This window comes from Tenrec ecaudatus, chromosome 8 (genome assembly GCF_050624435.1).
Source record: "Tenrec ecaudatus isolate mTenEca1 chromosome 8, mTenEca1.hap1, whole genome shotgun sequence".
Taxonomy (NCBI): Eukaryota; Metazoa; Chordata; class Mammalia; order Afrosoricida; family Tenrecidae; genus Tenrec; species Tenrec ecaudatus.
Window position 1 is genome coordinate 29,982,099 of NC_134537.1, and position 71,625 is coordinate 30,053,723.

The following is a 71,625-nucleotide window of genomic DNA, read 5'->3' on the forward strand; positions in this document are numbered from 1 at the left end:
TGCCTGCTGTGCAGCCTCGGGACCTGCGCCCACACACTCGTGTGGAGTACTGTCTGTGAAATGTCCCGATGTCGATGTCCTGCTTCTACGCTTGGACTCTACTGACCGAGGGCAATCCCACTGGGGGAAACTAGCTGAGCGCACATAGAACTCGATGTATTATTTTTGTAACTTCTCGAATTTCTATGATTACTTTTAAAACTGGCTTTCAAAAACGTTTCTTGTACATAATGGGAGTGTAATAAAAGTAATTTAGTATTAGTTGTTGTTGTTGTTATTTGTTATAATCGTTATTTCCCATGCTTTTCTATACTTACTCACAGAAACTTTGATATTATATTAAAATCTATGCTATTTTTAACAAAGTTACAATTTACTCAAACATAAAAGAGCATCAAGCCCCTTGTGGGCTATGATGTAAGTTAAAAATTTTTTGATACCAGAGACATTTCAAATGCGGTACATAGAGTCCACTCTGAGTGTTGACCCACTCAGCCATGCCTAACACCACCAAGTGACATCTCAAAGGAGCCCTGGTAGTGCAAGGTAGGTGGTTCAAACCTACCCTCACTGCATTGGAGAAAGATGAGGCTACCCGGCTTTGCAAAGCTGTACTGTCTCAGAAATCCTACAGAGCATCGGTCCCCTTATTTGGCCTACTGCCTCACTTTCCAAACAAACACTACTCAGCGCCCCCCCGTGGCAATTTAAAACATTTGAAGTATAGCCCACAATCCAGATTAAAATCTAGGTATCTGCCTGGGTCATTCCAGCACCCCTAGGGAGGGGTCTCACCCACATTGAGAAACACCGCCATGCAAGTGGTTGTGACACAGAGTCTGCTCCTTAGCAGTGGGTAAGGGTAGGGTTAGGGAGGGACAGTTCAAAGCTTCTTCTGAATTGTGAAAATGGAGGAACAGGGAACTCCCACCTTTGATATCTGTGACGGTGTTTCTCTGCCTATCTACAGAACGGGGGGGGGGGGGGAGGGGAAGGATATAAAGTGTGTGCGTGCCGTTGGAAAGCCAGAGACAGAAGAACCAGTTGGTTTGCCATCTCCCAAGCTGGGAGACACGGGGGTCTTGGCTCCGCTGGCTGGTTGCAGAAGATCCACCTTCTGTTTCCAGGCTTGCCACTTACTGTGTGTTCTTGGGCCATCCCCTGGGAGCCTTCACCTGCCAAAGGGGGTTGTTTTTCACTTGTAACCATCCAGATCGTGGGGAGAATTCAGTGAGCCCTTGGATAGGAATGGCCCCTGGAGTCTGTGTCATTAGCTACTCCTCCTGTATTGTTAGTGTCTCCTTGTAAGCCCTACCACCCACCTGTGCTCTGTTGAGACTGACCTCTTGTGAGTGACCATTGAGACACGAGCCTCTCGTGTCTGAGGAGAGAACCAGGAACTTGAAGCTGAAAGAATGACTCCGGGTGGACATTTGCACACACTTCTAGGTCTCCGAAAGACATAGTTTAGGTCCAGAGAACCTCAAATCACATCCCATCCTACGACTGCCCGCCAGCTCTGTTGGATGGTTCTGTTGAGGTGAATGAGAGGATTATAGGAAGGTTATATTCACAGGGGCATCAACTAGAAGGACACACACTCACTCACCCGCTCACCTACCCACCCAACCCACCCTAGTCCCTAAAACCTTGGTAGCACACTGGTTAAACAGCTTAGTGGCTTACCCAAAGGTTATTGGTTCAAACCCACCAGCAGCTTGTCAAGAGATAAGAGACCTAGCAATTTGCTCCCAACCTAGAAAACGGCATTCTTTTATACACTGAGTCACTATGCGTCCGGCTGAGCTGAATCGACAGTACTTAACAACAACAAATCACGGAACACCATGAATAGCATTTCAACTCTAAAGCTCAGGACTTCTCAGGAGCCCAAAGGAAAAAGTGAACTTCACTGCTTGGTCTACTCTGCCACCTGGTGGCCATTTGCTAGACGACATCAGTAGATTTGCCTCCTTGCAGGAGAACCTTTCAGTTACGGACACACTCAGCAAGAGACTTGTACAGGGTCTCATGAGTTTCCAGCCAGAAGGGATTTACTAATGCCTGGCGTGACCGAGTGTGTGTGTTGGGGGGGGGGTGTTGTGGGGGTAGGGGGGAACTTTGGAAGGTAGGAAAAAACATTGTGATATAGGTTGCGCCATTCAGATGATGAGGTATAGACCCACTAACAGGAAAAACATGTGTCTGAAACCCTAAACCAGACTGTGCTGGAGAAGAAAGATGGGCACAGCCTGTTCCCTGGAAGGCAGTTCATTCAGTTCAGCCTCACAGGAGCTGGTCAAGGTTAAGCAAAATGGTCCCAGACTCCTTTGATCAAACTCACAGAAGGGCCCCTTATCTCTTCCCGTGGTCAAAATCAGCTTCTAGATGAGAGAGGGTCTCATCGTCTGCAGCTTGGAAGGGATCGTAGAACTCACTTAGCTTAGCCTTTCCCCGCATTGAACATCCAGGCATCTTCCTCTTCTTCACTTTCAAAGATGAGTTCCGCATCTACCTGAAGCGCATTTTATCCTGAGGCGTCAGCTAAGAGCCTTCAGTCCAATGAGCCTCCATCTAACCCTACCCACGTTTTGTTCTCTTAGGATCACATCAAAGACGTTGGGTTATTTTGATGGGCTATTTGAAGAAGGCCATGATTTAGGGGGTGCACTAGGGTTTCTGAAAACAGAAAATTGGGGATTTTATAAAACAGTGGGTTTAGTGGAAAGAACACTCACCTAACCACTCAGAAAGGTGTGTCCTAGTCCTTAAAGAGTCTCTTTGCTTAAAATACCACTAGGCTACCTTCTCTGTAGGATGAGGGGGCTGATTGGATAAGTGATTCCCTCCAGCTGGCTACTCCTTAGAGTTGCCTGAGCATAGACAACCATGTGACCAGAGCCCGAAGAGCCCTGGTTGTGCTGAGGTTTCAGCATTAGACTGATAACCACAAGGTTGATGATTCAAACCCACCAGCCACTCCATGGAAGAAAGAGTAGGCTGTCTGCCCCCATAAAGACATGGAGTCTCCAAAACCCTACGTAATGTTACTATGAATCAGAATCAACCGGATGCAGTGGGAGCTGTTTGGGTTGTTTTTGGTTTTCTTTGTATTTATAGTAGAAAAGGGTCATTAGATTAGGTCATTTCCACTCCACATTAAAAAAAAATGTAACCAACTCTAAAAGTCTCCAGTTCCTGTATGGGCCTCCAATAAAATGATTTTTTAATTAAAATTAATAATGATCTGCTGAAGAAGGGGGGGGGGGAAGTCTCCAGTTCTTGTTAAAGGGTTTTTAGCCGAGCCTCTGATGGTCTGGTATGCAAGTTCTTGGTAGTTTCTATTCCACGGATGTAGAGTTCTAATCCATCTGGGGCACTGTGAGCCAGAGCTGACTGGACAGCCACAAGCTTGGTTTTTGTCTTTTGGTTTGGGGTTTGCGTTGGCCAAGCCAAAGTGTGGGTCACACAGAGCACACATATCCACGTGCTCCTCTCTTGGCTCCTTCCCAAGAAGACCCGCCACTGGCCAAAGACAAACCTATTAGCCTGAGAAGAGAAAGAGCTCCTGCTTCCTCCATCCTACCTATTACCTACCTTGAATGAGAGCCCTGGGGCACTGTGGGTTATGATGGGGCTGCTAACCTCATAGTAAGCAGTTTGAACCACCAACCTCTCCATGGCAGAAAGATGAGGCTTTCTACTCTCTTGAAGGTCAAAGTTTCAGAAACCCACGGGGGCCGTTCTGCTATGTCCCATCGGGTCACGGTGAATCAGAATCCGCTCCATGGCAAAAAGCTTGGTTGGTTATTTTTCTTTAAATTAACTCATGTTCTAGATGGGCATTTTCCCCCGAAAAAAAATAGCTGAGTAGCATTCACAAGGAGTGTTGCTTCCATTGCCTCGTGTTTGAGGCATGTTCGGGAAAGCACAGAAAGAATTAGAATGGGGGCGGGAAGCCGAGATGCAATTTCTCCTCACCTGTGAGAGAGGTAGAGCAAACCCCCGTGGGTGCAGTGTTGAGGGTGGCTGACACTGTCCCGTGCCTGACACAGCCATTTCTCACCATCACTCCTCCCAGAAACTCCCCACGGAGGCCTCCTACCAAGCAGAAGGAGGCACTGCAGTGGGACAGAAAAGGTGAGAGAAACGCGAAAGCCAGACGCAGTCCCCTCTTGGCTCACCTGTCATCACGGACCTTCCTGCATCATTTGCCATTCTGAATATCCTCCTGCTCAGGATCCCTGAGTCCCCAGAAACCTCCCTTATGGACCACAGTTTTAGATCTCTCTTAGTGTTTTTAAGGCTCTCTAGGAGCCATGGTGGAGTCATGGATTACGAAGCAGGCAGCTCACCATGAGGCCAGCTGTTATTGCCCATGAACCCCGAGGTCCATGGGAGGAAGAGGAAGCCTTCTACTCTCATGAAGATTCCCTGCCGGGGAAACCCACGGGGCAGGTCTACTCTACGCCGTCCGCTAGGGGCGCTGTGAGTCGGGATTCATTTAATGCCAAGGTCAATTTTAGGTTTGTTTTTTTTTAGTGCTTCTTTATAACTCCTCCTCCGTACCTGTCCATGTTTTGTTTTCCCAATTTGATCTCAAAATCACTAAATTCTAGGACCACCATAACCCTAACAAGAGCCAGAGGGTCTCTCTGTACCCACAAGAACCTTGGTGGCGTCCTTGTCTATAGACAGGGGTCTCTCTCTGCAGTTCCTTCATCTGTGAGGCCCCTCCTGTTAGGAGATCCTGTGATTCCGACTCACACAGGCGTGTTGGTTAACCAAACTGCCTGATTCAGGATACAAAGGGGAAGGAGAAACCTTCCCGTAAGTTTGATGTACTGAGAAGTCAGTCATTTGGAGTTAAGTGAATCAGAACAAGGGAGTTGGAGCAGAGACCCCAAACCCATTGTTAGACAATGGACATCCCCTCACAGAGGGGTCACAGGGAAGGGGTGAGTCAACCAGAGTACAGTAAAGCACCAATGAAACACAATATTCCTCTGGTTCCTTGAGGCTTCCTCACCCCACACCCCCCACTATCATGACCCCACTCCTGCCTTTCACTATGGGCTAGACTGGAGCATGTGCACATTTACAGATAAGCAATAAGAGCTCATGACACATGGAATTCAGGAACAGCAATGGGAAGAGGAGTACCAGGAAGGTAAGGGGGAGGTGAGGATAGGAAGGGGGAACCGATCGCAGTGATTGACACATAACCACACACACACACACACACACACACACACACATACACCCTCTTTAGGGGGACAAACAACAGAAACCATGGGGAAAAGGAAGACAGCGGTCGGTGTAAGATATGAAAATAATAATAATTTATCAAGGGGCACAAGGTGGGGGGAGCTGATATCAAGGGCTCAATAGAAAGTAAAGTTTTAGAAAATGATGATGGAAACATATGTACAAATATGCTTGATACAATTAATGTATGGATTATTACAGGAGCTGTAAGAGGTCCCGATAAAATTATCTTTTAATGAATGACCATCATAATAAGGGATCAAAACCCTGAGGGCTTGGTCAAAAGCCCACTCACTACCATCAAGTCAATGGTGACTCATAGTAAGGGTGGGACCACCCCTGTGAATTTCCAACTCTTATTGGAATAAAAAGCCCCATCTTTCTCTTATGGAGTAGTAGGTGGTTGGCTCCTCCTCGGGCTTGGGGGGAACAAATTAAGACTTCAGGGGCTGAATGCCCCTTCAGGGAGTTGACCTCCTGCCTCAGTACTTGTCTTTCTACCAGGTCCCGCCCACATATCACTGATGCGGTCCACCTTCATGATGAACATGCACGGCCCTGGACCGTGTCCGTGGCAAGAGTGGGCTTTTGGGTGCTTTTGCAAAGTCTCCCTTGCTGCCATGGGAACGTGGAGCGACATGTCACAGTGTTTGGGCCAGGACACTTTCTGTGTCTCCTCAGAGGGATCACAACACTCCGTCTCAGTCTTTGCTATGGAGACACTTGAACCAGAGAGTTGCTAAGGGCCTTCCTAATGGCAGACCCCACAGAAGTCTAAGGCTATGTAGACTGTGTTCTTTGGGATCCAAGAAACCCAAGAGTTCAAATAGAAGCAGGTGTGTGTAGGAGTAGAGGCAGAGGGCTGGAATACCCCAGAAATCTAGGGCCAGCAACGCCCCGCAATCACCTGCTTCCTGGACCCTAGCCCTAGTGCTGGGAGGCCCATGGTTTCTCATCGTTCCCACCATGGTGCCGGCCATCAGTGTGGCCCAGCTGCCTTCCAGAGCCACCTTTCCCTCTGGCCCCAGCTCTGTCTAAGTCTCATCCCCACCTAATCCTCTCAGCATTCTCTGAAGCGGAGCTAGAATACAAGAGAGCATTTAGAAGGCACATGAATGAATATTTTTATTTCAATGCAAAGATTGATGGTAGTATGTATTGGGGAAGAACACGTATCTAAACAGTGAATTGACACAGAGAGAAATAATAAACATCTAAGGCCTGTTGCTACAGCAAAGTTGATGAAGGTGGCCCACAAACAACTGCAGTCTGAGAACACCGGGCAGGCTGAGCTGCTTGTTTCACTGTCTAGTTCCCCAAATATAGAATATTAGTGACTCAACTCAACACCATCTCCCTATTTGGGTAAGGGGTGGGGGTAGGGTGGAGCGGGAGATGAGGCTTTCTATTCCTGTAACATTTTCAGTCTCAGAAATCCACAGGACCAGTTCTTCCCTGCCCTGGAGGGTTGCTATGAGTGGACATCTGCTCAAAGGCAGTGGGTCTGGTTTTGTTTAGGTTGCTTTTTGTGGGTCCTAATAAGCTACCTGTGGATTGGCAGCCTTGGATGTTGTATACATCTCTGGACAAATTGAGGATCAGAAAGATACGCCTGCCAAAGGCCTGTCCCAGAAAGTTCCGCTCAGAAAATCCTGCGGGCTGGTGCAATTGACATGTTGATACACCTGGGATTCACTTCTAATTCCCTGGCTCCCACGGCTCTCCTGGAGTTTCAAAGTGGGCTCCTGGTTTGCAGTCCCCCGGGGCCCTGGTCTCACGTCGGATGTCAGTTAGTCTACCCTGAGAAGGCTGCAGGAATCGAATGTGATCCCTGATGGAAAAGGACTTTGGAAAAAAATCTTAAACGCCACACTCCTGAAACGTGTTCATTGCAGGAGGTGGACAGACGTGGTGGCTGCACCAACGAGCTAAAACGCAAGGACAATTGTGAGACTGGTACGAAACCGGTTCCTGCTGTAGTGCTTAAGATGGGAAGGAAACAGGACCTAACAATAACAACAACACACAAATGCTACTAGGGGGGGAGGGGCGGGCGCTGGGGGGGAGGGTGCAGAGAGAATGTGAACCCAGAGCCAGAGGAAAGAACCCATTTCCTCTGGAATCCTGAGGCTTAATGATTGACCTGAACAGACCGAAAATGTACCAGCCAGCTCTGTGGACTCAGCCTAGTTGAGTAGTCTCAGTTTACTCTGTTCTGAAATGGGCACACTTGTCCTAGGGGCTGGGATGAGGGGCAGGCGAAGCTTTGTTCTCCTGCCTCCACCCCAGTGAGCTGGGGGCCTGCAGGCCTGCTTCTTCGCCCCGTGAATTTCAGTCTCTTCATGGGCAGGGATGAGAGATTTGAACCTGGCGGTCCCTGCCAGCCTGCCCCTTTCACCTCCAGAAATAGCTAAAGATGACACCAGGACGTCCATTCCAGACGGGCTTCCCACCCTCCAAAACCTCTCCTCTAAAAAGCCCAGGTAACAGAGAAGGGAATCACCACAGCCGTTTGATAAGTAAGTTGTACGCTTCTGAGAGGGTGCATTCTTGTGCATGCGTGTTTGTAATAAAAATGCCCTTGCTTATCTGCTCAGGGACTTTTCACTTATTATTGATCCTCTCACTCTTTGATCTCCCCTTTCATTTGAATGCCACCCACACTGCAGGGGGGGCCACGGGGGGCCCCCAGCCTCTCTATTCAACAGTAATGATAGGCAAACCAACCCTGGGGCACTTGGGGAGCAGAGGAGCCCCACAGCCAGCCTCCCTGGGGCCTGGGAATTGTCATTCCTGAACGCATCTGTTTTCTAAGTTCTTCTGCCAAGCTTCTAAGGGAGCAGAGAGATCATTTTCTCCCTTTTCAAAGAGAAGGGTGAGTTGAGGCCTCGGGCTGGCAAGTCCTTTAAAGTCATTTTCAAAGGAAACCTGAGCTGGCGGGACAGGCAGTTGGCAGAGGGTGGTGTGACTTTCAGAGGCTTTGGGTGGTCAACTCCCAGTAGGCCGCCCAGCACGTGCTCAGAGCCTGCCCCAGAGGCACTGCCAAGGGGCATGCCGCTGGTCAGGCAGAGACTGGTGGCCCAGGGAGGGCAAGGCTTCATGTGCCTGCCCCTCTGCCACCCAGGAATGGGAGGAGGGTGGGGCAGACTTTCCCCTCTGGGCCAAGGGCCAGACCCACACTTGGCCTCACTGTTTGACCCATCCATCAAACTTGATCCACGGGGTACTTTGAGGTAAAAGAAGACTGCGTGCCAAAACAAACTGGGCTGGATTTTACATCCGAACCATGGAATCATAGCTGGTTTTGTTCATGCAGCCCCTGTGAGCAGGCCAGGAACCAGACCTAGAGGGGAAGTGGTTGCCCCAAGCCACCAAAGGAAGGGGTGTGTGGTCCCATGGTAGACTTCTTCCCCTCCAAGGAGGGGACCCAGGTCAGATTCTCAGCCAGTTAGACTTCAGCTCCTGAAAAAAACAAAAGCGTGCATCACCTCGAACTGACCCAAACCAGGAGGTGCATCACGCCGTTCCATGAAGTTCCCAATGGCCTTCTTCCTGCAGACGGAAATCTCCAGGCCTTTCTTCTGAGGTACATCCAACCTTTCCCTTAGCAACGCTCACCCCATCTCCCCAGGAACTTCCAAGGGAACCGCCCACCTACTCATTGGAGTCCTGACTCAAACACAAGACCTCTGGGACAGGCCGGCTTGACTTTTCAATGTTTTATTCTTGTATTTGAACAGCTATATTTTACAACGCGGTAATGCAGTTTAGACACAGCCAAACCCTGTCTCCGGAGTAGTTGGAACACAAGCGTGACGCAGATGTGATGAGACAAATGTTCCCAAAGGGAGTTGAGCTAGTGACGACTTCACGTCCCTGTGTCTGCCTGCACTTCACAAAGGGCTGGCACGCTCGGCCACTGTTGGAAACTTCCATGGAAAAAGGCACCGTGAGGACACGTTGTACAGGTATATACAAACTGAAACCGAGAACAAAACTACACATTGTTTCCTTCTGCAGCTGGTTTTTTTTATCTTTTTCTTTTTAATACACACTTTGTAAATTGTAAACCTTCACTTGCAAAAAAATACAAATACACAGAGGCATTTTAGACAAAATATTTTCTTACTTATACAGATGCAATACTTAAAATATTCTCTTAAGTGCTCTTTCTCAATAAAGATTCTCAAATCCGTGTCTGCCTGCAGATACAAAATCGAGCCTTTAACACAACTTTATATATTTAATATATCTTTTTTTTCGGGTTTATATATATTTATTATATATATATTTATATATTTACAACTCTGCCATATATTCCTTCACCTTTGGTTAAAAAAATTAAAGCCCTCTCTTTGATAACATACTGAAGTCTCATCTTTTAAAAGAATGCACATTTACATACAAAAGAAACATCTGTTCCCACAAAACATATACATTCCTCATTTTGCAGACTAAGTCAAGTCAGAACTCTGGCCTACTCCCCCGACTTCGCGATAGAAAATGATTTTGCTTTTTGCAGACATGGTTCGCTTACACATCGGAGAAGAAGCAGTATTATTTTCTTAATGTTTGGCGGCAGTGGGGGAAGGGGAGCTACCTCCGCCCCCAGCCCCCACTGCCCCTACCCTAGCCCTCCCCCTCCCCCCAGCTATGATTTGCACTAGTGGATGAACGAGGCACTACGTCATGGGATGGGCATCGTAAAGTGTTACAGTATCCTTTGGGAGGTCCTGAGAAGGGGCTCAGGAGGCGCGCATCCACACTGCAGGCTTCAGCAGGCTTTGGGGAGCTCCGGAGGCAGGTCGGTGGCAGACACGCGGTACTGCACCTTGGTGTTGGTGATGGCGCCGTGCTTCTGGCGCAGGTGCAGACGCAGCTGGCTTTTGTGACGGAAGTGCAGGTTACACTTCTCGCACTACGGGGAGAAGAGGAGTAAAGGGTGAGCTGGCTAGCCCTTATCCACCGAAGGCCACGGGGAAAACCCAGAGGAACCCTGGCTTCTGCTAATGGACAGGGTTTTGTTTCGGTTTCTTAAAAAAAGGTTGTCACTGGATTGGACTCTGATTCAAAGCAGCCACCTCTGTCTCAGAGCAGAACGGTGCTGGTGTTTCGCGAGTCAATCACCAGGCCTTTCTTCCGAGGGCCCTCTCAGATCTCTACACTTCGCAAAGTTCCTTCCCTGCTTTCTCAAATGTTGCTCATACCGTCCCCACTCCTTGCTAGGTCTCTGCCTCAACTCCCCCAAATTCAAATCATGTCTAAAAAAAATGCCGCTCAGGTGGACATTCCCCTAAGGATTAAGGTTTAGCTCTTTCTTTCTGGGATGAAATTAACCTGCTGCTCCTTTGAGCATCCTCACGCTGGGCTACCTTCATGGGGGTGGGGGGGGGGAGCTCTCAGAGGGCAAGAACGACATCACGAAACATGACAATCCTCTCTTGCCTAGCAGTGTGGACCTCTTGCACAAATAGACAAAAAACAAAACACCCAAACTCACTGCCATCAAGTGGATTACAATTTAAAGCAACCCTCTAGGACAAGATAGGAAACCCTGTGTGTTTCCGAAACTCTAACTCAACTCTTTATGGGAGTAGAGAGCTTTTCTCCCAAGGAGTGGCTTGTGGTTTCGTAGTAACCACCACACCACCACAGCTCCTGGACAAATAGACTGGATCAATTTAAATGCATGGACATTCTAGAGGCTAATATATATATACATGCAATGCAGCTATAGTCTCTTAATGCACACATTTTAAATACACTAATGTGTAAATCGACATGTTTCAAGTTTTGATAAATGAATGGATATGAACAAGTTCAGTGAAAAAGTTACTTAAAAATAAAACCTACAATTCCATTTTACACCTGTAAGCTAAATTCACATGAGCAAGTCAGATGAAAACTCATGAGACCTGAAGACTCAAAAGACTCCAGTCCCCCGTGCACCCAGCCCGATGGAGTTGCAGCTCTTGTCTGGTTCAGAGAATTTAAAAACTGCTCACCTAGAGTCCCCTCATCATAGTAGAGGGAAAGAGGAAGGGCGAAGAGACAGCAGGCTTGGGGACCCACTGCGCTGAGCTGAGGCTACCAAAAGGGTCGGCATCTAAGTCAGACTAAGGGCTCAAAAGTCCCACCTGCTTGGGAAATATCATTCCCCTTCCAAAGCAGAGGGAGACACATCCTAAGAAGGGACACCTACTGTCCGCACCATTGGGTAAAGGACAGATCGTAAATAGCAGGCTCTGGGGACCACCGTGCTGGACAGCAACTACTCCGCACAGCGCCTGCAGCAAGCCAGCGCCCAGGCAGTACAGAAACAGCAGAACAGGCTGTGTTCCGCATGGACTCTGAAAGTTAGATTTTATAGAATCTGCACATACCGTAAACTTTATTCTGCTTTTGATTTATTCCCCCAACCATTTAACAATAAAATGAAAGTGATTTTAAGGGTTTTTTTATTGTTGTTGTTGTTGTTCAGAACACATAAAAGTTAGCCTATGGGCGATAGTTCACATGCCATGTTCTAGAATACTGCAGTTGCAACGGTTTATTCATGGCAACAGGGCCCTAGGGACACAAGGGTAATGAACGCAGCTGTTCACCTAGAGGTCCATGGTTCAAACCTACCAGCAGCTCCCAGGAAGACAAGGGTTGGCAGTCTGTCTATCCAGATTTCAGCCTAGGAAACCCTATGGGGCAGTTGCACTGTCATGCAGGGCCGCTGGGAGTCAGAATGACGCAGGGAAACCTGCTAAAAAGCTGGCCACCTCCCCCTCTTTCACACACCCTTCTCTCGGATCCCTTTCTCATAAGTACCATATTTTTGTAGCTCTCTTTCTACTTCTGTAACGGCTCCTCCTGAGCGCCTTTCAAATATGCGGCGAGGCCAACAGGGCAGGTTGTAGGCTTGCAGTAAATATTTGGAGAACGAATGAATGCCTCTAGAATCCATGTATCCATTGTCCAGACATGGTCCCTAAAGCCCAGGTCACCTAGCCTGATACCCCCATTTTAAAGATGAGCAAACTGAGGCCCAGGCCAAGTACCAGCAAGGTGTCTTTGAGAGGCTTAGTCTAAGTCCTTTCCCCATTCGTTCAGTGGTCATCCCACTACATGCCTGAGGCTGGAGCAAACACTTGGGTCCTCCCCACCCCGCCCCAGGCCAGTCTGGGCCCCAGGAGGCTCACGCACGTGGTACGGCTTCTCGCCCGTGTGAATTCGCAGGTGGCTCTTCAGCGTCTGGAGGTGCCGGAAACGCGTGCCACAGATTTCACAGGGGTAGGGCTTCTCGCCAGTGTGGATGAGCACGTGGGCACGGAGGTGGGCCACCTGGATGGAGGAGCAAAGTTTGAGAGGCTCTAATGGCTCGGGCCACAGGGTCTGCTGGCACCCCTGCTCAGCAGGCGCAGGCGCAGATGTCCTCATGGGGCCCCTGCTCACCTGAACAAATCTGGCTCCGCAGGTTTCGCATTTGTAGGGCTTCTCTCCAGAGTGAATTCGAGTGTGGGTTTTCAGATTGGCTGGCCTGTTGAACTGGGCCCCGCAGATGTTGCAACGATAGGGCTTCTCACCTATTGCCGAGAAAAAGGAAACAAGAGGGGAAAAGCCATATTCAGTGGGAGGCTGTCCACAGTCCCTGGCCAACGGCCTGCAGAGCAAACGGATCAGATGAGACAGAGAATTCAGGTCCGTCACCTGGTCAGCTTGCTCACTCATGTGCCCATGCGCTCTCCCTTCCCCCGCCCGCCCCCTCTCTCACACACACACATGCAAGCAGGGCATGCGGGGGCAGAATTGCAACACCAAGAGAGGGAGGAAGGTTCCAGCGAGCCTGGGTTTGGGAACCGGTTGTCATTCCAATTCTCGAGCTGCGGGATCTAGACAAGTCATGCTCCTTCTCTGGGCCTCAGTTTCCCCCATCTAGGAGCCCACTCTGACCATCTGGGCAGGCTGCTCTCTCGGTTCTCTTGGATGCAACTGATTCAACAATCAGCCCACTCGCCAGGAACCTCACCATCAGCCTGCTCTAGTTTCTCCCTTTCAGAGCAAGCACGGAGGTGGGGGGCACCCCACCCCCCTGGTGGTGGCAATGACAGCTGGATTCCATTTACCAGAGGAGGGGTGGGACTGAGTTTGAGTAGATGCTCAGCTGGAAGAACCCAGCAGCAGGACTGAGCCATTCCTCCTGGAAAGTGCCCAGGAATAACAGACTTACTTAAAGAGAGGTCAACCCTGGGTGGGGAGAAGCACCAGGTTATGAGGAGCTACTTGGTCAAAGAAGGTGAGTTGACAAGGACTAAGTCCTTAGGGGGAACCAAGAGGCCACGAATTCTTTCTGACTCTATGAAAACCTCAGCCCCTCTGCCTCTCCCAACCTCCGTGTCCTGACCTGTACCATACAGTGCACATTTCTGACCCAAGCAAAGGCAGAGAAGCAGGACAGACATCTCAGAAAAAAGACAAAGGATACAGGAGGTGGACCAGTCACTAAGCTAGGATGGCAGAGGGTGAAGCAGCCCTCATTCAGGCTAAGACAGGGGCTGCTCCCTGCCTCAGCCCACCAAGGCCCCCCGTATCTTGCTCCAGGCCCCCTGCCCTGGGCCACCCCCAATAATCCTGGAGAGCTGGGCGGGGTTGGGCAGGGCCATACCCGTGTGGACGGTCTTGTGGCTGGCGAGGTTGCCCTTGTAGCGGAAGGAGGCCTGGCAGCGGTCACACTTGTAGGGTTTGTCACTGTGCGTCTGCAGGGTGTGCCTCTTGAGCGAGGCCTCCTCAGAGAATCGGCAATCACACTCATTGCAGAAGAAGGCCCCATTCTCTGTCAGGGATGGCAGGGGGACACCACATCAGCGCGGGGGTGGGGGAGGCAACAAAGCTGTTCTCCCCTCTGCCTCCAAGGTCAAACTGAGCCCCAGCCCCTGCCCGCCCAACACAGGGGAGCCAGAACCAAGGACCTGTATAATTCCATTGTTCCTAGCATTTCATCTCAGTCTTGGAGAAGAAAGGAGACAGGCCAGCAGGGGAGCTCACACCACCACTTCCCGCCTGGCCAGCCCCAGCCCCAGCCCCAGAGGGAGGCTCTGCAGAGTCCTCCCTTCGCCCTAGAAAGCTCGGAGCACTGACTGCTAATCTACCCCCAGTTTTCTCCACACTCATACTCAGAAGCCCTCGGGCCAGTGCCCAGACCTCTCTGCCCCTCCTTGGCTCTCTCTGTCTCCCTGCCAACCTCAGGCGCATTCCAGGAATGAAAGATGCAAATCAAGCTCCATGGAGCTCAAGGTTAATGAAGGGGGGGGATCCCCGATAATGGAGCTGGTGAGGCTATGCTTGTGCCTATCTGGATTCCATGTCTCCCAAACACATCTGTGAGCTTAGGGGTGCCAAAGATGGGAGCGGAAAGAGAGGCCCAGAGAGAAGGAAGTGCGGAGCAAAGGCAAAGGCCCAGGGGCAGGCAGAACAGGCCAGCTCTCCCAACCATCATCGGAGTCCAAGGTCCTGGGCCAAACCACTCGACATAAGCAACCAGTTTTCCTTTCCCTTTCTTCTTCTCTGACGACAGTTGGGAAGGCCATGCCACTGTGGCTGAGCCCCGATAGGGTTTCCTGGACTAGGGATTCCTGGAATCTAGTTTTACAGCCCAATCTTGAGTGTAGAGTTGAATCTTTCATTTTTAGACTACCCAGAGACTTCTCCCTCTCAAGTCTGCAGGGGGGGAGAGGGGGCCAACATGCACACAGGTCCGCTCCAGTAGTTCTGGAAGGCAGGGAGGGACCCAGAGAGCCCAGAAAGCCAAAGCCGGGCCACAAACTACCTCTACGACATGGAACTGAAAGGCAGTTCAGCATATCTTGACTACTCCAGACTAACTCTAACTCCTGGCTAGGTTGCCTCAGTTCCCTAAGAAGGTCCTTAAGAAATGCAGAGTGATGGGTCAGGATGATAAATGCCAGTGGCTGGACTTCCAATGGGGTTTCCCCCAGTCAATGACAACAGCAGAAACAGAATGAAACCCCGGTGCTTTCTTCTCCCTGGCATAGGAAGGACAGGCAGGGAGGGGACTCACCACAGCTAGAATCCGAGTACTCAGACTGGGTCTCTCCCATCTCCTCGGGGAAGGCGGACCCTGCTGTGTGGAGGCACAGCTCTGCATGCTGAGGAGACTGCGAGCCGCAGGAGGTGCACTTGGGAGGGTGCAGGTAGAGCGGTGAGTGGCTCTCACTGCTGCTGCGAGGGGAGCCGGTCAGGGACCTGTGGGTAGGAACAAGGAGAGCCTGAGCTCCTGCACGCTTGCCCTTGCCCTGCAGTCAAGGAAGCTGAGAGAGCAGAGTTGGCCATTCATAATCCTCATGCCTACCGCCTAGCAGCATGAGCTAGCTGAAGTCAGGTCAAGCCCCAGCGCAGGCCGACTGCTGGGACTCCCCTCCACGCTGCCGCCCCAGCCTCACCCAATCCAAAGGAAGGAAGAGGACCCCATGCCACACTAAGACAAGGATGGCCTTTGGGCTCCATCCATGCTCTTCTGCTAGAAAGGGGAGTCTTCTCTCTTGTTTGCAGAAAGCAGACTAAGTACTGGCTTCCTGACTTAGGCAAATGCAGTCCCTGGGCATCGCTTCCATACCCCTTTCATAATCAACACTTTCTATAAGTGCACCCTTCAGATAGGGGGGTTGGACGGAAAGGGGAAGTGATGCCAGAGCCCTCCCCAGGTAACTCTGAGCCTGGGGCCAGATGACTCTGAAGTTACCTGTTGACGATGTTATTGAGCCGGCTGGCCTGTGGGATGGTGGAGTCCTCCCCGCTGAGCTTGCTTGGGGTCTGGAGGTCAAGGTTGTCGGGCTCCATGGGTGGCTGGCAGACAGGGGGCGCAGTGTAGGTTCGAGGGGAGAGACGGCCCAGCTCCCCCTGCTCAGGACCCTCGGGCTTGGCATTCTGGTTCAGGCTATTGAGCACGATGAACTTGTACTTCTTCCAGTTGCAGGCTTTGGGGTCGGTGGGGCTCTTGGCTGGGGGGGAACCCGAGGTCTGAAGGATGCAGGCATTCTTGCTGCTGCAGGACTCCGTGGGTGAGTTGGGCTGGCAGTCGGACTTTTGTGGGCTTTGTGGACTAACCAGACCCTTCCGGTTTAGGGGTGCATTGGGGGGCTCGAAATGCAGGGCAATCTCATCCTCTGAGGAGGGCCTCTCTTCCTCCTTGCCGGACTTGTCACAGGGGAAGTAGGACGGGTTCCGGGCCGAGGGGGCGGCAGGCTTGGGGCCCTCAGCCACGCTGTAGTGCAGATCACCCCGGGTCTCCTCGGGGGCGGCCTCCTTGGGCGAGTATATGCTGTTGTAGCACATACTGGGGGACACCTCCATGGCTGGCCTGTGTTCACTGGGCATTGGCCTGACACTGTCACAGGGGAGGCTGCGCTCCTTGGGGAAGGGGTTGGCCATGGGCATCCGGGCATCCCGCAGCTCCTCGTCAGAGAAGAGGAAGCTGTTGACTGGGAGGTGGCTGTACACAGGATAGGAGGCTGGTGGGGTGGACAGGCCACTGTACAGGCTGGAGGCAAAGCTTCTGCTCTCACACCCTGGGGCACTTCTCAGCGGCAGGCTGTTCTCCACAACCTCCCGACCACGGTAGGCCATGATGTCTTGGGGCATGAGCATTCGGCCGCCCAGGAAATCGTCCCGGGGAGGCTTCATGGCAGGAACCATCTCTGTTTCACTGTGGGAGAGAAAGATGAAAATGAGCCCCCCATCAGGGCCGAGCACTCTGAAAATGACACCACCACCCCCAGGTCCCCTGCAGCCACCATATTCTCAGAGGGGCGATGATACACTGGTGCCCTATTTAAAAATCACTGAGCACGGTGAGAGGACTTGCCCCTGTTCTGATGCAACACTCACTGCCATTGAGGCGATGCCGACCCACAGCGACCCAATAGGACAGGGTAGAATTGCCCTGTGAGTTTCCATGACCGTCACCCTTTCTGAGAGTAGAAAGCCCCATCTCTCCCGGGGAGCATGTGGTTTCCTATGGCCAGCCTTACGTTAGCCACCCTGACGGGTAACCACTCTACCACCAGGGCTCCTGCACACTAACTAGAGTTGCCAGGAACTTCACCCCGGAGAGCAGGAGACCAAGACCTCAGAGCAACCAGCTCAACCTGGCACTGAGCAGCTGTCGGTAAGCTGTTCAGAGCACAGGGCTCCATCCACAGAAAGTCTCTCCAATCACAGCAATGATGATCCTGCGACCACTACTGCCCACAGGAAAGTGAAAGCTCTGGCTACTCAGACTTGAGGGAATTTTACTTGGGTGGAAAAAAAAATAGGCCAGCTCACCCTGGCCACAGCTAGAGGTGGGAGATTTCAAAGCTCCGTAAAAGAGGGGCTTTCTACCCATACAAGGGAGCCCTGGGGGAGTCTGGAACCAGTGAGGACCAGGCCCTGGAGGTGTTCACACAGATGCTGGAAAGAAGAGAGTCGCAGACCCTAGGGGAAGTTGAAGTACATGGTCCTAAAGAACTCTCGTGGTGTACTGGGTTATGGGGTAGCCTGCTAACCACAGCAAGGTCAGCAGTTTGAAACCATGAGCCGCTCCACAGAAGAAAGGCGAGACTTTCTTTCTCATAAAGGGTTACAGCTTCTGAAATCCACGGTTCTACCCTGTCCTATAGGGTTGAAATGACTCAGAAGCAAGTCAACGGCAATAAGTTTGGTTTGGGTTTTGAAAGTGGTTAGAAGGTGCTGCAGCCGGCTAAACCAACAGAGCAGCCAGGTGTCCAAGTCCACACGCCGCTCCGCAGGGGAAAGAAATAGCAGTCTGTTCCTGTTCTGTTCTACCCAATGGGGTTGCTGAGTTGGAATCAGCTTGATGGCAGTGGGGACTTGCCCACCCCACCCCCCAACCCCGCAATTTTCTTAAAAAAAAAAAAAAAGAGGTTAAGCCTTGCGAATGTCTGTTCTACTTAGGCCAAAAGCTTCTCTTTTTTGGAACTCAGGTTCCTCATGTTTAAATGACAGTCATGTCTTCCAGCCCTCATGTAGCGGACTAGAACCAATGAACTCAACTCAATTTAACGCATGTCCTTCCTAGTAGCAGCAATGTGTCATCAGTGAGGAGTGTGGCAGCCCCAATAACCTTAAACGGTCCACAGTCTCTTGGCCAAACGAAGGTGCATATGGAAATGGCTAAAATGGAAGTCTGCAGGTGAGCCAAAACACACGTGCAAACAGTTCAAGTAGAAGGAAGCTTTATGAGGGAGGGAGGGAGGGAGGGAGGGAGGGAGGGAGGGAGGGAGGGAGGGAGGGAGGGGTGGTGGTGGCGAATGAGGAATTGATACCAAGGACTCAAGTAGAAATAAAATAAAATGTTTTGAGAATTATGGCAACAAATGTACAAATGGGATGGATGGATGGATGGATGGATTGTGATAAGAGTTGTAGAAAACCCCAATAAAATGATTTTTTAAAGAGAGAGAGAGAGAGAGAGAGAGAGAGAGAGAGAGAGAGAGAGAGAGAGAAGGAAAATCTGGAAAGAGGAGCAAAATGTTTCAGAACACAGAGGAAGGGCAGAGGGACCGGAAGAGTGTGTGTTTTTTACCGGAAGCCTTCTATGGGGCCTTAGGCCTTCCTCACAGGAGGGGTGAGAGGATGGGAGACAGCTTGCCATCCGGAGAGCAGCAAGAGGCCAGTCTGGCCACCATGGAAGTGGAGGTGGAAGGTGCGTGGTGGAGATGGGTGCGTGACACGAGTTTAAGGCAGTTTGCTATGGAGTTGATGTCGACTCACAGCGACCTATAGGACAGGGTAAAACTGGCCTTATGAGTTTCTGACAATGTAACTTTTTAAAAGAGTAGAAAGTGCCGTCTTTCTCCTGCAGAGCGGCTGGTAGTTTTGAACTGCTGCCCTTGAAGATTGCAGCTCAACGCATAACCACTGCGCCACCAGGGCTCCTCTGGCAGCAGAGAAGGGAGAACTATTTCTTTTGGTTGTCAAGGAGAATATCAAAGGTTTCTCAATCAGTGACCACCCCCTCTGGTTCCAACACTCTGGCTCACCTGGCCTTGATAAACTTCCGGCAAGTGTCAACGACATGCTCCATCTGCAGATACATAGCCGTGGCCATGACCGCCATGATGTTGCCCTCCCGCAGATTGAGCCGAGATGTGTACATGAAGTCCAAGAGGATGCAGAACCCCTCAGGGTGGATCTCAGGGTCCAGATTGATCACACTAAGGTTGCACTTCAGCTGGTCTGTGAAGATGCTGTAGAACAGGCCACTGGAAACACACAAACGCTACACTGGAGCAGCTATGTCGACTCTGCGGGCAGTATGCTCACCACCCATGCCCGAGCCCTCTCTACTGCTCCACCGCTTTGGAGGCAGATAAGAGTAGCTATAATTTATGGAGCTTTCTAAAGGCCAGAGAGTCACTAAGCACTCAGGGATCTTTTCATGCGCTCACCAGCCACCACCTTGCAAGGTCGTTCTATCATTATCCCTGCTTTACAAATGGGACAAGCAAGAGCAGAGCCTGTTTTCCTGCCAGTCTTACTAGCATGGGTCACCATTGTTTGTGGAGGTGGCCGAGTCGATCTGGACTCATGGTAACCCCATGGGACAGAGTAGAACTGCCCCATATAGTTTTCTTGGTCAGAATTTCTATGGAAGCAGATCACGAGGTCTTTCTGCCACAGCACAGCTGGTTGTGTTTGAACTGCTGACCTTTTGGTTAACAGCCGAGTGTTACACTCGTTCCACCTGCATCGGTTACCAGGGTTAAGTTTGGTATTGATGTGCAGACACTATCCTTAGTTTGTTCCATAGAATAAGCATGTCCCTTCTCATGCCATCACATTATCCTTTACCAAATACTAGTATGAACAATTGCTATTGTATTTTTAAGTCACCTGAGTATGAACGATAAATAAAAATATATACCTATATTTATGTTATATTGCTTATTACAAGTCCATAGACCATGGTAGGTCGGTTACTTCTGGACGATCCAAGTCAAACCTCAAGCCATGGGTCTAAGTCCCACTGTGACTGGTAGTGAAAATTACATTCAACTGTGAGCCAGAATGCTGGGCTGCTGTCTTAAGGCTCAAGAGAAAGATAAGGCTTTCTATTCCCATAAAGATTTAAGGTCTTGGAGACTCCAAGGGGAAGTTCTACTCTGCCCTTTAGGGTAGGGCTGGGCTGGAATTGCCATGAGGGCAGAGGGCTTTTGAGTCTTGGCTGTGAGTAAGTTGCCGAATGTGATGCAGACTCCCTAGGTTTGAATGCTCGCTCCACCACATGCTAGGTATATAAGCTGGGTAAGATGTGTATCACCTGTGTCTTGAGTTCTTCAGCTGTAAAGCAGAGGGACGATTGTACTTATCTCCCAGAGCTATGCAAGAATAAAAGCTCAAAGAGTTTACAGCACGGTGCCTGGCACGTGTAAGGACTCAGTGAGCATTATCATTTTTAGATAACAGACAAGGGCTGTCCACATAACAGCATTTGTGAGGCTGGCCGTGTTTTGTTCTGTTATACACAGCGTCGCTATGACTGAAGCAACCGGCACCCAACAACAATGACATTGGTTTTCTAGCTCTAGAGCCCACTGTTCTAACCAATAAGAATTTTGTTTTAAAAAATTGCTTCTAGCAGATCTTGAAGACGCTTTCTACTAGCAATAGAGATCCTAGATTCGATAGCTCCTCATCGACCGTGCCTTGCTCCCCATATATACAATGGAAGGAGGTGTGGCAGCCATACAACACAGGCTATTATAACAATCAAGGGTGAATGAAGTAATGCAAATGGCTGTGAGTGAAATTGCTGCGAAAACTTGACACACTGACAAATAGGAAAAATTAGCTGTTTACTGTCACAAACGCTTTGCATACGCCCTCAAACGCCCATAAAACTACAGTGGAGGCACAGCTACAAAACCCGAGCAAACAGTTTCACAATCACGTGAGTTGTTACAGACTCCTTTTCGCCCTGTTGCACTGGTTAGCCAACGTTATTTTCCATGCTTGCTCCGAACCCATCTTTTCCTGGAGTAGAATCGGATTTCTTCCCTCACAATGCGTCGAGGACAGAACCTCTTCTATAAGTGGGTGTTCCTTTATTCTCCTCCTGGGCCTTGCCCCACCAGGACACGTGGAGACTGCTGGAGCCAAATGAGGCATGACCCCAAGCCCAGCCAGTGGCCTGAAAGTCCACCTTGCTGGCTTCCCCACCCAGAGCCCTATGTATTAATCCACCCTTCCCTTCCAGCCCCCTCACCTGCAGGCCATGAGGACTGTCTTATGGGCTCTGAACTGCTCACGGCTCACTACAATGACAACATCCGTCAAGATATCTCGGCTCCGGAGGCGGTTAAGGTTGAGCAGTACATCGCTGGCATGGCGGGTGAACTGAATACAGCTGTCTGCCGGTGAGGCCATTTTGTCTTCACCTGGAAAAAAAAGAAAGAAACAAGGGTTAGAAGTCTTGGGTTCTCCAGAACCTATTTCCTGCTTACAGGCTATGCCAAAGAGGTGACTCTGCCAGCCAAGGCAAGTCAGGCCACAGCATGGTTGCTGAACAATTCACACCTGTCTCTGGTCTTACTCATCACATCTGTACAAGCAGGGAAATAAGCTTTACCCAATACACTGAAATCAAAAACCCTTTAGGAGGCAAAAACAAAGCAAACAGACTCACTGCCCCTGAGCCAAGGCCGATGCATAGCGACCCTATAGGACAGGGAGAACTGCCCGGTGGGATTCAGGGACTGTCGCTCTACAGGAGTAGAAAGCCCTGGCTTTCTCCAGAGGAGCGGCTGGTGGTTTTGAACTGCTGACCTTGCCGGATGGCAGCCCAATGTGCAATGACTCCGACGCCAAAGGAAGAAGTTAAATGTTTGTTGAGCATGTTTACGAAATGCCAAATACCCTGCTCAAGCGCTAAGACGCAGTGTGTTGCAATGGAGAGAAACCCAGGCTTTGACGGCTAGCATGCTGTCTTTTGCCAACTGTGTGACTTCAAGTTGCTACCGTTTCTGGGCCTTGGGTTCCCCTTGGGTAGAATGGGAGTAGAACTACCTATGTGGTTGTAGGAATTAGAATGATCTGCCTAACCCATAACTGGGTCTCAAAAATAGCAGCTATGGTCATCGGTATCTGATTACATGGTCACCCTCCCCTATTAGGCCTCACAGCTGTTTCTCCCTGTACACCAAGCACCACCAAGTGACAAAATTAGGTTGGAGTTATTAAGTGAGTAAAGGCATGAATGACCATAGAACAGGGTAAAGGTAGTTTGCTGGAGGCTCCCAGGGTGGGGCTGGCAATGGTAAGGAGGGGACCAGTTATCCTTTGCCTCGCATCATGAGAGCAGTGCTCAGATACACGTGCATCGGCACATTCAAAAGAAACAGTTGGGCCACAAAATATTACAGCAGCATAGCATTCAACTTACCTTCCCCACTGTCTTGATTCACAGTCCCAAATTTTGCTTAAAACCTGTGGGGGAAAGAGGAGAGAAAACAGGCATTGACTCAATGAATGTAAGACTGTCCACTATAGTTTTATTTTAGGACACACATATTTAGTTTTGCTTTGGAAGCTGCAGCCTGCCAGCTGGTGCGGTTCTACCACACACTCCAAACATACCCGGCCCTCTCTTACAGAAGCAACAGGCATCAGGAGCCATGCAAAAATGAGGTTTTTACCCTGAGGACTGGGACTACCATGGCCTGCATTCACTTCAATGCATAAACACATACATATATTTCCTTTCTCCCAGGAAAAATACTACATAATAATCCAAAGGCCACTTGAGTCTATTGGCAGAGGGTGTGGGGGGCGGGGGGAGAAGAAAAACGGTTCTTTCAATATTAATGATAATGATCCTCGAGGGACACTTTTCTAAACCTGCTAAAAGACCACTTTCAAGTCCTAGACTGATTGCACAAGGCTAGCAGGGTCAATATCTTTATGCTGATTTCATGGTGATGAGACGGAGGAAGACTGAATATGGAATATAGGGAATACAGCCTGAATAACCTCTCCTTGAGAAACTCTTGCCTGCCCCCACCCCCTTCCCTCCTGGTTTTGAGAGGCCACCTCTGCAGCTCCCACGCCTGTGCTTCCCCCTGCTGGCGAAAGACTGAACTATGTGGTTAGCTGAGGACAGACCACAGAGAGCCATGGATTTTAAAGCGATTTCAAGAAGCGTGTACCCTCTTGGACTTAACTATCTCTCAAATAAAGTCATCTCAAGGAAAGGCATATGAATCGCTTATGATGGTAGTCTGTGAGTTGCAACATTAAATGATGGTGGAACCGACCCTCCCCTTCTGTAAATGCCTAGCTTTTTAGAATTACTTTCTGGGTAAAAGGACGGAGACTAGCCAGGTTACGTTGGGCCATGGAGATGTTTGGTGGCCCGGTCCCAGGTCTCCTGGCTCAAATGCCTGCCCCGACTCCAAAGTAGCCTACGTGCTGAACAGCACGAAGGACGACACCGTCACGTGGGTGAATCTTGTTTTAAATGTTCTGTCCCCACACAAACACTTTGCCCCATTGCAGGCTGCTGAGTCTTACCAAATGAGCACTCTAATCTGAGAGGTTTCCTTGAGTCTGTAACCAAACACTTTGACATTTCTCTGTGGTCTCAAATGCCAGTCACTCAAGCTCATCAGCGTCAAGGTTAGTGTATGCATGGGAGTGAGTGGGAGCCAAGGAGGAGGAAATGGGGAAAGAGAAAGGACAGAAAAAGACAAAAGGAGCAATCCCCTCTCACCCAACCCTAACTCACCACAAGGAGAGAGGCACCCAGCCCAACCGACTGCCTTCCAGGCCATTCTGAGACGCATTGAATCGGTCCTATTTCAAAGTGCATGACTGTCCCAGCGGAAAACAAACTGCTGCAGACACATGTGAGCTTTATTTATAAACGGTCTCCTCTCCTCGTCACAGAAGAGATTCCGAAGCACCTCTGGAATAGCTGGCTGGCCTTTAACCAGCTCTGGCCAGTGGCTCACTTAGGGATTTCCAGTCACAGGTGCTTCTCACTACCAGAAACCCAAATGTGCCATTTCACCTTGACAAGTAGCAGTGACTCATTCCAGATGAAACAAACAAAGACAGCAACTCCCCCGTGTCTGCTGTGAGACAGGCCCTGGGGGGGCACCTTTTCACCCTAAGCCTCTGCCTGGCTAAAAGCATACCCATACACTCTGAGGCCCCCATCCTTGCTCTGTCTTAGCAGCCCCTCACCCCAAACTGGTGAGAGGGACAGTGAAGGTGAGTGAGAGCTGCTTCGCCACCCCTCTATGTAGCAGGGGTCCCAGCAGCACCAGTGTTTGCTGCACTTTGGTGGCTTTGTTTGGGGGTCATAGCTGATCCTTAGAAACCACTGCAAGGAAAGGCACTGACTTGCCAGAGCATATGCATTGACCAAGATTGCAATGTTGATCCTTAGCAAAGTCCAAGGCAAACCTATCTTTTAGCTCCTGCCACACTATCCATGCCACATGCAAAATGCATTCCACTCACAACACAAAACCCTGTCAAGAGGGCCGGGCCATTAACCAGAAAGGAGCAACAGCTCATGCCCAGACCTGCTCAGCCCTTTCCCTTCTCCCCCTCCCTCCTCCCCTCCTCCCTCGGGTTAGATAACTACCAACTGAGAGTTAAAGGCTCTCCTTTCAACCCAGTAGTGCTTTAAAGTAGGCACCAGGAGCAGAAAGAACCTCTATTGGAGCTTCCCATTGAAGGGAGAAAGGGAAGACAGCTGCTAAAGACTGTGAGGCAGAAGAGGGTAAGAGAGAGGAGAGAGTGGAGAGTAAAAAGGGAGAGGAGAGGTTAAGAGCGAGAGAGCGAGCCAATACCAAAGACCCACATCCTCTTCCTCCTTCCTCCACTCTGCTGACACCAGGGAGCCCATTCTCTCGCCCACAACACGGGTACAATCCCCAGGGTCGCCCTGCGCTCTGTGACAAGCCCCCACCCTTCGGTCCCCGACACAGTACCTGTCGGTCAGGGACAGGCCACCCCTGGGTGTTCAGGGAACACCAGTGCCCATCCACCTGCAAGACCCTGCTGACCCGGCTGGACGGCCGCGTCTGACCTTAACGTGATTAGAGTCAGACCCTTTTGGCGCACCTCGGGAGCGAACATGGTGTGCGCGCCTCTTTTTCCGTCAAGCAGGGGGCAGTGAGGGGAACGGCACAGCCCTCTCATTCCCGGAATGTAGTCGATTTAGGTTCAGCGGATTTCACAGAACACTCTCTGCCCATCGCCGGCTCCAACGAGAAGCAACTTTCCAGGAAGCTGCGGGCCCTGCAGCCGCCAGAATGCCAGTCGGCGGGGTGGGGCGGGCAACTGGGGGTTCACCGAGAGAAGGGGCCACCGGACGCTCCAGGGGGCCGCGGCACACTATCCCCTAGATCCCTCGTGCTGACCCAGGGCAGGACGCAGAGTGCCCCTCACTCGCGTGCGTGCGCGCGCGCACCACAATAGGATCTTTACGACCGACCCGACCGCCAGGCCAGGCAGTAAGTAGCGGCCGGGTACACCCCAAGGGTCCAGGTCCAATCCCAAGCTCATCTCATGGCTTCAAGTAGCCCGGTTCCGCCGTCTGTTTGCCTGGTGCGTCATTCCGTTTTTTCTCATTTCTTTTTGCTTGCCTTTTAATTTTTTTTTTCTTTAAGGGGACAGGGGATTGGAGAAGTTTCAAGATCAACCAAATGAAGACTGAGGGTCTCCATCCAGCCCTTCGCAGCGGACCTGGATGAAAACTTAAACCGAAAGTCCCTTCCGCCCACGCTGGCCAGAAGGCCGACACCGCTGGGCTCGATTTCCGCCCCAGAGCTGGGGAACAGAAGCTGCAAGGCCGAACCTGGCCTGGTCCCGGGATTTCAGAATCCATTTCTCTGCAGCAGTAGGGATGGGGTTAGGAAGCGGCTAGCGTCCCGGCGCCAGTGCGTGTGCGCGCGCAGACCGGGGCGCGCTCTGCGGCGGCCCCGCCTCCCGGCCCCCACCACTGGCGCCTGGGCGCTGGGCACCCACCGGCTGTCGGGCTGGGTAGGGAGCATGCAAGACGCAGCCTTAGGGGCTGCACCCAACCCCACACCGTGCCCCCACATCCATTCTCCCGCGGGCTCCAGGTCGCCTCGCCAAGACTGGGCCTCTCGGGCTTTGTGAACTCCTACTTCCAGGCGTCCTTCGCCTTCGCCCGGGGCAACAGAGAGGGGCGAAGGTTGACAGTTCATGTGGCTTGGGGCGAAAATCTAGGAAGGGAAGTTAACAGGATGCAAATGCATTTATTGGAAATCGAGACGTTCCTGGTGTCGGGAGCGCAAACCCAGTCCTGTTTTTACCGATGCCTGACACTAGAGAGAGCCCTCCGCCCGGGCAGGAAGCCCTGCACCGATTCCACCCCCCACCCCCACCCCCACCTTCTCACTACACCCCTCCTCCTTCCCAGTGACCTAGTTTGGACCAAATGTCCAGATTTGGAAAACTCCCTCCTCCATCCACCCCACCGCCCGGTTCTGGGCGGCCGCTGGATTATTGGTAATCTAATAACTCCAATAATTCGCTGAACTATCCAAAGGGGAATTGGAAAGTGTAAAGCACTACCGGGGGGGGGGGGGCGGGCGGGAAGGAGGAATTTTATTCAGGTTGGAGCTGCGGCTGCTGCAGCAGGGCGACTTTGGTGCCCTTGGGGTGTCGTTGCGGTGTATCAGCTCAGTCTCTCAGGGCTAAGGCCCCCTGACTGGGGGAAGTTAGGTCAAGCAGCTCCGCTGTCTTTGCTTGGGAGGGCGGGCAGGGGGGGGCACTTTCCGCTCTTGGTCTAGGAGTGGTGGTGGTGGGGTGATGACCCAGAGGCGAGAGTAAATTTTGAAAGCGAATTTGGTAATGTAGTGGCCACAGCCCCTGCTTTGGGTGAGCGAGGTGTCAGGGACATTATGTCCTGACTTTCGTTTCTATCACGTTTCCTGCCAACAGCGCTCTTAGAAGCTGCCAGCTTCTAGGAAATGCAATAAAATAGAGGGATGTGTTTTATCTTCAAGATCTGAAGAGGCTCTGCTGCAAGGACGCTCTCCATGCATGCGCCTGGCTCGCGACAGCCTCCCAAAGGACCACCGAGCATGCCAGCGCTCCGCGTCTGCCCGCAGAGAATTCTCTGGGTTGGCCTGGCGGGACTGGGCTGGCCGGGGAGGAGATAGGCATGATCTCCCAAGTGGTCAATGCCTTTAAAAACCCGATCTTGACAGAAGGCAGCCAAGGTCTTTATTCACAGTAATGAAGATGGAAGGTACTAACTGTCCTTGGAAAGCGATGAGTCAAACTGGACCGCGCTTCAAACACATCCCCAGATCCGTCTCCAACCAGAACAGAGGCCCGTTTCTCTCTCCCGTAGGGGGAGAGGCCGAACTCGATCCCCAGGGCCCCGGCAGGGAGCCGGCTTCACCCGCTGCTGGAGCGCCCATCGCCGCCAGGGGCAGCCGGCTCGCCAGACGCGCGTTGGCCATCTTAAGTCACGCGCTGGGAGAAAGAAAACTTTGCTGAGAAGCGGGGGTAGCACCAATTCTACCAGGATTATGCTCTGCCAACCCAGACAATAAACTGAAACAGAGACACAGCTGGTCTCTCGCCAGGCCTTTGGCCCCGTCCGGTAGTTGTGCCATAAGCAAAGGATGGAAGAAGGGGGAAGGATGGTTTTAGCGGTCCAGCAAGAGTGAGCCTGGGTTAAGGAGAGACATGCTAGTGCAGGTCTCGGGAACGGGTCTTCACCGCGATCTCTCTGTGTACAGGCACACCCTTGAGCTGAGATGCACCCTCTCCTCTGTCCCCCACCCCCAGCCCCAAGGTAGACTTTTAAAAGTCCGTTACCAAAAATCATACGGCCATACTTAAAAACAAATTCCTTCAAGACTCCTGGGGAACTGTTCCAACATGACCTAAGCTATCTGGCTTTTTTGACGTGTCTAAGAGAAAGGTACAGCAAGCAAACACTCTTCCCCCGACCTTAAAGTGATGGCCTGAAATTCGGAAGCTTAGAATCGGATCCAGTTGGGTATGTCACCAATACTCAAAGAATAAGTCCCTTCCTCTGGACTGGTTCCTCAACTGTGAAATTAATTAGAAGCCCTGGAGTCGCTGAACCTGCCCTATCCACTTTCCCCATGGTGGGGGTGGGGGTGGGGGTGCGGGTTGGAGGTGGCCACAGCGACCAGGAGATGGAATATTCAGTGGGTTGTTTTATGGCTCTCAGTGTCGAAAGATTTCCATCTCTGAGAGGTTGTGGACTGGGAGAGGCTTTCTCATTTCCAGCTGTCTGTACAAAACTGGAAGCAGGGTGTCACCCCCAATGCAGGGTGTCCTCCCTCTGCGAGTCCCAGCCTCCGACTTGTTGCTTTCCCGACAGCCAGTCAGGATATTCTGGGATCAGAAGGTGATGCGGTCAGACCACTGCCCAAAACGGGGCGCTCTGCCACGACTTGCCACTAGGTGGCGAACTCAGCCCGTCCGGGAGCCTCCGGGAGCCCACAGCCCAGCCAGCCACTGGACTGACTCTTCTGTCCGTGGAGAACCAGCACGGGGTGTTCCCTCCACAGCCAGCGCTGGAAACTACATTCAATTTAGTGGATATAAATCCGTTCTTCCCGTTGCTCACGACCCTAACCACCATAATGCGGTATCTGGAACTGCATGTATATATTGATTTTCCCAGCTCGAAAAGCTGGGTGAATTGGGAAGGGAAAAAAAGGGTGCACTTGTCTTCAAAAAGAATGGCACTCACATATTAGTAGAGCTTCCGGCAAGCCAAGAGCCCGAAATAAACCCTGAGCCCCACTCGCTACCAAGAAAGGGGACTTGGGAACCAAGAGCCAGGCACCACCCAGGACCACCATGCCTGGCAAAGCCCAGGGGAGGGGTGTTCACAAGTGTGGTCTTTTGGTGGGGCAGGTGGCCTAGGTCTGGAGAGGCGGAGGGGAGGAGGGGGGTGGGGAACAGAAGAGTTGGGACTAGCTGTTCCTGGCGTCCAGCATAGCGAAGAGAAATCAGCCAGCTCTGCCACCACACGGCACTCTAACTGGGATGGCAGCTTCGGCGTCCCCACTTGTTGCGCAGTGCAGGAAACCAGCGCACGCCACCGCAACTCAGGCGGCCAGAGGACTCCCGTGTCAACTGCAAACCAGCCTACCACTGCTCCAAGCCAGCTGCAACACTGCGCCACCTCTCCGCCCCCACCCCTACCCGCAGCCCCAGCCACCTCCACGATTAGAGCCAGGACGCTCCCATCCCCGGGGCCTGAAACGAAAAGTCTGAGAAAGTGAGACCTCCACTTGGAGAATCCTCCGCTTGGAGAATCTTCTCAACTACTTTGATATGCTACCATCCAAGCCGGAAAATAACTTCTTTCCTTCTCATTTGAGAGATTAGCAGGGAAAGCCTTCTTCGAATGTTAAGTTTTATCTCCCCTTCTCCCAAAGAAAACATTGTCTCATACGGTCATTTCACAATATTTTTCAAAGATTTGACTTTGGCTAACACAGAGTTTCGCCTGCCGAGGGGTGGCGCTGCCTCTCCACCGCCTGGGAATCGCTAAGTTTTTCACAACAAAAGTCGGTGGTGCTTGTGCCAGAGGGCAGAGGGAAGGAAGGGTTTTGACATCTGTTCTATCATTTACTCAACCACTAACTGGAACTCCTCAAGGGCTCGGCAAACGACAGCCTGAGTTTAGGGTCCTAGTCTAGTCCACTAAGCCCAGGATAACCTGGACAACCTTTTCAAGGAAGGCTAGGACAAAGTCTTTCCAAAGTGAATAGCCAACTGAAGAAGTCCCATTTCTGGCTGGTCTTCCATCAGATCACCTAATTTTCCCAAACAGCTTTATTGCCACCATTAACAGAGCCTTAGAAGAAGCCAACGCTTGGGCCTGCAGTTATTGCAGTGCCTTCCGGTGGGATTTTGGAAGCCTGTAGTCCTAAATGGGGGGGGGGAGAGGGTCTCACCCATCTACAAGTTTCAATTTTGGTCTTAACAGGCAGCTTCTCTCATTTTAACCTTCTCCTGTACTCTTTCTCCCCGCCCCCCAGAGATGAACTCTTTTCTCCTTCAAAATAAATAAGAGAATGTGATTTCACTTTTCTCCTTTAAGCTCATGTTTGCTACCTCCAGGAATAGCGTGTGGACTAGGGCCAGATGAACTTCAACTTGGGCTGCAGATTTACGAGGTTCTGTTCCCGTGCCAAGAGCTCTTGGTAGTAAATAGTGAGCAAAATAGATACCTGTCTCCTGGTGGATCTTGCTGCCCATCCCCCCGTCTGATTTTTATTTTTTACGTTATTTACTAAAACCACACACACCTTGCAAAGAAAAAGGGAAACTGGCATGCCGCTAGAGGAAGCCAGTGGCATCCCTCAGAGCCTCTGTGTTTCTAAACAGCCCTTTCCCTGGTTCCCTCTATCTCCTGACCCACTTCCCCCCACCCCCACCCCCTTTCTGGATCATAAAACAAAAACACCTACTGCCACTTTACCTCCATAGCAAATTTTTAAAAAGTAAAGCGCTCTAAGATTTTCCTCTTGGAAACCATAATCTGAAGTAGAAAAAAGACCCATAAAAGATTAAATCAGTTTTCGGGCGTGTGGGGGTGGGGAGGGGGTAGGCAGGCCACGCGTCACAGATCAGGCAACCTCTCCAGACTTTCAGCACAAGATTGGGATCTTCGTCCCTGGCTCCGCTGTCAAGTCCTTCTCCTCCCCTCCCCCCTAGTCTCATGCCCAGTCACTGCCTCGGCCATGCCCTCTCCCAACCATAGTGCTAGGGAACACAGCACGGGGGGACCTCTTTCTTTTCCTTTTATCCGTGGATTTGTGTTCTTGTTTTCTGGGGCGGGGGTGGGGGGGGCCTTTGAAATTCATGATTGCAATATTAGCTCTATTTTCCAACAGGGTTTCAATAACAAGGAATCATAAAAGCAACGTAACCCACAGTGCTCAAGACGTTGGACCAAGGTCACTACATTCAGCCTCGGGGTGGTCCCTGGCGCCCGCTGCCCACAGTGCAACCGAGTTCCAAGGCTCCAAGTCCCTACCCACTCCCGGCCCGGGCCGCCGCCGCCGCCGCCGCTTCTCTTCATTTCTGCTCCCGGGAGCAGATCCACAGGTTGTAAATCCGACCAGCCTCAAAGTACGTTTGCAAAACCACCGAGGCCTCCCGTTCGCGCCCGCGCCCGCGCCCCTTCCTTCCTTCTACACTCGGTCCCACTCGGGGCTAACAACTGTCCTTTCCCCGGGGTCTTGCCCGCCAGGAGCGCGGGCTGGGGCTGTTAGGGTCTCCGGCCGTCCAGTCTAGGACAACGCGAAGCTGAAGCCCCGGAGCTGGCTCTCCTCCGGCCTGCAGCTGCCTTTTAACGGAGCTTGCGCCATGGGAGGAAAAATAAAGGAACATTTAGGAAAGGGGAGAGAAGAGCCGTGGGCAGCGAACAGCCTGAACTCCGCAGCGCCCCAAAGACAGACATCTCGGCCAACCGAAACCTCGCCACCTTCCCGCTCCGCTCGGGCTGTCCTGTCAAGGATCCCCAAGTCCCCGCAGGCTGAGCGGCACCGCAGGTGCCAATACGCGCCCCTTTCCACCACCCTGCCCCGAAAAATCTCCCAGTCCCGCCATCAGCCTGCTCCCCACAGAATGGGGCGAGGGGGCACTCGGTCGGGGGCTACCGACTCCCACGACTGCAACCAAGCCACACACAAAAAATTAATTTTCCAAGTGCTCGACATCCCCGCCCCCACCGAAGCTCCAACCGTCCCCCAAAACCCTGGGAAAGCGGGCGCCAAGACTCTCTCGTTAGAAAGCACACAGCTCCGAAAGGAAATAGTAGGCACGACACTACATCTGGGTTCTGGCTGGGGAAAATAAATAAATAAGGGAAAACAGCCCGCGGAGTGCGCTCGCAATTTTCCTCCCAAATCTCGGCTCGGAGGCCGGGAAGAAGCTGGAGGACTGGGGCTGGTGGACGGGAGCCAGCGGGGCGAGCGAGCCGGCGGGCGGACGGGCTACCTCCCTCCCGGCCTCCCGGAGTCACCGAGTCGGAGAGGGGAAGGAAGGAGAGGCGGAGGAGAGGCGGAGGGAGGAAGGAGCGAGGGAGCGCGAAAGGCAGTCAGCAAGCGAGGAAAGAGGGGAGCCAACGCAGCCGCCCGAACCCAGCGAGCTCAAGCCGGGCGCCAGCCGCCGCCGCCGCCGCCAGAGCCAGGGCGCGAGCGCGCGTCCTCTCCGGGGTCCGGAGCCAGACCACCTCCAGACGGGCCCGAATCGCTCCCCCGGGCCCGGTCTCGTCCTCCCGGCTCCGGCCGCCCCCTAACTCCCCTCCTTCCTCGCCTCCACCTCCTTTCCAAAAACCAAAACAACACCGGGGACGCCGGCCAAAGGCCTCCCCAAACCGGCCGATTCACTCGAAGACAACAGGGAAAAAAAAAATAATAATAATAATACGTCTATATCAATCTAGAGCCTGGAGTGGGAGAGACGTGGGACTAATCTTCGGCATTTATTTTAAACACCTGACAGCTAGAATAAATAAACATATACATTTATATCAACAGATACACATAGGAAACTTGGAGCCAAAGCAATTGGCAAGAGCGGGGGGGGGGGGAGAAAAAGAATTAAAAGGTAAAATAATGATCATGAGCAGCGGCGGCGGCAGCGGCACCAGCGGCAACAGCAGCGGCGGCGGCGGCGGCGGCAGCGGCAGCAGCGGCGGCAGCAACAGCAATAATCACCTGGTGTCCGGCCTTTCCTAGAAACTTCTTGCATCACCACTTCTAAGAACCCCAGTTCTAAGAATCAACAGAGCTCAATTCTCGGAATTTGAGCTGCGGACTCTTCCACTGCTGCGAGGCAGGGGAGGACCCGGTGTCAGCCGGCCGGGGGTTTGGCCTGCTGTGGCCCCTCAAGTCGCCTCGAAGTCCCATTGTTTCCCCATTGTCCGATCGAGTTCAACGTCCTCCAAGGCCCGACGCCTCTCATTTGGAGATTGCCCTGCGAGGCTCGAAGGGCCAGAAGGCAGCCTTCCCTCCCCAAGCTGGGCACGATGGTACAGCCCGCTCCGCCACCGTCACGTGGGCGCCTCCTCTGTGACGTCGGCGCCTTTGCAGTAGCGAAGCTCGGCCTCTGGAATTCTGAGAACTAATTTGCTATTCGGTGACATAAGAGGGGGAGTGCGCTTTGCTTTCCCGGGGTCTGGGGCTAATTCCTCCTCCCTTGCCCATAAATTCAACATCTTCCTTCTCCAGCTAGTCGAGCTAAGTACACAAAAGGAGACTAGAGGTTTGAACCATTGGGGAAAGTATGTTATGTATAGTAGGTTTAGGGAATCGAGTAAGGGGTGGGGGGGAGGAATAAACAAGAGCCGCTCTTTCCAGCTAGAATATTGGGCTCGAAGAGCAACATACTGGCCAAGCAGTTTTCCGGGGGGTTCATTTGCTTTATTTTCATTTGGGGTCGATTTTTCTCTCTCTCTCTGGTGTGATGACCTGGGATTTTTCTGTTGTTGTATTATGATGATTTTAGGATTTTTGGCTTCTGAGTTTGCCTTTTGCAAGTTTGTGGCGTTACGTAAATCGTGGGATCCGGCATCAGTTGGATTTTTATTCCTCCCCCTCCCCCCCCCCCATATAACCTCTCAAGCGTCTTCAAGAAGATGTGATTTTTTTTCTTGAGGGAGGGGGCTACTGATAGTATTGAAAGCAGCTTAACATTTTTAAAGAAATTCTAACAATCCCAACCCCCACTTTTTTTGAAGGGGGGTGTGCAGTTTTCTTTTTCCCCTTGGGCTTTTTCGGAAGGGAGGCTGTCGGGCGCTTGAGAAAAATGGTCACAGGAGTTGTTTGGGTTTGGTTTGTTTCCGTCCAGGGCAGCAAGTGGTGAAGTGTTGGGTTTACACTTTCTGTTATTACTGACGCTTAGGAAATCTCTTGTTGCAAGGAGTGCGTGTGTATTTGAAAATGTGTACGTACTCGCGTGTGAGCCCAATGTTTGTGTTTTGGTTTTTCTTAGGTCCTGGAGCCCATATCCCTTCTCCGCCCCCCCCCCCTTCTCAAGGTCGTTGTAAAAAAAAAAAATCTCATCGGTCTGTGTTTAAGAGATCAGCCGGAGGGCATTGGAAAGGCCTGCCTTGCCAGTATCAGAGATACTGCGTGCATTTAGAACGGGCTGTGCTAGGTAGAACTACACCGCACAGCGCGGCAGCTCGGCCTTAGCCTTGGAGCTGAGCTGGGGGAAGGGGAGTCGCGGGGGAACCGTCCTTTCTCTTTTTAAAGGCAAATATAGCGCAGAACCATTTCACTGTGCGCCCTGGTTTGTTTGTTCAGATCTGCCAGGCTCCCTATTTAAATGTTGGTTGGGGTTTTTTCCCCTCCTACTCATCCGTGAATGAGGGAGACGCTTGTTTCTTTTATGTCTCTCGTCTTAAAAGAAGGGTGTGAGGGGAAAATAATATTTCAGATTCCTCAAGAATTAACCCAAAATGTTTGGACCAGAAGCAGCTTTCAAAGGTCAGGCTGTTCTGAGCCTTGGCTTTGGGAGTCCTTCAGGCCACTCATTAAATTACAGATGAGTTCTGAAAGATTCCACAAAATTTCTGCTCATGTTCATTTCCAATAACGGTAGCTCCTAAAATAAACTACCTCTCCCAACCCCAAATTTTGGGTTGTAGTGGAGGAGTGAGCAGAGTTATGAAAGACAAGTGGTTATATTCTGGAGGATTGGGGGCTGTTTTCATGACCGGTCCCATAAGAAGTTAATTGAGACCTCTTGCTGGGAGTGTTCTCATTGATGTAGCCACCCCTGTCCCTTTTTTTGTTGTTGTTATATTTTGAGTTTTAGAATCAAAGGAGGTCCAAAAGGATTGAGTCTTTCCCAGAAGGGCTGGATCTTGTGAAATATGCCTGTTTGCCCCTGAGAAATCTGACTATTCTAATACATATCGACAGATGGATTACTGTAGCTTCTGCAGAAAAAGATTTCTGAAAACATACATAGGCCTAATCCCAATCACTGTTGTCGAGATGAACAGTATCTTTTCCTCTTCTCAGGCTGGGATTCCTTGGTTCAGAAGACCATGATCTGGAGCTGCCTTTTCATTAACACCCGGCCCCTTCTCCCTCAGTTTCACAGACTTGTAAAGGAGTCACCCTGGATTCAACAGGACACCTGATGTGATTTTTCTGAAATGATTTTCATTGTATATTCATATGTGTGATTTTTTTCTATGTGAACAATAAGCAATTTAGGATTTCTTAGATCTATCTATATTCTGTATGACCAGGAATGTGAGTTGTATGATTCTGACCTCTAGTCCGTCCCATAATGGTTTTTCTTCTTAGACTTTGGTCATTTTTTTGTTGTTCAAATGTGCCAGAGTGTCTCATTTCCTCTCCCTTTCTGAACACACAGCTTCTATTTCCTCCTTGCCACTCCGATCTGAGCCCCATGGGGGCGCTGCAGAGCAAAGGGAAATCTCCCACTCAATGTGGAGCGGACCTGTGTGGGGGCAGGGCAGGGATTCACCCTGTACCTCGGGCCCTCTGTGAGTGAGCTCCCTGCCTGGCCCTCCTGGTGTATAGAGAGCTCACCAGGCCTGCTTTGGACATGCAGAACTCCACCGTCAGGGAACCACAACCTGGCTTTGCACATTATTTCTGGGCCAGAGTCTCAGATTTCTACTACTGCTTTGGGGGTGTTGTTTTTTTGGGGGTTTCTTTTTTCTTTTCTTTCTTTTTTTTTTTAACCAAATCAATATATTTACATTGAATAAAATTGATCAGAACACACAGAGGCCTGGGATGGAGTGGGGTGTGGGGGGGGGTAGGATTATTGGAAATAATCTAAAGACGGGAGGCTACTTTTAAAAGGGTTATTTTCTTTCTACCTAGATGAATGGTGTGGAAAAACTGTTTTTTATTCAATCCCTCGGAAAAGAACTTCAGCAAATGTTTGGCCAAGCGAATCTCTCCCAGAAAGTCCTCCCTTCTCTGTCTCACTGTCTCTCTCTCTCTTCTCTCTCTCTCTCTCTCTCTCTCTCTCTCTCTCTCTCTCTCTCTCTCTCTCTCTCTCTCTCTCTCTCACTCTGTCATCTGATCAGTAGTAGCTAGTGTGCCTCAGTTACTCCAGGATTACAGAAAGGACTAACTTGAATAGATCCCAAATCTTTTCAATCATCTTTAAGCTCTGAAGAGGTATATCTTGATTGGCATCAGATGATTTCCTACAGATATTGGAGAGCCATTGATCAGGGGGCAGTGCTTTATTCTGTCCATAAAGGGTTGCTATGAGTTAGAACGAGCTCCATAGGACCAACAACTACAAGAACATCACAGTTGGCCCCACGATTTAATAGTGACTGGCTGTTAATAGAGGAACCCAGCGTATACCATGGTTAAAGTGCTCAACTGCTAACCAACAGGTCCACAGTTCAGCCCACCAGCTGCCGCTCTGTGGAAACAGATGTGGCCGTCAGCTTCAATAAAAATGTACAGCCTAGGAAATACTATGGGGCAGTTCTTCTCTATCATATGGGGTGGCCGTGAATCAGAATTGATTGGATGCCAATGAGTTTGGTTGGTAATATTCAAAATAGACAACTTACCCCCCACCCCCAAGCCTCCTTGCCCCATGAACTGGGCATATTAGTGAGTCCCTGATCACAGCTGCTGAGTACATATTACAAAATAAAAGTCTGCTCCTAATATTACATCTATTTAAAGAAAGGAACACATTTCACATCCAATTCCCTTCCCAATTCAGCCATAGCAGAAAAGGAACCTTTCCTTGGAATAAACACTAACCCATGCTCACTCTAAGTGGGCTCAAATCAGGAAGCTGGGTTCACCTGTCAAGAACCTCTGAGACCTTGGTAGGTTTTCAACTATCACATCACCAGCTGATGGGTTTTAGAATGAAAAGGAGCCTGCAGGCTTTGTTCTTTCCAGAGAGCAGGCTGGCCTCTCACAAAAGATGTGTGTGGCCGCAGGCACAGAGCTGGCTGGGGGTCTGAGACTTGATGGGATGGTCGGGTGCTATTTTAAGGAGAGCTGTGAGCATGAGGAGGAGAGTTGGCCATTTTCTAGCAAAACCGACGGGAGCAAGACTGCTTTGAGTGCTGTGTAAACTGCGAACTGGTTCTCAGATCAAACTACCCACTCGAATGTAATGATAGGTGATCATGATAGGGAATCTGATTTTGCTGGTCACTGAGGTTTAGTTATGCTTGTCACCTGCACTGAAGTATGTGGCACTACTTTTGATCTATGTGGGAAATGTCATTTACCCAACACATCAAGTCTTGGCTAGTTGTGTTCTATCGGATCCATCATTTAGTACTGTCAACAGACTTTAATGTTATCCTTGGAGAAAGGAAGGCATTTGTATGTTGTAAAGAAAGAGAGCGGAAGGTTTTGAGAACTCAAGAAGCAAAAAAAAAAAGGATAATTTTCAGTCAGTACCTTCTCAAAAATAAGTGCCAGAGTTTAATTTTGACCCATATACCTGTATTATTATTATTATGCCTATATTGTTTTGACCCATATGCCTGAAAGCCATGATGTATTATTTTGGGACTACTACGTCCTTAGAAATTGGTTCAGCCTGGATGACCCCCCCCAACACACACACACACACACACACACACACACACACACATTTCCCTCACTTAGCTCATGTATTTAAAATGGCAATCAATTTGAATCAATATCAGGAGCTTAAAATAGAGAACTGATTGGGGCGTCATGGTTTGTTTGGGGCGCTGGGTCACTGTCCGGACAGCGGGGTTTTCCTGTCCTTTGAAGCCTGGGTGTGAGGGCAGGGGCAGCTGGCCTGCAGGCGCAGGAGAGGAGTGTTTGTAAACTCGGGCGCCCGGCTGCTTGCTGTGCTTAGCCGTCTGGACTCCCCACGGCCCGAAGTGGAAAAACTTGATTTGCGTGCTGCGCCTGCATGTTTCCCCTCTTCCCTTCCACGCCGCCCTCGGTACACCTGACCGTGCAGAAGCCTATCTGGAGCCGGGACGGCAGCCGAGGCTGAAGAGCGAGCGGAAGAAGGTGCGGAGGGAGGGAGCGCGCGGTACTTTTCCATTCACGGCTCCGCCGTGGCTTTTCTTGTTTGTTTCAACCTCCGCCCCGCAGAAACCTTGCAGCTCCCTGAAATTCGAGTCATTAAACTGTTCCCTGAGATCAGAACACAGAAGCTGGGTGCATGCTTCCTGCGTGTCAGTGTCCGTGTAACATATGTACCTGCGGAGACGCGCGCGCGCACACACAACACCGCGGGGCACCGTATGAGCGAGAAAGAATAGAAGAAGGGCGGGGGTGGGGGACAAAAACTGGATTTGTTGCCAAGAAAACCCCGTTTCTAATTACAGCCCTGCCTCAGACTTCTTAGGGGGCCTCGAGCTAAGCAACTAGCCAGGACTCAGTTTCCAAAACTGTGTGAAAGAATGACCTTGATGGCTCTCAAGACGTCTCTACCTGCTCTGAGGTCTCTGGCTCTAATACAGCTTCACGCGGCCTTGAAGGGGGGTAGCGGGTGGTTAAGGAACCTGGGTGGGTGTGTGCGCGCGCCAGAGTGTGTGTGTGTGTGTGTGTGTGTGTGTGTGTGTGTGTGTGCCAGACATGGGGAGAAGGAGTTAAAATGTAAACTTGTAAGGCAGCAGTCCCAAACTCCTCACCTCTATCAATTTTTAACCAATTCTAGACCAAAGTCTGGGGATTATGCTGAGTGGGTCCAAAAGCCAGTTGAAGATTTCCCATGGTAGCGCTGGAGGAGGCAGGCCGTCAGACCTTGCACCTTTGGTTTCCAGCATTCATAATCAGACGTGACAGTTCCTGAGTGTTTTCACACCCTATAGTTCTTTCTTTCTGGTTTTTTTTACCCCCACTATTTGTGTTTTGGAAGCTGTCCCAGTCAATGAGAGGAAGGAGATGTCACTTGTAAACTGGGCAGTCTTTAAGCTACTAGGTCCCATGGGGATGTGAAAAACATGTCATAACATTCACACACAAAAAGAAAAGAAAGAAAGAAAAAAAGAAAGAAAGGAAGAAAGAAACCTAGAGAGAAATTCCTGGTAAGCCACTGAGAGGTGGCTCAAGTATTAAAGCTAATTATGCGAAGTCAGAGGAAATAACAGATCAGAAGTTTACCCTGACCCAGAAGAAGAAGAAAAAAAAAGGAGGGGGAAAAAAAAGCCCTGATTTACCAGAACAAACTTGAAAGCAATGAAAGACTTTCCATCAATATTTCCTTTCTATTTTGATCTCCCTTCTTTCGAAAAGAAAGGCCCGACATTTCTCAGGCCTGTTTGTTCTAGACAAACTGCTAGACCTCTACATCTTCAGAAGGCAGTAAGGAAAGTGGCGTCCACAGCCCGACATCACCCCTCCGCCGGCTCTGGAGTTCTGGCATGTTGAGGATGTGCATAGGAAGAGACGTGGAGCGGTCTTTCCTCAATGTAAAATCATATTCTATTAGAACTGGGAGGGTCCGTAGGAATTATCCAATCCCTCACTACTGGTTTTATGTAATTGGAAATTGAGGGCCAGGGAGAATGCATTTGCCACACAGCCTGATCACTGACAGCTGGACCCAGAACCCTAATGTCCTGGTTCTAAAATCATGATTCTGTCTCCGAAGATTATTATGGAAACAGGGAATGGGTTTGGCCACGCTCTTATTCAGAAAAGGTCTCCGATTTCAACCTCTGACAGTCTCTCTACTGAAGTAGTCTAGAAACACACTAACAGGATTCAGAGGAGCATTACACAGTGACCTTACAGGTGAGTTCCAAGGCAGAACCATGTTATTACTAATCTCATGTCTTTCACAGGAGTCCTACTGGCATAGTGTTTAAATGGCGGGATGCTAACCACAAGGTCAAAACCACCAGCCACCCCTTGGGAGAAAGATGGGGCTTTCTGCTCCTTTAAAGAGTTACAGTCTCAGAAACCCACGGGCAGTACTAGCCTGTCCTCGAGGATTGCTATGAATTGGTATTGACTTGATGACAGTGAGATGTCTTTGAAGGAGCCCTGGTGGTACACATGTTACTTGCTCAGTAAGTGGTCAGATTGCTTGACCACTCTGAAAGTAGTCACACTAGGGGGTCATGGATAGAGTGGGAGAAAAACATGAAACTAAATTCAAAAATCATAAAAAAAAGGGCATGGACTGGTAGAGACTGACAAGACCCCAAGACTATGGCCTTTAGGTACCTTTCAAGACGGGAAATGAACTCACATGTGATATCAAGAGAAAAGCATTCCCTCAAGAGTAAAACTCGGGAATTCGGGAAGAAGGATGCATGGAAGCCATAAACCCAAGGAGGATGTGGCCAGAGTGCCATTACACTGTGCAGACTACAGCCAGTATCATGGAACAACGTGTTCTGAAGTACTGAACGAGAAACCAATTTGCTCAGCAAATGTTCACCCATATTATAATCAGAAGTTAACAAATAAACAGTAAATTTACAGGGGCAAAACCCAGGCGATTGAAATCACTATAAACAGTGGTAAAGCATATTGATAGTAACTTCCCTTGATGTGATAAAATGGCACATGACCTTTGTGGTCTTCTTCCCCAAACCCCAGTCCGACAATAGGAAAAATACCAAGCCAAAACAAATACAGTGGCCTTCAGCAAAGTACTGGGCAATCAGTACTTCAAAGGCTGCCAAAGTTATTAAAAACATTGCAAGTGTAAAAGACTGTCACATCCAAGAGATGCCCCTTAAGATCAGTGCAGGTTTAAAAGATGGTGAAATCCAAGAGGAGCCTAAGTAGATATGACAGCTGAATGTACAACACTGGATAAGGGTCCCAGGGTAGAAAAAGGACATTGGGGGCGGGGAGAATAAATAAATGATGCCATATTCATGCACCCATATTATTAATTGCTCAAATGTACCAGAAAATTCACTGTCACCAGTCAATTCTAATGGTTAGTGACCTTATAGGACATGGTAGAACTACCCTGTGAGTTTTTGAGGCAGTCAATCGTTATGGGAGCAGAAAGCCGCCTCCTTCTCTCACAAAGCCCCTGGTAGCAGCCCACTCTGTAATCTACACCACACTAATGTACCACACTAATGTAATATTACTAATATGGACAATTGTATTGGGGTATATGAGAATTCTCTGTACTATAATTTTATGTAAATCAAAATTGTCCTAACATTACATGTGTTTTATATGTAATTGTCCTGAAGTTATACATATTCATGTTTTTAGATATGCACACATGTAGATGTTTCTTTTTTTCCAATACCAGCAACCTGGGTTTTGAAAATGACCTATGGTTGTTATGTGCCCTTGAATTGGTTCCAATTCATAGTGACCTTACGTAAAACAGAACGAGACCTTGCCTTGTTCTGTACCAGCTTCACAGTGGGTGCTGTATCTGAGACCATTATTTCAGCCACTGGGTCAATCCATCTCATTGAGGGGTTTCCTCTTTTTCTTTGAACCTCTATTTTACTAATCATGATGTCCTTCTCTGAGGATTGGTCCCTTCTAATAATATATCCACAATCAATGCTCATGAAAGCGGCAGTCAAGAGATAAATAGACGTGCCCCTTTAGGGAAATCTGCTGCACCAGACTTCTTTAGAGTATTGAAGAGCAAAGATATTGCTTTGTGGGCTACAGTGCACATGACCCAAGCCATGGTATTTTCCATCGCCTCATATGCATATGAAAGTTGGACGTTGAAAGAGGAAGACCAAAGAAGAATCAATGTATTTGACTTGCAGTGCTGGTCAATATACAGCAAGCACCACGGACTGCTTAAAAGGGCAAAAGGCTCTGTATTGAGGAAGTATGTCCAGCTAGAATGCTCCTTAGAGGCAAGGATGGCAAAACTTTATCTAACATCATTTGGACATATTGTCAAGAGAGCCCAGTCGTTGGAGAAGGACAGCATGCTTGGCAGAGTAGAGAGGCAGCGAAACAAGAGAAGACCCTCGTGCAGCTGGACAGGCACAGTGACTCCAACAATGGGCGCAGGCATAGGGATGATGGCGAGGGTGCGCAGGCCCATACAATGCTCTGTTCTGTTCTGCATAGGGTCGCTATGGGTCATCACTGACTCGTTGGCACCTAACAGTAACAAAAGCAATCATGATATCGCCATGTACATGAGACAAAGTCTTGCCAGCCTTGCTTCTAAGGAGGATTCTGGCTGTATTTCGTCCAACACATATTTGTTCGTTCTTCTAAGAATGAACTAAGCCCACAGTTTAGTCAGTATTCTGAATCAACACCACAATGTGAAGGCTTCAATTTTTCTTCGGCCTGCTGTCTTCATTGTCTGGGGTTTGAAGGCATAGGAAGTGATTGAAAATGCCATGACTTGGGTCAGGTGCACATCTGTGTTTCTGGATCACTTTGAAGAGGTCTTTTGCGGCAGCTTTATTTGCTTAATACATTGAGTTATTCGATTTCCTGACGGCTGCATCATGGTTGCTTATTGGTCCAGTGGAGGATTTTAACTTTCTTTAAGTTGAGGCATAATCCATACTGAACCCTGTATCTTTCATCCTCATCAGTGAATGTTTTGAGTCGTCTTAGCATTCAGCATTTGTTGAAATATCACATTTGATATTCCATTAATCCTGGGGGCCTTGTGTTTTTGCCAATGCCTTCCGTGCATTTTGAACTTTTTCTTTCAACATCATTGGTTCTTTTGTCTTGGTTTTGTTTGTTTTTCAACATCACTGGTTCTTGAGTATATACTATCTTCTGAAATGATTAAATGCCATATTCCATTAATCCTGGGGGCCTTGTGTTTTTGCCAATGCCTTCCGTGCATTTTGAACTTTTTCTTTCAACATCATTGGTTCTTTTGTCTTGGTTTTGTTTGTTTTTCAACATCACTGGTTCTTGAGTATACACTATCTTCTGAAATGATTAAATGCCAACTTCATTCATTCATTCATTCATTCATCAAGTCATTGGTGCAATGACTGCATTCCTTCCATCTTCCTCTGATGCGTCTTAGTCATTAATCTTTTGCCAGTAGAATCCTTCAATATTATAACTTGGAACTGGCTTTTTCCTTCCCTTTGTTGAGCTGGATAGATGTTGAGTGTGCTCCTCCCATTAGCTGCTCTAACTGCAGGTCTTTGCCCATTTCATTAGAATACTTCATTCACTTGCTCTTCCGGAGCCTCCCCTAGAAATCTTCTGTTCAAGCTCTTTGACCTCATTTCCTCCATTCGCTCAGCTACTCGATGTTGAAAAGCAAGTTTCAGAGTCTCTTCTGACGTGTATTTTTCCCTTTTTGTCCTTTCAATGACTTCATATAAGTTCACTATGATTCTTCATGTATAATGTCTTTGAAGCCATCTCCAACTTGTCTGGTCTTCAATCACTAACGTCCAATGGGGTGATTCTCATCTTGGGATGGTCTCTAAATTCAGGAAATACAGTTGTATTTTGGTTTTCATGGATTGGCTTTAATTTTCTTCTGCTTCAGTTTAAACTTGTATCTGATGGTCTGTTCCACACTGACCCCTAACCTTGTTTTGGTTGATGACACTAAACTTCTCAATCATCCTGTTTCACAGAAATCATTGATTGATTCCTGTTTATTCCATATAGTGAGATCCATATGTATAGTCATCATTTATTTTAAGAAAAAAAGGTGTTTGCAGTGAACAGGGCATTGGTACAAAGTTCTATCATGCTATTACCAGCATCCCTTCTTATAGCAAGGCTACATTTTCCTACCACTGATCCTTCTTTCTTTCCCACTTTTGCCTTTACGAATGTCAGTGCATCTTGGGTGCATATTTTATCAAGTTCAGACTACAGAGGTTGGTAGAAATCTTCAGTTGCTTGGCATTCGTTCTTGGTGCCTAAATTTGAACTGTAGTTCTATAGCTGATCTTCCTTGTAGGCATCTGGATGTTATGCTGTCACCGACAGCATCTCTCTTCGGGAGAGATTTGAACTGTTCTCTTTGATGTTCCTCTTCAGTTGCAATTGATCTTTCTTGCCGTAGTTGACCATAGGGTTTTCTGATTCAAATGACCAATACCAGATCATTCAATTTACTGATGGCTAGAACATCAATTGTGTCGTGTGTCCTATTTTTGATGACTTCAGAATTTTCTAGATTCTTCATACGTTCCATGTTCTGATTATTAATGGATACTTACAGCCACATCTTCTCATTTTAGGCTGTGCTACCTCAGCAAATGAAGGTCCCCTTCATTTAAAAACAAACAAACACAACTTTAGCCCATCCACCTCACTGAGGTCGATTCTACTTTGAAGATGCTCCCTCTTCCCCAGTCATATTTTGTGTTCTTTCCAAATGGTGGACATATCCCTACTGGCCTTCACAAAATAAAGAAGGTCCTCTTCCTCATCTGCCTTAATCTAGAATGTCCTCTGAAATGATCTGAAATACTAACGGCATAGCTTTCCACATCAGAACAGGACAAATGCTACCACTGTATGCAAAGCTGACAGATGAGCAATGGAAAAACTCATCGAAACCCCTAGAAAGGTCTTGCTTCCCACTCACCCATGCTCCTGGAATAGAGTCAGGGAAATTGGGGAAATTGCATTTATGCTTTGAGTTTATGAAATGATATCATTTTAGCTAATTTCCTGTGCCACCATTTGGAAAAAAAGCTCTTATGAGAATAATTTTGTTAGTTTGCTTTTAAAGTAAAAGCATTGCCGTTGAATTGCTTCAAACTCTTGGCAACCCCATAGGACAAAATAGAACTGAACTTAAGCTTTCTAAGACTGTACATTAAAAAAAATAGTTTGTTTTTAACAGTATCACTGACATACAATTCACCTTTCAACCATTTCATGAGCTCAGTCTCCAAAAGAATTGTGCAAACATCTACTATCAATTGCAAGTATTTCTTCTTCATTTTTCTCATTTTGGTTAGCCCTCCATTTCCTGCCCACCTTGAAACTATGAACCCAGTTGTTGTCTCTATAGGTTTACCAGACCTGGATTTCATATACAAAAAATACACAACCAAAACCAAAGTGGAAAATATTTTAGAAACTGGAACCATTATACATTGGCTCCAGAAAAAGGTCAAATGACAAGGCTGCACATTTTGACCCAAGTACATCGGCAGCACTCTGAAGCACTTGCTGATAAAGATCAAATCAGCATAACGGAGACCAAAGTCCTCACTGCTGGGCCAGGAGGTAACAGGGAGAAAAGGCTGAAGTTGTCAAGGATTCTGCCTTACCTGGATCCTCAATCAAGGCTCATGGAAGCAGTAGTCAAGAGATCAAAGGACATAGTGCATTAAGTAAATCTGCTGCACAAGACCTCTTTAGAGTGTTGAAGAGCCAAGATGTGACTTTGAGGACTATAGGGTGCCCCTGACCCAAGCCATGGTATCGATGCATTTGAATGGTGGTGCTTTAGAAGCATATTGAAAGGTTCATGGACTGCTGAAAGGACAAACTGATCTATTGGAAGAAGTAAGGCCAGAGTGCTCCTCAGAGGCAAGGATGGCAAGACTTCATCTCACATACTTCGGACATGTTATAAGGAGAGACCAGTCCATGGAGAAGGACATCATGCTTGGTCAAGTGAAGGACTGACAAAGAGAGGAAGGCCCTTGATGAGATGGACTGGCACAGTGGCAGCATAGATGGGCTCAGGCACAGGAAAGGTTGTGAGGAGGGTGCAGTGTTGTGTTCTGTTGTCACAGGGTCACGATGGATCAGAGCCGACTCTGGCACCTAACAGCAACAACATCTGTAGTCATCTGGTCAACAATGTATTCTGTCTGAGAATAAGACCTTTCCCATCTCTGGTCCAGAGCCAGAGGGAATTCATCTGAGGCTTAATCTGCATGGAAAATGCGCTTGCCACCAAGTAGATGCTGGCTCATAGTGACCCCCTGTGAGTTACTGAGACTGTTATTGTCAACAGGAATAATAAGCCCTGTGTTTTCTCCTCTGAAGCAGCTGGTGGGTTTTAACTGCCAGCTATGTAATTTGCAGCCCAATGTGTAACCATGACACCACCCAAACTCCTGAAAATAGGTGTGGGGCTTTCACTGTCATCCATAGCCTTTTGCAAACCAGGTGTTCAAAACTTAGGGTATAATACTGCTTCATCCTCCAAGTTTGCTTTTTAGTAATTAAAATTCTTGGATCACATAGACTGGTGTGCTTCTTCCTTGTGGACACTTCCTTGAGCGGACACCTCACTTAAATGGCTTGTCTTAAGAAAAGTATTTAATACAGATGCTGTTATTTCTGATAGCCAGGCACCATCTGCTTTCTTCACCTGACTTTGCTACAGCACCCATGTCTTCAGTGATCACTTCATGAGGGCAGGCATGGAACATGTAAGCTATATTAGACGATACATGTTTACATTAGCACACAGGCTAGTTTTTCTCCCAAGGAGCAGCTGGGGCGGCGGGGGGGGGGGAGGTGGTGTGTGTTAAACTTTGTGGTTACTAACGCAACATCTAGCCTACAACTGTTGTTGTTGTTGTTGTTATTGTTTTTACGGTGCCATGGAGTCAGTTCTAATTCATAGCGACCCTTTGTACAACAGAAAGGAGCACTGATTTGTCCTACACTATCTTCGCACGTGTTCCTTTTTAGCTCATTGTTGTAGCCACTATGTTCATCCATTTTCTCAAGGGTCTTTCTATTTTTCATTGTCCTTCTGTTTTATCCAACTTGCTGCCTTTTCCAAGGACTTGCTGTTTCTGGCTAAGGTGTCCACAGTACATAAGCAGCCTTACCATACTCACTTGCAAGGAGCATTCTGGCTGTACTTCTTCCAAGACAGATTTGTTTGCTCTTCTAGCAGTCCAGGTACATTCATCTTAGGCGATTGAAAACACCATGATTTGGGTCAAGCGCACCTTCATCCTCAAAGTGACATCCTTCCATTTCAGCATTTCATGGGGGTCTCTGGCTACAGGTTTGCCCATTACAGTATGCCTGGTACACCCCACAGCTGGCAACACACAGAGGATCATCGTCATCGTGGAGTAGAGATGCAAACTCCCTCATCCACCCACTTATTCGACACACCTTTGCAGAATATGAATATAGAAAGAAGATATTGACAGAAGCTCATATGGGGCATACAGAAATTAGGAGGGGTTTTTTGTTTGTTTGTTTGTTTACTGATATGGGAAAAGCCTCAAGAGGTTCCAGAGTCTCTGTTATTTCACTGCACACCTCTCGGTAGAATGGTGGATCTCACTGTGGAAGGAATGGAGGGTTTCTAGAACAGAACCACCAGCTGGACCCCACAACTCCATGAGTTTGTCTTCATTATCTGATTGGTATGCCTTCATTTAAATTCAGAAAGCCTCTTTCCACATCTCTCCATCAATTGATAGTAAGTTAAAGAAAGTCTAAGAGGGGAGTGGTTTGCAAAAAGACCTTCCTGTCCCCCACCCTCCAGGCTCCCCACCAAGTTGGTGGTAGAGTTGATTCCCATCCTGAGTCATTCATTTCGCTATAGTTCTGCTATAGTTAACTAAGTATTGCTGTTACATGGACTTATTATTTCAAGTTGTCCTCCTTAATTTCTATCCTATCATTTGTCAACAGGTTCCAGTTCTAATGCTGCAGATGAGTTTTAGACATTCCTCCTCCTCCTCCTCTTCCTTCTTCTTCTTATTCTTCTGCATCTTCTTCTTCTGCTTCTTTTTCTTCTTCTTCTCCCACAATTTCACTCTCTGCCCACTGATCATAATATCTTTGAACTGATACACATATCCATAATGGAGGCTAATATTTCAATAATTCATGGTGAAGTTCAATGAGACTGAGTCTTAGCATATTACAATGCTGATTAACATAACTAGCCCAAAGATCTATTTGAACTTGTACCCAAATGTATCAAGAATCATAACAGAGTCATGCCCAATGAACCAGCCATTCCATTCAAGGAATATATTCTCGGGGTATAATACAGCATGCAGGAAAAGAACCTTTGAAGATTAAATATGTATCCTAGCATTATATATAACAGAATATTTGAACAACCAATATTTGAACAACCTACTTGCCCCATCATGACTGGTTTCGGGGAGGATGTTGGGTAGAGACAAGTTAGGTAAATTATCATGCAACTAATTTTTAAGATTTGGATTTTGAAGAAAAAATATTGATAACCTTTCAGGAAAAAGGTGCAGTATATGGACGTATATAGCTAATGTATGTGTATAGAGTATATTCACAACTATGTTTACAAACAATCCTTATGGGAAATAGAGTGGACATAAACAAGGGTCCACCATTAACAAAGATATTTATAGTGACTCTCCTTGGATGGTAGGATCATAGATTTCCCCGTCCTTTTTTCTTTACTTTAATTTCCAGAATGTTTATAAAATTATTTGATTTCTATCTTTCCCATTTCCTCCTTCCATTCTTCCTTTCTATTTATTTAAAAAAATAAACCCAAGATGTGAAAAGCCTCAGGCAGAGTTTTTTCATGCAAACAACTAATTCCCTTTATTTGATTTTGAACATTCGGTTTTTCTTAAAGTTGGAGCCACCCACCCACACGTCTCAGACCTGAAGCAAAAGTGAGACTTTCCCACCCACTTCTAGAGAGGACCTTTCACCCCAAAGACACTCCCCTGCCCTCGAGCAAAACACCACCCATTCTGAGCACATTGACCATAATGAGGTGAAGATGCTTCTGCCGCTCTTTGATCTACCCCCCACCCCTTGGTCTTCGTGAGATCATTTTTGGGTTTTGGGTGCTTAATAACATTTGCAAATGTCAAAGGGTTTCCTGGTGACTCGGCTGACTGAGAGGCTCAGGGTGAGCTCTGCTAGGGCACCGACCTTGCGATACTTCTAGTGTATTTGTTGATGTGATTGATTCCTTTAATGTGTACGGCTAGTAAACGCTAAGGAAAAACTCAAGCAAATTAACAAGCGATACCAGTGCTTTTCATCAGAGAGCCATAGAGCTGTTAGGATTTATCATTACTGAGATCCACTAGGGCTCAAAGAAGGGTAGGAGGGTAGGCATCAGAACTTTCTGAGTTGCGGGGGCGGCAGGGGGTGGGGGGCGGCTAAGACCATGGTTTTTGATGAGTTTTCCTTCCCTTAACCCACTTATGTCTTTCCTCGTGCCCATCTCATTCTATTCACTCTATCATTCATTCATTTGAACAACACAGACGCCATTGACTATCTTGTGTGGGACAGTCATTGTGCTAGACACTAGGGAAGCAGTTATGGCTAAATCACGAGACTCTAGAAAGTTCAGTCTAGTGAGAAAACAAACGCCCAGAACCAGGAAAGTTCTGAAACTTACGTTAGATCATGCAAAAGACCATTTCCAATCCAGAACTGGCATCCAAATGCCTTTATTTTGGACCAAGTAAAACTCGTATGACTTGAGGATAAATTCCTTACAATGGAATTAATATTCACAACTCTACAACCACGTAAAAGGCCCATTCCCAAGGCAGGGTGAGACTTTGGCTACCTACTGATGCAGGTTTATTTTCGGAGGTTTTCTTCCAGTCGAGGACAGCAACACGTCACCCAACCTACCCTATGGTTCCAGTGGGTAATATCCAATATCCCAGCCGGAAGAGCCATAAGAGGCTGGCGCACACATAGAGACTCAGCTTGCTTTATGACCAACACCAGCCGGCTGGCTCAGTCTGTAGGTCAGAGTGAGGCTGCTAAGCAGGCCTATTTCTCCAGTGAGATTCGAGCTTTGTGTTGGACTCCAGCCCTACCGCTTACTCTTGCCAGTCTCTTTGGAAAGCCTGGACCCGGATTTTCATATCATCCTTTGTTTACATCACGTCCTACTAGACAGACAGCACTCAGCAACACAAGACCCCACAGCACATAGGCTCAAGTAACCATCACAACCTAACCACCAGAATTCAATATACAGCATCCAAGAGGAACTAGACACTTAATAGATCTTTATCCCTACTCCATCAAGCCCAGGTTCATCATAACCCTGTGACCATCCTACTCCTGTGGGCCAGAACTGCCTCCGGCCCAGTTTCCATAGCATCCTAGTCTCTAGTACCCGAGCTATCTGCCAACAGGTGTAACCATTCCCTTGCTGTGACCAAGCAAGGGGAGCGTTGCATCTGATGGCACACGGCACACACACCCCTGCCCCCCGGCAAGATGTTAGCGATGTTACAGTGAGCTGGTCTTTGAAACATCAGGTTGTGTAGCCCACCCAGGTTCCTTGGAGGCATTGGTTCTAAAACTCCAGCAACATACTCAAAAGAAAGTAAGATAAACGAAAATTACTAGTGATATGAACAGAAGATGGAACTTGGGAAGTCATATTGCAACGTTTGGAGAATGGTGGTGACTTTTGGTTTCTTAGAACTGTGTCCAGCATGTGATGCCCACTTAGAAAATATTAATTAAATTAAAATCACACAGAACTGAAAGGAATTAGATGTGAACTATGAATCTCTGACTTCCAGTTAAATCTCCACAGCTGACTAACTTCTGTGGGTCTCAGTTTCTTGTTCTCTAAAGCGGTAAACAGAGGACTGTCCAGAGAATCAAGTACAACGGAGATGAAAGTCCTTTGAAAATTATAAGGCACGCTCCAAAGTGTCTATTAACTGTTGAACAAATGGGATCATAAATGAACGATCACAGTGAGCTAAAGCTATTAAGTTATTAGGCAACAGATTGGGAGATGCAGATTAGATTTGGGAAACAATATATTTGAAGTGCTTTGTATTGGTTCTGTAACCATGCTAAATATGGTTATTTCACTTCCCAAAATCTTTTAACTCTTGAAGGACAGGAAGACATAAGTCATGACTAAAGATTCATAGTGATCCAAAGAGAATGAAGAAGATATCAGAAAGTCTCTTTGTTCTTGAAATGCAGAATTGGAAATGAACCATTTCCCAGTAGTGGGAACTGAAATCCAGTATTAGATCCTCCTTTTGTGTGCCTTCTTCCTCTTTCTTCCTCCTCGTTCTACCTTAGCCCCACCCTACTCTTTCCCTACACCAAAATGGGAAAAAAATATGTTCAGTTCAGTCTGAGAAAAAATATATAAGCAAAGGAAAAATGTATCGGGATTGTATCTGGGTTCAACAGGGTGGGTATCTGTGGTTTGTGTGTGTGTGTTTTAAAAATAGTTAAGAAGTAATTGAGTTGACGAGTGAGTGACACAAACAAGGAATTTGGATAATGTGCTACAAAAGGCCCATGGCACAGTGAAACCCTGGTGCTACCCTGCCCTTCTAAGAGAATCCCTAAGTCTGTCTCTCCTGGCTCTGCACACAGTGCATCCCTGATGTCAAGGTGAATAGAAGGAGAAGTTGGTCTTGATAGGCACTCAGCTCACTGCTGTTAAGTCAATTCTGACTCCTAGTGGCCCTATAGGATGAACTAGAACTGCCCCAGTGGGTTTCCAAGACCAGAAGTCTTTACGGGAGTAGGAAGCCTCACCTTCCCCCTGAGGATTGGCTGGTGGGTTCGAACTGTTCCGCTGTGGTTAGCAATCCAAATGCATAACCCCCTATGCCCCAAAGGAGGGAAGAAAATATGAGCATGAGTCCTGAAAATGTGGGAGTGAAGATTTCACTCTAGGATTGATGAAGGCAACATCGCACTGATGAAGCAAAACACTTTTGTTCAAGTTAAAAACTACTCAGAAGCCCACACCCTGCTTCCTGTCGGCCATAAACATAGATAGCTGAATGGAAGTAAATGCCCTGTGGACTCTTTACAAATAGGTGCACAAGAACTTCTAAAAGAACCAAAGGGGCTGGGCGGTGGCAGCAAACGAGAATGTCGAGAACTGAGAACCTACTCATAGTTGCCAGTTTGCCAGCACCAAGTCCTTGACTAATAGTTCCTTGGTTTGGGGATTCTGGCACACACAACAGCAAAGGTACGAAGGACAGTGCACCAGATGTATGTGGCATAAAGACTGCAACCTTAAAAGTACCCCAAAGTGGGTGAGCTGGGACTCAAACCAAGATTACTGGGTCACGTCCAAGTTGAGCAAGAGCAAACACCTCCCAGGTATCCCTCTCCCTCCCTCCTCCCCATTTTCATCCTTCTGGTCCCTCCTGTGCCCAGCACCTCTCACCTGAGCCAATCTGTGGAAACCTCACTCCTGCACACTGCAAAAAGTATGGGAGGAGAGGGGCCGGGGTGGGGGGAAGGGTGCAAAGCATAATTTCTCCTTACCTCTTAAAACTAGGAAGGTTCCGGAAGAGGAGAGGGGTATCATAAAAACCTAGATGTCACAAACTAAAAAACTGGGAGATGCAAGGCAAAATCAACTCTTTTCTCACCTATTCCATTTTTTTTCCCAAACAGGGATAAACATGTTCATCTGTCCAAGCCTTTTCAATATATCTTGTCACAGAATCATACATTTAACTATTCATTACCAATAGTACTCCTATATTCTAAGCACTTGACCAGCCTTGTTCCTAGGGAACTGAGTTTAGTTTCGGCCTGTTACACATTTTCCACTCTCAATCCCCTTTTGCCCGAGAAATTTTAAACGTGGGCAAGTGCTACCAGAAACCTCAAGTTCTCTATGAGTTCAATTTTGAAGTCATTTTTCATCATTGAAGCTTTTACTGTTGCCGTACATTTCAATGCTCCTACCTTTAGTTATGAAACCCATAAGACATCATGACTCAAAGTTTAAGAAGCTTTGGGCTAGCTGAAGAGACCAACATTGCCCAAAAGAACTGACACATGAGTATATATGGCAACTTTCAATAACAGCTACGGGAATAAGGAAGGTGCTTTGAGAGAGGGGAACGACGTAATGAACCAACGAGTAGAGGGCACTCTGGTAAAGCGGCCGTGAAGATGACTCTGAACAAAGGATGGGTCAGTCAGGCCAAGAATTAGAGGGACAGCGGCCGTGCAAAGGTTAGTGAGGTCTGATCCCCCTGAGGTGAGGAAACGGGCCTAAATGAGGTTTAAAGAACAACGGGAAAAGGACAGCCTGGCAGAAGCCGGAGAACAGAGGAGGGTAGAAGATGGAAAGAGAATCCGGGCTGAGAATTTATTCCAGTGTGAAGGCACTCAGTGAAGGTTTTAGATAGAGCAGATGACATGACCTGATTTGTGTTTTCAGAAACTAACCCCAGTTTGTGACATCACTATTCATAAATAGTCAAATGAGGGCCACAGGCCAAATGTCTTCAACTGATGAATAGGTAAGCAAAACATGAGAGCATTACATAAAATCAAACCTACTGCCATCAAGTCAATTCTTCCCCTGACCCTACAGAACAAAGTCGGACTGTTCCACATGATTCCCAAGGCTGTGAATCTTTATGGAAGCAGACTGCCTCATCTTTTTCTCAGGGAACAGTAGGTTTGAATGACACACTTTTAGCTAGCAGGCCGATACACCACATAATGGAATATTAATCCTCATGAAAAAAGGCACGATGTACAGATATATGCTACAACATAGTGAACCTTAAAAACACGATGACCAGTAAAATATATAACACGTTACCTGAATGAAATGTCAGGATAGGGTAATTCACATACAAAGACGGGTTAGTGGTGGTGGTAGTTAAAGGGTTTTTGTTGTTAGGTGCCATTGAGTCCTTTCCAACCCATTGAGACCCTCCGCACAGTAGAACAAAACTCTGTCCAGCCCCGCACCTGCCTCACAATTGTTGTTATTTTTGAGCCCATTGTTGAAGCCACTGTGTTCACCCATCTCATGAAGACTCTTCCTTTCTTTTGAGGACCCTCCGCTTTACCAAGCATGATCTCCGTTTCCAGGGTTCAGTCTCTCCTGATAACATGTCCGAAATGCATGAGATAAAATCTGTCCACCCTCATTTGTAAGGAGTATTCTGACTGTACTTCTTCCCAGACAGATTTGTTTGTTCTTCTGACAATAATACTTTAATAACCGACACCACCATCCTCATTCCAAGGCATCGTTCTTCTGCAGTCTTTTTATCCATTGTCCAACTTTCACACGCATAGGAGATGATGAAAAATACTTAGATTAGACTACCACAATCCTCCAAGTGACACTTTTGCTCTTTAACATTTTAAGGAAGTTTTGTGCAGCCAATTTTCCCAAAACAATAATTGAATTCTTGACTGCTGCTTCCATGAGCATGGATAGGGGAGCCACATAAACCTTGAGTCTTTTCTCCATTTACCGTCTTTTGGTCCAGCTGTGAAGATTTTTGTTTTCATTTTACTGAGTCGTAATCCAAGGGCAGTGCCAGCCTTTGGTCTTCATCAGCAAATTCTTCCAGCCCTCTTCCCTTTCAGCCAGGAAGACTGTGTCATTTGCATATCACAGGTTTTTAATGAGTCTTCCTCCAATCCCGATGCACCGTTCAGAAGTCCTGCTGCTCAGCTTACTGGCTAAGCATAGAGATAGAAGAAGCATGGTGACCGGATGCAACTTTGACACATCCCTTTCCTAATTGGAAGTCGTGTTCTAGTCATCGATCACCTCTCGGTCTATGTACAGTTTCTGCATGAATACAATGAAGTGTTCAGAAATTCCCATGCTTCACAATGTTGTTCATAGTTTGTTATGGTCTGTGCAGTTGAATGCCTTTGCATAGCCAATAAAGCACAAAGAAATATCTTTTCAATATTCTCCGTTTTCAACCCAACATTTACCTGACATCAGCAATGATATCCCTCATCCCATGTCTGTCTTTTTCAGGAATCCAGCTTCATTAACTGGCAGTTCCCTCTCAATGCATGGCTGCAACCTGTTTGAATGATCTTCAGTGACATTTTACTTCCATGTAATGTTGATATTGTTCCATCCTTTCTGCATTTTGTTGAGTCGCCTTTCTTTGGAGTCGCTACAGATATGGAACTCTATCAATTAGTAGGCCAGGTAACTGTCCTCCAGATTTCTTAATAGGCTAGGAGTGCTTCCCGAGATGCATTCATTTGTTGAATCATTCCGTTGGTTTCCCTTCCATCGATACCATTGGTTTTTGGTTATATGGTACTGAAATAATTCAACGTTGTCTTTATTTCATTTTGTAAAATGATTCTGTATATTTCTTCCATCTTCTTTTTATGTTTCCTATGTCATTAAATATTTTGACCATAGAATTTTTCAATAGGACAACTCAAGGCTTGATTTTTACAATTCCGTTCTTCTAGCTTGATAAATGCTGTGTGTGTTCTTCCCTTGGGTTGTCGAACTCCAAGTCTTTGCCTGTTTCTTACAATCCTGTACTTTGTCTTCTGGAAATTTTATAAGCATTTGAAAGTTTCTGTTCAGCTCTTTTTTGAAGAAGAAGAAGAATTGGTCTTTTATATATGAGACTTATGCGACAGTCAATGGGAACATGATGTGAGCAGAAGTTCACTTGCCAAATAATTTTTTTCAGAAAGTCTCTTGTACCCAACATCTTATACAGAGTCCTTTGGAAGTTAGTTCTGTCTTAAAATGACAGGAGTCACATAGACTAGAAGGGCCATATTAAGCAATTCACTGCATTTACCAATCCATCACCAAATTTCACTGACTCAAATTTCATACACATGGGCCGAATTTGTGCATCTTTCCCCATCGTTATGACTACCCCATGAATTCAAGCATCATCACAGAAACTGCTTTATAGTCTCCTACTTGTTCTTTCTGCTTTGACTTGGGCTCTGTAACAATACATTCTTCACACTATGGCTAATGAATTTTTTATTGTGCGCCTATTTTACTTCATCACAATTTCCATCAACTATTCTACACTCAAGGGCAAGTTTTGCAGTCTCTTCTGGCATCCAGTGTGCGTCTTTCTTTGTTTCCTGCCTGGTTAATGACGCTGGAGTAGTGCTTATACCCTGGGCTGCAAACCGCAAAGTCCAACGCTGGAAACTAGCCGCTGCTCCTCAGGAGAAAGGTGGGCTTTCTACTCCCGTAAACAGTTACAGTCTCAGAAAGTCAAAGGGGCAGTTCTGCCCTGTTCCACAGAGTCATGATGAGTCACCATTGTTGTTTCTCCATATCTGATTGTCTAAGTATCATCCTACCAATTGTGAGCTCTAGCGTCATAAATATTCAATGTGTCAAATCTGTTCTTGAGATGGTCTCTAAATTCAGGTGAGATACACTCAAGGTCAAATTTTGAGCCTCATGGACTTGTTTTAATTTTATTCTGCTACAAACTGAACTTACATCGGAGCACCTTACGTAGGATCTGCTCCACAGTAGTCCCCAGAACTTGTTTAGGCTGATGATATTGAGCTTCTCTATTGTCTTTCCCCACACAGGTAGTCATTTCAATGCTTGTTGTCCATCTGGTGAGGTCTAGATGGAGAGTCACTGTTTATATTATTGAAAAAGGGTGCATGCAACGAGGAAGTCATTGGTCTTGTAAAAGTCTATCATGAAATCACCAGCTTAGTTTCTATCCCCAAGACCATTTTGTCAAGCCAGTCATCCTTTCTCTTTGTTTCCAACTTTTGAATTCCCATTGCCAGGCTTTCTTGATGCACTTTGCTGGCATGTTTGACCAATTCCAAACTAAAGTGTGCCAATCACTAGCTTTAGAGATTGGCCTCTATTAGAATATTGATAGCTGTATTTACTGGGCTTTCCTCTAGCTATTCAGATATTATTCTATTAGAGACAGCATTATACTTTAAGGTAGATCTTGAAATGTTGTTTTTGCCACTGTAGCACCACTAGTCTCAAATTCATCATTCCCACTATAATAAACCATAAGACTGTCTGATGCAAAATAGCCAAGAGCAGTATCTCTCAGTCTACTGATGCCTAGAATATCTGTTCTTATATATATGTTCCATTTCTTTTTTGACAACTTCTAGTTTCCTTAGATTCATACTTCATAATTCAACATCCTGGTTATTCATGGATGCTTGTAGCTGTTTCTTCTCCTTGTGTGTTGTTCCCCACCAGCAAAAGAAGGTCCTTACAGCTTGACTCGACCCAAGACATTCTGGGCGACTGCTTCACGGAGGCAGCTCTTCCCCAGTTGAATTTTGTGTCCCTTCCGACTTGAGGAGCCAACTTTCTGGGCACACTATCAGACAGCTTTTCCACAAAGTTCTCAGTGACTACTCCCTCAGAATGGACCACCTATTCCTTCTTCCTAGTCTATACTTAGTCCGGAAGATCTGCTGATACCTATTCATCATTCTCCTGGTATTTCAAATACTAATAGCTTTCAGCATCCCAGCAATATGCAAACGACCACAGTATGACAAATGAATTGATGAATGATGGAGCGAAAGGGTAGGGGTTCCTTTGAGAGGTAATGACAATGTCATAAAACTGACTCTTTTAAGGGTGCATGCATCTGTCTATGAATATACTAAAAACCATGGACTTATTTACTTTAAATGGGTAAATTTTATGGTATATCAATAAAACTTCAATAGAACTGTAATAAATAAATTGAAAGAAAAGACCTGACACGTGATGAATTAATAGAGGGGCAAGAGTAAGTGAGGGTATTGCAGTCGAGCTGGTGAGAGGTGATCTAGCTTGGGCCAGGGAGGTGGTGGACACGAGAGGAGATGGGGACATACTTGAGGCATGCGCCAGCGGTCGAATTGGCAGGATATAAAGATGGATTATATTGAGGAGGAGGAAAACAATGAAAGGGAGAAAAGTACCAAGCATAAATCCCAAGTTTCTTGCTTGGGCAACTGCATGGATATGTTCCTATTGAGATAGTTAGAAATATTGCAAAGAAAAAAAATCGGACAAGTTTGAACACAGTAAGTTTGAGATGACTGAGTTAGATATCAAAGTAGGCAGCCAAGTAAATAAAAACTTCAAATCAAGAGATTTCTGAATGAAGAAGGGAAGTCAATTAGGGGTGGTTAGTGGGAAACGTGGTCCCTTTTATCTGGGCTAGTACTTTTAGTCCTTTTGAATATTGTACTTCAGAACACTAAGACTATTAAGTGCTCTGTAGTAGTGGCTTCTGGTGTCACCGCTCTTACCTGCTCTATGTAAACACACACTCCTTCACATCTTACCTACTGGTCTCTCTTTTTCACATCAATTTGGAATATCCTCTCTGGTTTCTTACTTTTCAAAAAAGAATGTACAGCTTCCCCCAGATAGCTGACCTGGACAACTTGATCCCAATGAGACTCAAGTTTCAATGATGACTGAACTGCTGGGGGCCATTCTTGCACAGCTCCACCCTCCTCAGCTTCAAACCCACCTCCCTCGTAATTATTTAGTAAGAAGGTTGTCTATCTTCTTGAACATTAGTGCACGAAGGTCAAGAGCTCTTTTTGCTTCTTCCTGGTATCTTAATCCAACACTGGCATCAAAGAAAAGTAATTTACCTATCTGATACATGCCTTGAATGAATAGAACACAATAGGCTGGGGCCTTTAATTAGAGTCTATACAGCTTTCTTATCTTTCTCGGCAAACACAGTTATTGAACATATACTATGTCAGACATGGTGCTGTTAGAATTTTTTTTCAGTCTTTAGAATACAGTTACTATGTACGGAGCATTGTTAATTACTGCCCAATGTGCTTAAGGGTTTATATTCATTAAATATACTTGAATATCTTCAATCCAATTAAGCAAATATTTAATATGCACTGACAATGACTACCACCTATAAAGAGGCAGTCTCTGTGGCTCCGGGCACTGCAGCCGGGCAGGCGAGAGATTAAATCAACATGCAAGTAATGCCAAAGGCTGTCACTGACCTACAGCCAGCAGACACTGACTGAATGGGGAAATGTGTCATGGCTACTTCTGACTAAGGTATCTAGGGCAGCTTCTTCGAAGGGTGGCCTTTGAACATAACAAATAACTGTCAATTAACAGACATAGCCTTGAAATAAAAGATACCAGAGCAACAAGGATAGCCTTGAAATAGTAAAAACGAAGAATTACATGGTACTTAAAACATACTGTTCTAAATTCTTGACATTGATGAATTTACTTAATCCTGACACCAACCTGACAAAATCGGAGTAATTACTTCCATTTTACAGACAGAAAACTGAAACGAAGGTCAGTAACTTAACCCAAAGCCAAACCATGAACAGAGTTGGTATCTGAACGCAACTTGATAGCAAATGGTTTGTTGTTTGGTTGGCGCATATGGCTCTATAGGAGCGGTTCTCAAGCTGTGGGTCACGACCCCGTTGAGGGTCAAACGACCCTCTCACAAGGGTTGTTCGATTCATAACAGTAGCAAAATGACAGTGATGAAGTAGCAATGAAAATAATGTTATGGTTGGGGAGTCCCCACACTTGAGGAGCTGCATGACAGGGTCACAGCGTTAGGAAGGTTGAGAACCACTGCTCTATAGTCTTTGCTCCTAACCATTATGGTCTACTGCTCTTTGGAGGTGGGGCAGAACTCTCTTACACAGGGCAAGAGAAGGAGTGCCGGGAAAGGGAACGTTTCCTAGAGAAAGGAGGGGTGAAATAACAAGCCGCACTGCCTTGAGTGCTGTGCTCTTTGAAACAACTATCTCTACGGGACCCAACTGACAACAGCAACTTGAAAGACTAGAGAGGAAACAGAGAGGGTTTTTTAAGAGTAGAGGATTCGATTTGTAGAGTAGTGTGCGAACAGTTGCATAGCTTGGAGAATGTGATGAAAGTCACTGATTTGCACACGGAGACATTGTCTGTTTTGCTAGGTGTCTTTTTGACAAATGAACAATGACACCGATTAAGCAAACAACTATCCGTGCTTAATTTTGTCCAGAAAATTTACTAGTTTGCCCCAAGCTTTTTCAGATATTCTTTCATTTGTTCTAGTGTCTTGACTTCAGGCAAGTACCTTTTCCTTCGACCTATTGCTAAAATATACCCATTGCACACTGCTCTGAGCATGACCCTGTGTATGTGTGGCCTTATTACAGGCCATCTAATTTCATCCTCATAGGAGCTGAGAGGTGTTTAAAAAATGGTAGCAGTTCAATTCTTCCTCTACTTGTTTTAAGAATACTAGTGATTCTGAAACTTGTCCTTGAACATACAGCAGTTAAAGCAATTGGAGGAAATAACGAAGTAAAGAACTCAAAAGAAGCCACAGAAGGATGGCCTGAGAAGGCAAAGTAAAGTATTATCATGAATTGTGCAAAGACCTGGGGTTAGGAAATCAAAAGAAAAGAGCATGCTCAATATTCCTTAAGCTGAAAGAAACCATGAAAAAAAAAGGCAAGCCCTGAGTTGCCATATTGGAGGAGTCTACAGGCAAAATATTTAGCAATGCAGGTAGTATAAATCTAAGATGAAAGGAATGCACAGAGTTTTTGTACCAAAGGAATATTTGAAATTCAACCATTTCCCGAGGGGGTATATGATCAAGAACCAATGATGTTGAAAGAAGGTGTCCAGGCTGCAGTAAAGGCAATGGTGAAAAAAATGCTACAGGGGATTACCAAAGACGTGTACCAGGGGTTTTTTGACATTGAAAGATATTCCACTGTGTATACATAGCAAACAATGGATAACATTGCAAAAAATGGGAATTCCAGAGCCCTTACATGTATCCATGTAGAATCTGTACATCAACTTTGGGGCAATCATTTGAACAGAGCAAGGGGATATTGTTTGGTTTAAAAATAAGGAAATACGTGTGGCAGGGGTGTATTCTTTCACCATATGTATTCAATTTGTATGCTGAGCAAATATTCCATGAAGCTGAACTCTATGACGAAGAGCATGGCATTGGTATCGGAGGAAGAGTCACTAACAAACTGTGACAGGCAGATGACATGCCCGTCCTTGCCGAATATGAAGAAGCACTGGCTGAGGAAGAGCAAAGCCTAGTCTTCAATACGAGAAAGCTGCTCACTGCAAAGGGAAGACTGAACAATCCTTGGTGCTTTTGAATGACAGTGTTGGCAAGGAAGGTCGACTGTGCCGTGGACTGCCATAAGAGAGAGCAAATCTGCCTTGGAAGAATGACGGCCAAACTGATCCTTAGAAGCAAGGAGGGCAAGACTTCCTCTCTCCAATGTTGGACTTGGGTATCAGTAGGGAATAGTCCCTGGAGAAAACATGATGCTTGATAAAGTAGAGGGTCGATGAAGAAAGAAAGCCTCCACTGGTTTGCCACAATGAGACGGAGTGATGGATTGCCGATGCCTACAACACTAACCTCAAGCACAGCAACCTGTGTGAGTGTTAGACAGGGTGCAGGCATGGGCAGTGTGTGGTTATGTTCTACAATGGAAGCATGAGTCAGAAGCAACTAGCTAGCACCTAATAACAACAAAGAATTTGTTGTTAGACATGTGGGCTTTCAGTTTCAGGTGTTGCCTACTCTTTGGTCCCTGTGACACCTGATGATGAAGTGTTAGCTATGCATTAGTACGTGCGTGGATGTACTATGAGATGGAAACTCCCAGTTAATAGCCATGCCCAATCAGTCCAGTCGCTAGCATTTGACCAACCTTTCCTGAGTGGCGAGAGTCAACATTTATGACAGTCTGCTTCAGTTTCCCAAAACTCTAATTGCAGGATTTGGAATGAATAGAAACTCGTTCGGTGAATCTAAGTGGAAAAGGCTGGGAATCCAGCCGGAGCTCCTCTCCCTGGCTAGCAATTGGAAGCCATTCCTAAAATACCTGCTGGACTGTCCTGGGGACGATACCTCCTTTGGCTCCGAAGTACCTTTTTCCTGAGGCACAATTGAAGGCCTTCTGAGTGTGTGTGTGTGTGTGTGTGTGTGTGTGTGTGTAGGGGGTAGGGGTAGTGCCGATAGAAATCAGAGCTAAAGTATTGGCTCTAAGCAGGATCAGTGACAAGTATGTCAAATGCCATAAAGGACAATCAGGCAGGAGCTAGTCAACAGCCAGCCCCACAGCCGCAGGCAGCGAGGGCTGGATTCCCAAGCATTGACTTTGTTGGCGCATGTTCCATCTGAACCAGGTACTGAAGACTCGGTTCACTCCTGCTGCCCTTTGGATTTCATTAAGGTCCATGTGAGTGAGCCATAACCTTAGCCCAGAAAGGCAACATTTCAGAGACAACCACCACCACCCAAAAAGATAAGATGACTGAACCTTTTAGTGCAGTGGTTCTCAACCGTGTGTTGCAACCCCTTTGGGGGGTCAAACGACCCTTTCACAAGGGTCCATCTGAAAACACATAGTATTTCTGATGGGCTTAGGAACCGAGACACCGCTCCTCTATCCTCCAGGCGGGTCCGCCCACATGCAGACACGCCTACAGAAGAGTACCCGGCATGAAGACTGTTACCCGTGCAGATGCTACACCGTGCTTCAAGACAAAATTTCATTTGTCATTAGAAAGAAATATTTCACAGTATATAATTACATATTGTTTTTATAATGAATCACTATGCTTGAATGATGTTAATTTGTAACAATGAAAATACATTCTGTGTATCAGATATTTATGTACATTACGATTCATAACAGTAGCAAAATTACAGTGATTAAGTAGCAATGAAAATAATTTTATGGTTGGGGGTCACCACAACATGAGGAACTGTATGAAAGGATCACGGCCTTAGGAAAATTGAGAACCACTGTTTTCGTGGAAGGGAGGGACAAATAGTTGGGGTGAAACCCAGGATATTTACATTTGGTTTTCAGACCAGGGGACAATGGAAGGCTCATTTTGTAATGCTGTGTTGGGTAAGTCTTTCAAAAGTCCACTCTAGGCGGCAGGACAAAGCTGAGGTGTAGGCTCATAGTTGGGGTGAAACCCAGGATATTTACATTTGGTTTTCAGACCAGGCGACAATGGAAGGCTCATTTTGTAATGCTGTGTTGGGTAAGTCTTTCAAAAGTCCACTCTAGGCGGCAAGACAAAGCTGAGGTGTAGGCTAATCTCTTTTGTTGCCTACGGCTTTGGTTGATATAACACTAAGAGTAGATTCAATTCTGACCTGTGACCGTCCTGGTGTGTCAGAGGGGAACTGAGCTCTGTAGACATTTCAGTGCTGAGGATTTGGGGGAGGGAGATCGCCAGGATTTTCTTTCGAGGTGCCTCGGAAGAGGCTGGAATTGTCAAGCACATTAACCATTGACCCCACCTGGTTTTGGTTTGCTCAGTTGTAAATGAGGACAGTAGCAGCTACCTCATAGGCATCCTTTTCCAGATTAAATGAGGTAACGCATACTCACTGTAAGACTTATATCCTGTGCCGTGAAGCCAGCTGCCTGGTAATAAATAGATAGATAGATAGATAGATAGATAGATAGATAGATAGATAATAAGACCAGCTACTTAGACTCCATTACTAACTAGAACCTGGGAGACCATCTGGTGCAATACCTGCATGTGGTAGCTAAAAAGGGAGCAGGTAATAAGTACTTTGCCTAAGGGTTGCGTGAGTTGGCAGCTGAGGAAGTATAGGTGGGGGTATGGGAAGGAATGAACACCATTAAGTGCTGTGGAGTCAGGCGCTGGGCTGTGGCCCCTACAAACATCATCTCATTTCATTCTGATGGGAAACATATGAGGCAAGTGTTTTAATTTCACAAGTCTGGAGCCTGAGGTTTCAGTTGGAAAGATCCTCCCTGAGATCAAAGAGCTAATAGCAGGTGAGGGGGATCCAAATCCAGGTAGTGCTGAATCCCGACATCATGCTTCTTGCCAAGTTTGTGGCTTTCATGCAACGATCCATTTCCATAGAGCCCATAGAAAACTGTGGGTGGGGATGAGGGTGTTGTTTTTATTTATTGTTTCTTTTAAAACCTGCCTAAGCACTGTGTAACATTGGTAAAACCACCCTCTCCTGCAGCTCAATTTTGCAGTCTCTGGTGCCTCGGAGCATCCATGGACCCAGGTATTTTCCACTCCAAGCTCTCTATGGTTGGTGTTGCACGCTGAAGGCAGAATGGCCTGGCAACTCCACGTGTGACTGTCCTGCCCAAACCATTCACTTATAATCATGTAGATTTGGGTTCTTCAGGGCAGCCTGTCCTGTGGGAGACCTGGCTTCTCTTCGTGGCCCATGCAACTCTTATAGCGTGACCCACCACTTGGCTGTCCCACGTTGCTATGATGCTGAATCGGTTTCAGTGGCACCTCCAGCTTAAAGTGGACTAGGAAGAAAGGCCTGTCAATTGAATTCCCAAAATGATGCAATAGAACCCCTCTGGGTCACACCAGTCAGGTTGACAACCCATCATGAGGCCCTCACAGGAGCAGGCAGTGCTCCATGCTCAAAGACCACCTGTAGGGCAGCGAACGACATGGGTTTCTTATGTTTATTTGAGGGTAGTACAAAGACATAGACCTCGATTTTATTTTACCAGTACTGATTAAGTGCACAAATCTGTAACATATACCATCACCATCCTATACCTTTGGCAAGCTCTCTTTTGGAATGTCTCTGATACCAGTGTTCACCCACCCATCCATCCATCCATCCCCTATCTATCTATGAACATATATATGTATGTGGGTATGTATGTGTATAGATATACACCCCTCTAAAAAACCCCATTGCCATTGATGTTATACAAACACATACAGCTATGAGCATATATTCAATGAACATGTATTAAGCCCCACCATGTGGCAGGCAACAAGCACAAGTGCCGCTGGGTAAAATTGCAAATGAGATCATCATTTCCTACATATATATATCATATCATATCATTTCTTATTTCAGATGATTAGAAAGGCCAGTGGGGATTGCCCCAAGCTTTATGACCCCTTTTCCTTGAGCTTGAAATCCTGCTGTTTTCTACATGGTTATCATCTGCTTCCAAGAGAAACTGTTCCTAGCACAAGGCAGTGGCCCGGAGAAGGGCCAGGACAGAACGGTGGCTCCATGGCCTTCCTTACGCTTAATCACTCAGAGTCTGTTATCTGCCTTGGCCCCTGGTGTTAGACTGTGTTATCCATTTGCCCAAATCCAGGCCACCAACGTAGCACTGCAGTGCTTAATGGTTTGCACCAAGGTTCGCACTCTGAAAGGGCAGTCTATGGAAAGAGCACAGACTCACCTAAGGAGACATAGTTGGTGTCTTCCGACTCATGCCAAATGCCTCTGGCTGTGGACAAGTTACTGAACTCCGTTTCCTCAATTCACAGGAAGATATTGACACCTACTTCACACATTTAGATACAGACTAAAGGAGAAGAAATGACTCCCAGAATGGGGTGCACAGAGGACAATTTACTGCCTTGAACACTTGCCACTTCCCCAGGAAGATGCATCGCCTGCTTATCTCTCTTCCCATGTCCTTGTCATGATCCAAGCCCACATGAAGAATTTTTTTAACTAGTTACTGATTTGGAGCCCAATCCCTTTCCCTTGACACCGGAGTAAAAAAATACATACATAGATATGTAATTATTCCAGTGATCCACTCTTATATTGTATTAATACTAACTACAATCATCAAGTCCAATTATAGAACAGCATCTTTGCTATCACATGCATATAAAATTTTGCTTGCGATCATCCAACAATGGATACAGGAGCACATTGACAAGGAAATACCGCAAGTTCAGGCCAGATTCAGAAGAGGACATGGAACAAGGGACATCATAGCTGATGTCAGATGGAACTTGACTCAAAGAAGAGGATACCAACAAGGTGTTTACCTGTGCTTCATTGACTGTGCAAAGGCATTCAAGTGTGTGGACCATCGTAAACTGTGGATCACCTTGAGAAGAATGGGATTTCCAGAACACTCCTGAGGAACTTGTACATGGATCAAGGGGGCAGTTGTGGGAACAGAACAAGAGAATATTGCATGGTTTAAAATTGGGAAAGATGTGTTTCTGGGTTGTATCCTCTCGCCATACTTGTTCAAACCATATGCTGAGCAAATCATCAGAAAAGCCGGCTTATATGCAGAAGAATGTGGCATCAGGATTTGAGGAAGGCTTATTAATGACCTGTGATATGCAGATGACACAACCTTTCTGGCTGAGAGTGGGGAGGATTTAAAGCACTTGCTAATGAAAATCAAGGACTGTAGCCTTCAGTCTGGATTATAACTCAAGGTGAGGAAGACCCATATCCTCACAACTGGGCCAACAGGTACCATCATGATAGATGGAGAAGAGGTTGAAGTTATCACGGATTGTGCCTTGCTTGAATCCACAATCAGTGCTCATGGAAGCAGCAGCCACAAGATTGAAAGATGTATTGCATCAGGTGAATCAGCTACAGAAGACCTCTTTAGAGTGCTGAAGATCCAGGATGTTACTTTGAGGACTAAGGTGTGCCTGACCCAAGCCATGGGCTTCTCCTTTGTCTCATATGCATTTGAAAGCTGGAAATGAATACGGAATTGCTTAGGAACAATGATGCATTTGACTTATGGTGCTGGAGAAGAATACTGCAAGTACCATGGACTTCCAAAAGGGCAAACCGATCTGTCTGGGAAGAAGTAAGGTCGGAGAGCTCCTTAGAAGCAAGGATGGCAAGACTTCACCTTATAGACTTTGGACATATTGTCAGGAGATGCCAGTCACCAAAGAAGGACACCATGCTTGGTAAAATGGAGGAGCAGCCAAAGAGGGGACAACCCTCAATGGAATGCACTGACACAGAGCTGCATCATGGGCTTGGGTACAGGAACATGTCTTAAGATGGCAAAGGACAGTGCAGTGTTTTGTTCTGTTGTGTATAGGTCACAGTGGGTCAAAGTTGACTCAGTGGCACACAACAAAATCAACGACGACCATCTGTGAGAGGTAGGTTTATTGTGCCAACATGGCCAATGAACACATGTAAGATTAGTAGAAGGGCAGAGAGATAAATGGCTTGGTGGGTCTCATTTCTTTCTCTCTTGCTCTTTGATCATCAGAAGAGTATGCAGCTGCCTTGCTCATTCTGTGCCTCTGCTTGCAAGCTACACTACCTGTGGGATGCCTACTGGTGGACTGTGTCACTGTAACTTGAGGTTCTGTAAATACCTGCTTCGCCACACTACTGAAAGGTACATCTCTTGAGCTGAGGACTGTCAGACCCTGTCATCTAGCTGACTGTTGGTGACCTGCCTTGCTATTTGCTGCCTGTGCCCAGATAGCCTGAACTGTTCCACAGAGGACTACCCTGTAGCCCTCAAGAGTTGAAGGACTGCCAGTGTCTCACAACTCTCTCACGGGAGTGAGTTTCACTGAGCCATTTGTAGTGCTTTATAGCTTAATTAACTGTTTATTTCTTTTGTATCTATCTATATAAATATATACAAAATTATTAGTGTCCTGGTTTTGTTTCTCTAGAGAACCCTGTCTAACACCCCATCCAACTTTCAGAATGCAAAGCACTTTCCCATGTTTGATTCCCCATGAGAAGCATTAGCCAGTGGTGCTCTCTTTTGTTTATGGACGAGCAAGTCAAGTAGGTTAGAGAGGTTAAGTGGCTTGTCCAGAGTCACACTTCTAAGTTCAGGTTTATGACTCTGAATTCCATCCATGAGCTTTGTGTTGCACTAAGTGACCTTGGGGTTTTACTGCATACTGATGATGGGTGTTCAGGAAGACAGAAAGTCTGGACCGCCAATGCAGCTAGAGAACCTATCAGTCTATACAGCCCTAACCACCCACCTGTGCCCAGGCCTCTACCAGTTCTCTCCCCAGGGGCACCTTTTCTCAGCCGCTTTGCTCACTCAGCTCTGAGCCTCACTCCAACTCTGGCCCCTCCGTGAAGCCTACAGCCAACTCCACATCTATCTCTTCAGCTAATAGTTATTGAATGCCAGGTACTGTGCTTGTCACTGGGAACAAAAGGACCGGTCCCATGGAAGGTCTTTCTGGTAAGGAAAGACATTATAAATTGGATAAACATGTACAGTATTTCAAATTATAACAAATGCTAAGGGGAAAAAAGAGAACAGAATAATAGGGGGAGAAGGGTACTGTTTTAGAGAGGAAGTCATCTTTGACAGTTGAGATTTGGATAAAGACTAAGATTGGTGAGCGTGAGACCCACGGGCAAACTGGGATGGGAACATACCAACAGAGTCACAGCAGGTGTCCATGCCCTGAGCCCAACCATGCCTGGCACTGTGGAAGAACAGCAAGGAGGCTGGCATGGCCAGGAACGTGAAGAACAAGCAAAGGGAGGTGAGGTCGGAGGCAAAAGGGAGTAGATACTCTTCCTCAGGCACTGCAAGAACTTCATGTTACTCTGAGAGAGATGAGAAGCTAGTGCGGAGTTAATCAGGATCCTGATTTTACTTTCACTGAATCATCCTGGGTGCTTTGTGAAGATGAGCAAGGTAAAAGCCTAGAGATCATTTGGGAAGCTGTTGGTAGTCCACAACAGAATATGACCATATGATGGTGGCTTGGACCAGGAAGTGTTCACATTCTGTGCGTTTTTTTAAGAAGATAGGATGAGTAGTGATTTTTTATCATTTTATTGGGGGCTCTTACAGCTCTTATCACAATCCGTACATTGGTTATAGAGCATGTGCACTATAGAGAAGTCAAGCCAGTTCTTGGGCCTGAGCCATTGGAACAAATACAATTGTTACTTGCTAAAATAGGCAAGATCGTAGATGGGGTAGATTGGAAGGGGTGAGAGACACAATGCTGTTGTGTACCTTGGAGCCAGTTCTGACTCAGTTACCTTGGGAGACAGAGCGAAACTGCCCCGAGGGTCTTCTACACACTCATCTTGACGGAGCAGTCTCCCAGGCCATTTCCCTGGTGGATTACTGGTCGTCTCATGCCATCAACCTTTCCGTTAGCAGCCCAGCCCTTTGCCATTCCACCACCACAGCCCCCTGAGAGGCATTTAGAACTCCCATTGGGAGGCGTTTTAGTTAGAGATATTTCACTGATATTTCAAGGGAGATGACTGAGCTGACTGCTGAATTTCCAAGTCTGGAGTTCCGGAGAAAAGTTAAAGCTGGAAATAATGGTTTTAGGTGTTGTCAGGGAACCGATTTTATTAAAACTTTGAAAGCAAATAAGCCTCCAGAGAAACTCACATAGAAGGAGAAGCAATGGAGTGGCTGAACCCTGGGACATTTCAGTGTTTAGACATTGGGCGAAGAAAAGCACCAGCTAAGAAGCAGGACAATGATTGGTAATGTCAATGACAAGGGGAGATGGAAGAAAACCGATTACTATTGTTACAGAACCCTACCAAAAGTTGTCTAACCACTTTAACTATTGATCTATGTGCCTTTGATGGAAGCAGATGGGAGACATTTTTAGAGGGAGAATCATTTGAGTTCTCTAGTCTCCACAGTGTTTAGCATGTAGTAGTGTTTAATTAAAACCCACTTAACTGGCTGTCCTTGGCTGAATCTCAAAATGACAGGCTGTAAGGAATCTAAGAAATCCTCTGGTTTTGTGATTTCCCAACTGTATCCCTTGGAGCAGTTCAAAGGAAAGAATTTCCTTCATCGTTGGGAAACCTCTGACCCTCCTTTTCTAGAAAGGCCATTGAAAGCCACAGGGCCCTGTCAGTGAAAGACATGTACCTCCTCCTTTCCTTTGAGAGAGATTTGTGATTTTCATCAGACCTCAAACCCCTCAGAGAGCTCCAAGTGCTTGGAGCTAGTCAATAACATCCACAGGGCAGAGGAGCCTAGGGGAAAATCCACAGTGTTCTGAGAACTTTGGCCTCATTTCAGGCTGTGTGGAGAAGGGAAAGCAACACATCTCTCACACTCCTTTCTCTAAGACAAACCAAAGACCTAAAGTGCTGGATATGATCATAGAAATGACCCATTCCAGCCACATCCTAGAAACATGAGAAGAAATACGGGCTTAAAAGAGTTAGTTCCAGCATTTGTCCAAATCATATTAGTGTATTCAATCTAAGACTAAATTTCAGATATCTTAATTTGAAATTTCCCCTTCAGATTCAGCTAAACTGTATTAGTATTTATTATAGGCTTAAAAATATACCAGGTGGTATAAACATGTAAAGATGAGTTATCATCATTAGTATTTGCAATTATGAATTGAATTGTGTCCCTAAACTATGTGTCAACTTGGCTAAACTGTGATCTCAGTTTGATGTAATTATCCTTCATTTCACGATCTTAATTATCCTAATTATTGAAATTCTAACCTCTATGGTGTTAATGAGGCAGGATTCAGGCACTTCTGTTAATGAGGGAGAATACAATCTATAAGGTTAGGCTCATCTTCGGTCAATTTTTCTGAGATAGAAATGAGATCAAGCAAGTGAGCACAGATCAGAGGGAGCTCAGTACCCCCAAGAAAGAAGCAGAGCACACCCGTTGAACCCACAGTCCCTCACTGAGAATTTCTTAGGCCCAGGGGAAGATTGATGCCGAGACAAGTGGAAATCTCCAAGGAACTGGGCCCACAGATGTTGAAAGGAGACAAAAGCATTCCTGCAGAGCCAACAGAGAGAAAATTTCCCTTTAGGGCTGATACCCTGAATTTGGATTCCTAGCCTCCTAAATTGTGGTAGAATAAATTTATATTTGTTAATGTCATCCACTGTGGTATTTCTGTTCTAATAGCACTAGGTAACTAAAATATTTACCAGAGCCTCGTAAGACTGATGACAACAGTGATGTCCTAACAGGAGAGTGACATGCTCAGGATCACCAAACCAACGTGAGAAGATAGGGATGAGAGTCCTGATCTGTTGGCTGCTGCAGCAGACATGCGACGTTTCTCAGCAGCACATGTCTCACAAGGTATCACACTCCCAGAGCTGAAAAGATTCATGTTTGCACCCATTCCAAAGAACAGTGACCCAACAGAAGGTGGACATGTCAAACAATATCATTAATATCGCATGCAAGTACATTTTTGCTGATGATAATTTTTAAAATATTGCAAAAGAGGATATAGAATGAGAGATATCTCGGTTAATGACAGATGGGTATTAGCTGAAAGAAAAGACTTTCAGAAAGATACTTACTTGTGTTTCATTGACTGTGCAAAGACATTCAACTGTGTGGGTCAAACAAATTATGGATAACATTGTGAAGAATGAGAACACCAGAACACTTAATTGTGCTCTTGTGTAACCTGTGTATTGATCAAAAAGCAGTCATTTGAATAGAACAAGGGAATATTGTGCGGTTTAAAATCTGGAATGGTGTCCCTCAAGGTTGTATAATTTCACCATACTTATTAATGTGTATACTGACAAAATAATCTGAAAAACTGAGCTAGATGAAGAAGAATTTAGCATTGGGACTGGAGGAAGAATCATTAACAATCTGTGGTGTGCAGATGACCCAACATTGCTTGCTACCAGGAAGAGGATTTGAAGTACTCACTGATGAAGCGCAAAGACTACTGCTCTCAGTATGGATTATTCCTCAACATTAAAAACCCTGATAAGCTGAAAAATGCAATAGGGGCACAGGGAAAAAGCTGCTGTATATATACATTCCTGGGGTGAAGCCCCGGTAGTATCGCAGGGACCAGACCTAATGTAGG

The 71,625-nt window shown here is 47.1% G+C and overlaps 1 protein-coding gene across 3 annotated transcripts; it reads right to left on the reverse strand.

Annotated features, from left to right (window-relative positions):
- Window positions 1-8,972: 8,972 nt before the first annotated feature.
- Window positions 8,973-33,171, reverse strand: BCL6 (BCL6 transcription repressor). 3 transcript variants are annotated; one of them, XM_075556192.1, is made up of 10 exons: window positions 33,042-33,170; window positions 22,718-22,761; window positions 21,542-21,713; window positions 19,317-19,538; window positions 16,016-16,978; window positions 15,335-15,519; window positions 13,922-14,089; window positions 12,712-12,842; window positions 12,463-12,600; window positions 8,973-10,186 (listed from the first exon to the last, which is right to left on the reverse strand). In XM_075556192.1, exons 3-10 carry the CDS (start codon window positions 21,700-21,702, stop codon window positions 10,043-10,045), a joined length of 2,112 nt encoding a protein of 703 aa, XP_075412307.1. In that variant the 5' UTR covers window positions 21,703-21,713; window positions 22,718-22,761; window positions 33,042-33,170; the 3' UTR covers window positions 8,973-10,042. The 3 variants fall into 3 exon arrangements, with proteins under 3 accessions (XP_075412307.1, XP_075412308.1, XP_075412309.1); XM_075556193.1 differs by lacking the exon at window positions 33,042-33,170 and adding an exon at window positions 23,845-24,856; XM_075556194.1 differs by lacking the exon at window positions 13,922-14,089 and having other exon boundaries at window positions 33,042-33,171.
- Between the last annotated feature and the right edge of the window lie 38,454 nt (window positions 33,172-71,625).

What these genes read in the sequence shown, in the direction of transcription:
- BCL6 (XM_075556192.1), bottom strand. Translation starts at nt 21,702, where the DNA reads ATGGCCTCACCGGCAGACAGCTGTATTCAGTTCACCCGCCATGCCAGC. An exon ending in CGGAAGTTTATCAAGGCCAG is followed by an intron (nt 16,979 to 19,316) that starts GTGAGCCAGAGT and finishes TCTCTCCCACAG; the next exon opens with TGAAACAGAGATGGTTCCTG. An exon ending in GTACTCGGATTCTAGCTGTG is followed by an intron (nt 14,090 to 15,334) that starts GTGAGTCCCCTC and finishes CATCCCTGACAG; the next exon opens with AGAATGGGGCCTTCTTCTGC.